Source organism: Heteronotia binoei, chromosome 3 (assembly GCF_032191835.1).
Source record: "Heteronotia binoei isolate CCM8104 ecotype False Entrance Well chromosome 3, APGP_CSIRO_Hbin_v1, whole genome shotgun sequence".
NCBI classification, from domain to species: domain Eukaryota; kingdom Metazoa; phylum Chordata; class Lepidosauria; order Squamata; family Gekkonidae; genus Heteronotia; species Heteronotia binoei.
In genome coordinates this window covers 23,303,419-23,375,322 of record NC_083225.1, presented here as the reverse complement: position 1 = coordinate 23,375,322, position 71,904 = coordinate 23,303,419, and the positions used below count along the sequence as shown (strand labels likewise).

General features: G+C 43.9%; 1 protein-coding gene across 2 annotated transcripts; it reads left to right on the top strand.

Moving 5' to 3' along the window:
* The first annotated feature begins 30,771 nt into the window (after window positions 1-30,771).
* ST3GAL5 (ST3 beta-galactoside alpha-2,3-sialyltransferase 5) lies at window positions 30,772-53,686 on the top strand. 2 transcript variants are annotated; one of them, XM_060233581.1, is made up of 6 exons: window positions 30,772-30,872; window positions 36,429-36,543; window positions 41,375-41,718; window positions 41,900-42,086; window positions 50,592-50,750; window positions 53,218-53,686. In XM_060233581.1, exons 1-6 carry the CDS (start codon window positions 30,835-30,837, stop codon window positions 53,479-53,481), a joined length of 1,107 nt encoding a protein of 368 aa, XP_060089564.1. In that variant the 5' UTR covers window positions 30,772-30,834; the 3' UTR covers window positions 53,482-53,686. The 2 variants fall into 2 exon arrangements, with proteins under 2 accessions (XP_060089564.1, XP_060089565.1); XM_060233582.1 differs by lacking the exon at window positions 50,592-50,750 and having other exon boundaries at window positions 30,780-30,872.
* Window positions 53,687-71,904: the final 18,218 nt, after the last annotated feature.

Below are 71,904 nucleotides of genomic sequence, written 5' to 3'. Positions count from 1 at the left end.
CATCCTCCCAGGTCCAAGCAGATGGAAGGGCCTGAGAAGCTGCTCTGTCTTGGAGGGAGGCCATGTTGCCTTTTTCATCCTCCCAGGTCCAAGCAGATGGAAGGGCCTGCGAAACTGCTCTGTCTTGGAGGGAGGCCGTGTTGCCTTTTTCATCCTCCCAGGTCCAAGCAGATGGAAGGGCCTGAGAAGCTGCTCTGTCTTGGAGGGAGGCCGTGTTGCCTTTTTCATCCTCCCAGGTCCAAGCAGATGGAAGGGCCTGAGAAGCTGCTCTGTCTTGGAGGGAAGACACACATTTGACACCCCTGTAAATGTGCCCAGGAGACCCTCTAGCCAGCTCCTAGTTTCCTGCGAGGAGACCAGTTCAGGAACTTACTATCAGGACACTTTTAAGCTGATATCAAGGGGGAGGCAAAGCTCCTCCACCTTCCCCCCAGGTTGCTGCCACCAGACTAGTATTTTAGCAGGGCCCAATCCACCACCGCCCCCCCCCCCCGTTTCCCCTGAAGGATCAACAATGTCCAGATAACCAAAGAGATGCTTATGGTCTTCAAACCTTCTTCTGAGTAGGGCCAAAAAGCACCGGTCCCTTTGCAAGCCACTGTCACCAAAAAAATGTTAAACAACAATGTATTCTGACCGTACAGGTCCTCTCCTAACACCATGTAATAAAATAACAAAACACTTTAAAAACTGTCTATATACCTTGACCCTCAGGCCAATTGTGGAGAGCTAAAAGGTTCTGAGTTCCACAGGCGCTCCCTTCTGGGACGGTCCGGCCAAACCCACCAGGCTTCTAAAAAGACTCTTACTGACCCTCTGGCCACCCCAGCTCCTAACCTCAGCAAGCAGCCAGAAGACTGAGACGAGGAGGAGAACCCTCCTTTTACTAGCCCACCAGCCTCTAAGTGGCAATCAAGGCCTGATGCAGCTGGGGGCTCCACCCTGGGGCTTGCAACAGAAGGTGAAAGATCCTGCAGAACTTGGTGACGGAAACCTTCACCCTGGCAAGACACCCTCCCCCCTAAATGGAAACTGAGGGGTGCTAATCCCAAATTTCATTACTTCGCTCAAAAGGGATAACGCCCTCCAACACCACCCACATGTGTACCTTTAATAACGTTAAAGACATGCATAACAAGGCAAGACTCCTTGGAGCCCCATCCCAGAGCCTCTCCCCACTACCTCAGCACTGCCCCGTCCACCTCGCCTGGCTACTCCTACTGGCCAGAGAGCCAAAGTGGGGAGGCCTGCCTCAGCGAATGAAATGAGGAGGGCGATTTCCACCCTCCTGTGAAATCACAGAACAGAAAGACTGGCAGGGCGGCTTACAAAACCGAAGGACTCTCTGGAAAGCTTTAGCGACCTCCCGGATGCCACCATTCCACTCACAGCTACTGAAGATGCGGTGGGATCCTCCAAGCAAGAGCAAAGAAGTCTGGCTTTTTTGGAGCAGGGGCGCAGCTGCGGCTGGCTTCATCTCCGAGAGTGCGGCCTAATATGCAAGTGGTTCCTGCTGGGATTCGTCTACCCCAAAAGCCCAGGTGGCAACTCTTGCCACAGGTGTGATGAAGGTAATGGTGGGGTCGCACGAGACCAGGATTGGGGAAACCTGCGTTCCAACCTGAGCTCAAGCGTGAAACCCACAGGCCAGTATTGAAACCGAGTTTCCCGCCGGCCCCTGAGCTGCGCCCGAAGCGCGCGGGCCACGAGGCCCCAGCAGGAGGAGGAGGCGAAGCGCCAAGCCCTCCCCAACAGCAAGGGGTGGCGCTTGCTTGGCCATCTCGCTGCCTCCGCTGCGCACCCAGCAGCTCCCGGCCGGGGCCACCGAGGCCCTTCTGCCCAAGGAGGCTTCTGGGCGCCTCACATCCGCGCTGCCCTCCACCGGCCGCCAGCTGGCGAGGAAGACGCCGCAGCAGGAGCAGCCGGGAGGCAGTGGCGGGAGAGGCTGGCAGCAGGCGAGGAGGCGGCGCGTGCCTCGTCAATGCTGCTGCTGGGGCTCTCTCGTGCCCGCCCGCCGGCCTCTGTGCAGGGAGGAGGAGGTGCCTCGCCGAGCTGCAGTTTGAAGTTGCTGACCTAATGCTGGGCAGCGCGAGGCTTTTCCTGCAAAAGAAGCCCTGTGTGAAACAGTGGGGATGTCAGGGGAGTGGCCTAATACGCAAATGAGTCCCCGATGGGCTTTTCCTGCAAAAGAAGCCCTGTGTTTTAGCAACACATGGCAAAGGGGAGAGGGGATGAAAAACTTGGCCAGTAAATTTAATAAATAATAGCATCTAAATTAGGTGCTGAAAGGCAAAGCTGAGAAAAGCAGCGACATTTTTTATTAGTAATTTTAATTTGAAAAAGACTAGAGCGGTACTTTTTAGCACATGGACAAGCACACAGCTTCAGAGCCATTTCTAAGCAGTATTGGTAATTTGTTGGGTTTTAAAATTGGATTAAACATGGAACCATAAAATCCTTTTGGGGGTGATGTGGGGGATTTGCAAGGGGCATCTCATTTTTCCTTCCCCCTTGATTTCATCCTTTCTTCCCTGAAAGCCTCCATAGCCTCTCCCCTTTGTCTGCTTCCTTCTCTCCTTCCCTCTCACCAGCCAACCTACCTTTACCCCCCTCCAAATCTTTCTCCTTCCCTTCCCTGGAGAAACAATGGTCGAATTGATCGGTGTTAGCTGAACCATGCCCCATTGCAAAGTGGGGAACCAACAACGACTTGTGGGAGTACCTCCCTTTCCTCTGTATCTCCTCTTCTGTACTTCTTCCTGGCAGCCTCCTTATCCACCCCTTTCCCTGCTTTCTTCTCCTCCTCTTCTTACCCACTCATAAATCAACCTTGCATCTGCTCCCCCATCTTCAGCTGTATTTTATGTATTTTTTTCATTCATACCCCATCTTTCTCTAAAATGGGGATTCAAAGGAGCTTAGTCTCCTTTCCTCCATTTTACCTTCACAACAACCTGTGAGGTCAGTTAGACAGAAAATATGTAACTTGGCTGAGGTTACCCACTGGGCTTCCACAGAACAATGGGGATTAGAAAATGGGTCTTCTAGATCCCAGTTTGAAGCTCTAACCACTACACCATACAGGCTTCATGGGATGGCTGCTGTTGACCAGCAGGAAGCAGGCAATCTTAGGTAAGCCATGCAAACTGTGCAGTTAGCAGGTTGCTTGGTGATTTCTGCCATGCTTGACCCAAATGAGTCTTCCCTCAAAAGCCAAAACAGCCCCCAAAAGTGCCTTCCCCCTCCCTTTTACTGACAGAAACCAAGGCTTGAAGGATGGCAATATGTTTTGCCTGTCAAGGGGTACTGGAGGCATCCATTCCTTAAAGCTGCAGTCACACTGTTTTGGATGTTCTAAGAACCCCAGTGTATTTTCTTTTTTTTTAGATTTCAGATTTTTTCAGCAAAGCTGGGCTCTTCTCAGGTTTGTAGAAAGATCTGTCTTCTCTGTCCATGCCCTCAGTCCCTGTTTTTAAGTATCCACACGAGACCACATGGAGAAACAGATATACTGATTGCCTCATGTGTGCTGCAAAAGAGAACCCAACATTTCCCAAATCGGATGGGTACCCTTCCCCTCTAGAGTTGTGTGTATGTATATGTGCAAGGATCCACTTTGACCACAATCCGTGCGGCCCTTCCCTTCCTCATGGCTGCTTTCAAAGACCAAAGAGCACATCTGGAGTTCCCATCATAAAACACCATCATCATGTTTCCTTTGATCCTTATCAAAGTCCAAGTCCAGAGCCATTTCATTGTCTTTTGAAACTAACAATCCCACTGTCCCTGCTCAAAAACCAGGCCTCTCTTGCTGTCCATTCATTCATCCCTCCCTCACATAGTGACCTTACCTGCTCAGCACCCTCTTCAGGTGGGGGTGGTTAATAAGCACCCCCATCCTGGTGTCATTCAGCAGAGGATCTCCAATTTTTATTTTTTGGGTCTGTGTCACCACTTCCTTGGTAAAGGCATGCAGGGTGTCCCGTTGTACGAACATGGAGAGCCGGTTTGGTGTAGTGGTTAAGTGTGCGGACTCTTATCTGGGAGAACCGGGTTTGATTCCCCACTCCTCCACTTGCACCTGCTGAAATGGCCTTGGGTCAGCCATAGCTCTGGCAGAGGTTGTCCTTGAAAGGGCAGCTGCTGTGAGAGCCCTCTCCAGACCCACCCACCTCACAGGGTGTCTGTTGTGGGGAGGAAGGTAAAGGAGATTGTGAGCCGCTCTGAGACTCTAAGGAGTGGAGGGTGGGATATAAATCCAATATCATCATCATCATCACCCGTGTTCCATTGGAGGAAACCTGAAGCACAGATGACAATCTAAGAGCAAGCCCACCAGCTGCACCTCCTCACCAGCTCTGGAAGCACCAACATGACCCACCCCTCCCTCACTGGGTCACTGCTCTTGGCCTTCCCGTTTATCCTCTGAGCACAAGGAACAATACTTAAGGTGTTTTGTGAATTACCAGCAATCCAACTGGGTGGAACTCCTGACGTTCACAGAATACGAATACAACAACAGTGTGCATAGCTTCACAAAAACCTCTCCATTCTTGGTAGTGAATGGGTATGAAGGAAAACCATTCCCACTATTACTGGGTGGAGCGACACCAGAGGTGCCTTCCTCATTTGAACAATGGTGGGGAAAACTAGGAAAATGTTTGGAAGGTTATAGAAGAAAACCTGGAATTGGCCAAAGAAACATATAAAAGACACTATGATAAGAGCCATACTCCGGTTTGGGATTTTAAAGTGGGAGAGACAGTCTTTGTGTCTACCAAGAACTTACCTTTACCAAACCTTCTAAAAAATTGGCATACAAATTCCTAGGACCTTTTCGTATTAAAAGAGTGATCAATAAGGTGATAGTGGAACTTGAATTACCCAAAATGTTTAGCAAAATAAACCCTGTCTTTCATTGCAGTCTACGACGAGATCCTGGAGCTACGTCTTGGCACCCTCGACCTCAAGCTCCACAACCTATCCTGATTGGGGGTCAGAGTCACCATGAAGTTAAAAAAATATTAGATGCTAAGTTAAAACGAGGGGTTTTATATTTTTTGATCCGATGGAAGCATTTCTCACCAGCCCACAACGAGTGGATCGAAAGCTCGCATGTCAGAGCCAAGGACTTAATTAAAAAGTTTTACAATGCACACCCTTCGAAACCCAGGAGAAGATCTTAAGGGGGGGGGCAGAATGTCAAGCATGCTATTTCTGAGTGCTGGTTTATCAATGCCTTCTTCTCTCTGCTTCTCATTTCCCCCCCCCCTCCTTCTCTCCCTTCTCCCCTGTGGGAGCATAATAAATCCCACTGCTTACAGGATGTTTAGTGCAACCTTGTATTAACAATGTAAAGTGCCTCTCCACAGATTCACACAGCCATGTCTTATCAGCTAGCAGAGAATGTGTGAGAAATGGAGATGTGAGCATTCCTTAGTCATAAAAGAGATACTAGCTAGTAGCTTTTTCACCTTTGAATCAAGTCACATCCATATGTTATTCTTTTGAAGTTATCTGTAACCCTGCCTTTTGAAGTAGTCTATAAAATACTATTCAATACTGTGTTAACCATTACTTCCAAGGAACCCATCCTTGGAGCAAGTCATGGAGTTTTAATAAAGCAAGTCTTTGATTAAAACAAAAGCTTGACAGTGAGAGCACGAGAGAGAAAGCTACAGCAAGAGAGAAATCAGGAGATATAAAGTGACACCAAAAGAGAGAGCTGGAGAGAGAAAGTGATAGCAAGTGGGACAACACAAGAGAGAAAGTGACAGGAAGAGAGAGCATGAGAGAGAAAGTGACAGTGAGTGAGAGAGCACAAGAGAGAAAGTGATAGCAAGTGAGGGAGCATGACAGAGAAAATGAGAGCAAGAGAGAGCAGGAGATAGAAAGTGACACCAAAAGAGAGAGCAGAAGAGAGAAAGTGACAGGAAGAGAGAGAGCATGAGGGAGAAAGTGACAGCAAGTGAGAGAGCATGAGAGAGAAAAAGTGACAGCAAGTGAGAGAGCATGACAGAGAAAGTGACAGAGAGAAAGTGACAGCAAGAGAGAGCATGACAGAGAAAGTGACAGCAAGTGAGAGAGCACAAAGGAGAAAGTGACAGGAAGAGAGAGCACGAGAGAGAAAGTGACAGCAAGTGAGGGAGCATGAGAAAGTGACAGCAAATGAGAGAGCATGAGAAAGTGACAGCAAGTAAGGGAGCATGACAGAGAAAATGAGAGCAAGAAAGAGCAGGCAATGGAAAGTGACACCAAAAGAGAGAGCACGAGAGAGAAAGTGACAGGAAGAGAGAGAGCACGAGAGAGAAAGTGACAGCAAATGAGAGAGCATGAGAGAGAAAGTGACAGCAAGAAAGAGCATGAGAGAGAAAGTGACAGCAAGTGAGAGAGCACGAGAGAGAAAGTGACAGCAAGAGAGCATGAAAGAGAAAGTGACAGCAAATGAGAGAGCACAAGAAAGTGACAGCAAGTAAGGGAGCATGACAGAGAAAATGAGAGCAAGAGAGAGAAGGAGATAGAAAGTGACACCAAAAGAGAGCTGGGGAGAGAAAGTGACAGGAAGAGAGCGAGCATGAGAGAGAAAGTGAAAGCAAGTGAGAGAGATGAGAAAGAAAGTGATAAGAGATCAGGAGAGAGTGACAGCAAGAGAAAGAGTAGGAGAGAGACAGTGACAGCAAGTATGAGAGCACGAGAGAGAAAGTGACAGCAACTGAGAGAGCATGAGAGAGAAAGTGGCAGCAAGAGAGAGCACGAGATAAACGGAGGGGTGGATATTAATGCAAAGGTGTAACTGCTAATGTTTATTTGTTTAAAAGGTGGAATAATAGTGATTGTGATGCTATGTGATTGTGATGTTACCTGATATCGATATTTGGATGGGTATATATCTGTATGTGTATGACTTTGTAGTGCTTCCCTTTTTTCTTGAATAGTTTAATCTTTAGTTTTTATATATGTTAAAGAAATTATACTGTGGATTTAGATTCCTATAAATTTAAGTTTTGCAGGCTTCCTGTTAAAAATAGCAGTAACTTGCTAATTTCTTGCTGTGTTTTCTTGCCCCTTTTTAAAATTTTACTTGACATCATGACCTTAACAGTCACATCTTGGAACTGTAGGGGAATCTGGCAGGAGGCGAGGAGGGAGTAAATTTTTTATCATTGCTCACGATTACAAACAGATATAGTTGTACTGCAGGAGACAAACAAGAGGACTCCCCGTGAGCAAAGTCGTGCACAGAGGGCACGGAGTGACGTCCCTCAACGTAGTCTTTGATGTTAGACCAAGGAGTGGGAGGTATTGGGGTTTTATTTAAACAAGAGAGAAACCAATTTATTAAGGTAATTAAAACGGTGGACACTATGCCAGGTCATCTTTTTGTATTGGATTTTAATTTGGTAAATTTTCAGGATAAACTCCAGGGGAAATATAGGCTGATATCCTTGTACGCCCCTGTCGATGTGGGACGACGGAAAGGGGTATGGCAAGTTTTGAGGGTTCAGGTGTTCAGTTTTGAGGGTTCAGGACTAACAGACACTTATTAATAGTGGGGGATTTTAACATAAAATCAGAAATAGAAGATAGGCATCCCTTCAATTTTTGCTCTCAGAAGGGTTATAAACTTCTTACAGTAAAGGAGGGCTCTTTAAAGAAGCTCCTGAAGGAGCAATTAAACCTCAAAGACGTTGGTTTGTCTACAATAACCAAATTGGATTTTCTCCCAGTTCATCATCGGGGGGGTTTTCAGATCCAAATATAGTTCCTTCTCTGGGAGTAAAATGACTTATTACCACCCGAGGGTGGTGAGTAGGATAGATAGGATGTGGAGTCACCCCTCTTTACTTCCATCTGCAGTGAAATTAATTTTCAACATCTGGTCTGATCATATGGTCATGGTGACTTCCTCCTGTGTCACCCCATGTAAGGTACACCCGATCCCTCGGTGGCATATTCAAGATAGAGATCTTCAGAACTTTCTGTTGGAAAGGGAAGTGTCCCAGGTGGTGGATTATTTTCTTATGTTAAAACGTGTGGAAGATGTAGTTTTCTGGTGGGAAAAATTGAAACAAGCTATTAAAGAAGTGTGTATTCGAGCCAAAAAGGTGAATTCTTCCATTGAGCTACGAGAATATCACCGTGCCATTCAAGGCATTTTAGCTTCACAGTGGAAAAGGACAAGGGTGTCGAAATTGACATGAATCGTTTGGACAGGTGTTAACAGATGGTTCAGAATTATCAGATGACTCTTAGGAACCAAAGGAGGTTGAGGACCTTTGCTACATCATTGGGGACAGTGCTTCTCCATGGTGAATGGCAGAAAGACAGAATGACAAACACGTCTCAGCGGCTTTTAGCTTTGAGAGTGACTGAAGATCAAGAACCGGTTACAGTGATCCAGGAAGCAATAAAGCTCATCTCTACGTACTATGGCTCTTTCTAGCAACAATAGGATGATTGATTACAGATTCGGACTTATAATATTCCCCCCCATCAGAGGAGTCAGAAATGGAGGTCCCCCCCCGGGTGGGGGGGGGGGACCCGAAAAAAGATTTTCAATTTTCCTCCATAGAACAGCTTGTGAAAAATCATCTGCAGAGATAGCGTTTAGTGATGGATCTTTGAACGAGGACTCCGAAGGCCTTGTGGAAAGATTTACATGTGTCAAAGGTGTGCTTTTATGATTTTTACTCACAATTGAAGCAATCAGTCCAGTTTGGGGGTATTCTGATTCCGTCACAATCATGGTCAAATCTGCTATAGATGCTCCCCCTCTGACAGGCAAATGTTCAGTCAGTTCAGTCACTGTCCCATCTGGAGCAGTCATTCTTTTCTGGCTGAGTCTCTAAGGCTTTGGTGGAAATTTTCCTTGGTAGGGGATGCCTTGCGAACAAGCCATCTGTTGTGGAAAAACAATTTCTGGCTCTAACACTGGCTGTTATGTTCCCTGTTGTGCTGTAGGAAAAGAAGGAGAGGTGCCTGGGAGTACACTGATCTTCTGCATGTTATACACCAGAGGAGACTCCACACCCCTTGAGCATAGTTCGCCCCCCTCCCCCTTATCTCCCTTTCCCTTATCTCATCTGACTTGTCAGAATCAACTTTGGAACTCCCCTCTGATTCGTCGTGAGAGTGCACATCCGAACCAGGAATAGATTCTATCCCAGATATATCCCCACTGCTCTCCCCAATGGAATATTCCTCTCTGCCCTTCCTTTGTTCCCTCTCCCCCTCCTCCAGCTCTAAGAAAAGCCGCCTCTCAGCATGAGAACGAGCGCTCTGTTCCTCACTGGTTTGCGAGAGACTTTGGCGAGCAGAGTCCCTCTGACGACCAAGTTGGGCTCCTTGTGCCTCAGGCACCACCGTAGTCTGCTGGATGTAGGCACAGACTGTCACCGGCACAGTTGGCTGGATGGCAGGCGATGCTGCAGGTGTCAAACGATGACGTTTCTTCCCTTTTGCGGTCATGGCTGTCTCTCTGGCCAGAGAGTCGGCTTCGGATTTAATCTGTTGGATTCTAACCTTAAGGACACGGATAGCCTGGCTACACCAAGCTGCCCATTCCGTTTGTGTGAGCTCAGTCCCTTTGTCAGTAGGATAGTCATAAAGTCCAGAAAACTCATTCTTCGGCCTGCTGTCTGCATAACCAAGGATTTCTTTTAACAAGGCCAAAAGACCATGTTCCGATAGCCACAATGGATAGATCTCTCTGTTGAAATGCAGCCTCGACACCCAACGACCAGCCTGTCCACTATATTGACGGACAGAGATCTGGCGTAGACTGCTTTGTTGATGGATCGAGAATAACGATGCAGCTTACCGGTAAAGAAGTCCATAAGTACCGCTTTGTATTTATCTAACATGTCAAGTGTAGCATCATTACTTCTTTTGTCTACGGCAATTGTTGGAACCCTTGGCAAGCCCACATGAAATAAAAGGAAACCCCAGAATTTAGCTAAGTCCAGTTTTTAAAAGTCTTCCGATATAAGAAGGTCAAAACCTTCAGCCATAGGAGCGTGTTTTGATTTGTCCCAGAGTTCTAACAAATGAGCTTCTCTTGCACCTTGAGCAAATTTTGGTATTCCCTGTGAGTCCCCCAAAAGGTGACCCAGACAAAGAGGGAGAAAACGTATGACTCACAGTGTCCTGTTGATGTCGTCTGTGGTCTCTTGTCTTGAACAACCTCTGCCAAAAAGGGACTGGAACTCCTCTTGGGATAAGGTCTGGAAGGGTTGAAGATCAGCATCATCTGCTTGCTGCTGACTGGAACCTTGGGTGGAGAGGGAGACTCTTGTGGGTGTGCCTCCTTCCTCTTCTTTTTGGCAGGTTGGTCCTCCGGAGAGGATCCTATCTCGATGATGTCAAATCCAGTTTATGCCTTAGATGAACCCTGTTGTCCACAGGAGACATCGACAGAAAGATTTGGCCCTAGTGAGGGGCCCTGAGGAGGTTGAGCTGAAGCCATTCCGGATGGAGTAGTCATCGAGCACATAGCGGTATCAGCCTCCAGAACCTTTGTTGAATCTGCACTTCTGCTACGGGGTCTCCCCTTTGTTGAGGGGTCTAAAGGGCCCACCAGTACCTCCTGTCCCTTTCCCTCTGCTTGCAACTGGTGTAATTTGCTGATGTAGGCATTGACTGGACGTTCCTCTTTCTGATAGATCTTTAGAATGCCCCTCCGCTTTGCCAATTTAGGGAATTTTATGGGGTCATTACAACCCATTATCTTAACAAAGACCTTAACTAAGCCCTTAGGAAGTGGATGAGCGGCACCACACTTATGCCACAGCCAAATGCCACAGGAGTTAGGATTGGGCTGCCCGTTTAAGAAGGAAATCAATATTAAAAGAGAGCAAAAGCTAAAGATGTTAGAACTTCAGAGGAAGTTACAAAAAAAAATATGAAAGGTAAATTCAGGAACGGTTGAATAATATGAAAAATGAACTGCAGGAATTGGACCTCACCTCTGTGTAGAAAAGAGATTTATTAGTGTTGAATTTCTTATATTCTAGAACTCTGAAAGGAAAGTATTTCAAATAATCACCATTTTAAACAGGATCCTTTTCAAAGACTGTGCCAAAAGGTAATCAGGATTCCAGTTCTCTGAGAAAAGTATTATTTTTCAGTCTTATACATGACCGCACTAGACAGGTGGCCAGTGAACATAAGAACATAAAAGAAGCCATATTGGATCAGGCTAATGGCCCATCCAGTCCAACACTCTAGGTCACACAGTGGCCAAAAAACCCCAGTTGCCATCAGGAGGTTCATCGGTGGGGCCGGGACACTAGAAGCCCTCCCACTGTGCCCCCACCCCCCAGCACCAAGAATACAGAGCATCACTGCCCCAGACAGAGATTTCTGGCTACACTGTGGCTCATAGCCACTGATGGACCTCTGCTCCATATGTTTATCCAATCCCCTCTTGAAGCTGGCTATGCTTGCAGCCACCACCACTTCCTGCAGCAGTGTAGTAGTAGTAGTAGTAAAATTTATTGCATACAGCCATTGGCCATTACAATTACAGCAACTTACAAGTTAAAAACAGTCAAGGACTCTAAACATTCAAATTTAGATTATTCACAATCTTAGCTACATACAGCGTCCCTGTGATTCTATTATCAAGCTCTAATGGCCCAGTTAACAACATCATTTTACCTGGGTACTGCCTTTGCCCTGATTTTGCTAGCAGCCAAAGCAAAAAGTGCAACCTTATAAGAGACCATAGAGTCAGTATCTGACAACAGAAGTATTAGCTTATACATATCAGAAGCCATATACAATTGATCTGTTATTTCAGTCAGAAACTTGTGTCTAGGTTCTGAATACAGTGGGCAAACCATAACATAATGGAAGAGGTCCTCCAGAGAAGTTTTGCATATACAAATATGCTGCCCCTGAGATGTTTTAGTGTATCGCCCCAGGAGATATTCTGTTGGCATGGTCTGAAACTGTAGAGCTGAAAATGCTGATCTAACTTTGCACACAGTAATATTTGCCAGATATGTAAATCTTAGGTGGTCCTTCTTTATATTTTTATACCAAGGGGCAGAACTTGTCTGAACAATTAGCGAATAATCTGTTACAGCACCCCCATTAAGCACCCATTGACGCAAATCATCATTATTTCCTGAAGCTCACAGTAGATCGTCTGGAATTGTATAGCGAGAAATGTAGTTAACAAAATCAGAGCGGATTTTATCCTTATTTAATACTAAGTAGCTAAGTTTGCCAAGTGATTCCATTTGTACCAACTGATATTTCTTCCAAGATTTTAATACAGTTAAATGTATGTGTGTCCTGATTGATGGAAGGCTTTCCGCCCTTAATAGGGCAGATGGCACTCCTTTTGGAAGTGCCAAAATACGCCTTAAAAAGAAGTTTTGTGTTACCTCCAGACTAGATAGTGTTTGTCCTTTCCACTCCCAAAGTTCAGCACCATATAATATATGCGAAATCACTTTGCTAACAAACAGTTTGAGGGCCGGATCTGTAAGAAAACCTGCTTTGTTGTAGTAAACGCTCATAATAACTCCAATGCGTTTGTATGAAGCTTTTAAGGAGGCTAAGTGAGCATTCTAGCTTAGGATTTCACTGAATATTAAGCCTAGGTATGGCTTGTACACTCCAAGAATACCTTTTGGGCTTTTTCTGAAATACCACTACTTTAGTTTTGGTGTAGTTAATGACAACTTTTTCTTTAGAGCAATAATCTCCCAGATTATCCAAGAGTTTCTTCAATCCATTCCTGGTTAATGAAACTAGGACCATGTCATCTGCAGATAATGATGGATATTTTTTTGATGGCCTATTGCTGGCGAGACAAATTCAGGGCCAATTAGTCTCTCCACTATAGTTTAAGTTTATTTCAATTTATATCCCGCCCTTCCCACCGAAGTGGCTCAGGGCGGCTCACAACATATAAAATCTAACATAGAATTTTAAATTTAAAATACATCAATTACGATAGTTAAAACAGTAAAATAATAAAACATTTATATATAAGTAGAAGAGTACAGGAGCTAATACACAGCCCTGTTTAACACCTTTACATGCTGGTATTTCTCTAGTCATTGATCCTGTGGGACCCACTCTGATCTTAGCATGTATTTATATATAAGTAGAATAAGTATAAGTATAACATTTATATATAAGTAGAAGAGTATAGGAGCTAATACACAGCCCTGTTTAACACCTTTACATGCTGGTATTTCTCTAGTCATTGATCCTGTGGGACCCACTCTGATCTTAGCATGTGTGTCTGTATGCAGCTCACGAATAAGGAGCAGCAATCTCTTGCCAATATTTTAATTTCTTCAGCTTATCCCAGAGTCGGTTCCTGTCTTTGGAATCAAAAGCAGTGGCCATGACAACAAACACCATATATAGGGCTTCAGTTGGACCTTTTATGACTGAATAAACTGATAAAGGGTGGGCAGTGATCCATTGTCCCTTGGCCTTTTCTAAATCCAGCTTGTTCGAGACAAATGATGTTATTTTCTATGATTCAATCCTCTAACCTTTGCAGAAGAAATTTCTCATATAATCTGGCAGCTATATCAAGACTTATAGGGTGGAAATTTTTTGGATTTGTTTTGGTCCCCTTTTTATGTATGGGGACAACTCTACTTGTTTTCCATCCTTCTGATATTAAACGTGTAGTGATTATTTGATTAAATAGTTAATATTGGAATCCACCACTTCACGTTGGAGTTGATAAGGCTCTTTATCTTGTTGGTCTCATTTATTTACTTATTAATTTAAGTTCTTGTATTGTGAGAAAGGGAGAAAAGTAGTTTTCTCTACCTTCTCTATCCCATGTAAACCTCTATCTTGTAAACCTCTATCATGTCACCCCTCATTTGACGTTTCTCCAAGCTAAAGAGCCCCAAGCATTTTAACCTTTCTTCATAGGGAGTGTTCCAACCCTTCAATCATTCTAGTTGCCCTTTTCCCAATGCTATATCTTTTTTGAGGTGCGGTGACCAGAACTGCACACAGTACTCCAAATGAGACCGCACCATCGATTTATACAGGGGCATTATGATACTGGCTGATTTGTTTTCAATTCCCTTCCTAATAATTCCCAGCATGGCATTGGCCTTTTTTATTGCAATCGCACACTGCCTTGACATTTTCAGTGAGTTATCTACCACGACCCCAAGATCTCTCTCTTGGTCAGTCTCTGCCAGTTCACACCCCATCAACTTGTATTTATAGCTAGGATTTTTGGCCCCAATGTGCATTACTTTGCACTTGGCCAAGTTGACACCCACTCACCCTTTCAGATAACATTACTCCTACTTGAATCATACACCCAAATGATAGACCCTACTTGAGGGCACAGAGTTCCCTGTCTGAGCTGTTTATGCCAGGGGTGTCAAACATGCAGTTCGGGGGCCAAATGAGGCCCCCAGAGAGCTCCTATCAGGCCCCTGAGCAACTAGCTGTCATCTACTTCCTTCTCCCTATATCTTGCTACCTTCTACATAACAGCCTGCTTTGCAAGGCTTGCTCAATTGCACAGGAGCTACAGAGCAAAGTATCTATTTTCTCCACTGTCCGTGGCTCCTCCCTTGGGGAGGAATAGCTTGCTTTGCCAGGCTCTTTCAATTGCACAGCAGCTACTGAGCTAAACCTCTCTTCTGTCTATTGGCTGAGGCTCCCCCCCCCCCCCCCGTCCTTCTGGGGAAGGAAGGAAAGCTTCCTTTGCCCAGTTCCCTGGATCCTATGGGAAATAAAGAAAGCACCTTTAAGACCAATGAGTGCTAACGTTTCAAGCACGTTTTAATGTGTGTGTTTTTAATTTTTTGTCTGTGTTCTTTACAAAAATGTATATCTCTGCTACCTAATCTTCAATAGGTGCACACATGGCCAGGCCTGAGGTGGCTTGGCCCAGCAAGGTCTCTTTCGTGTCAGATCTGGCCCTCACAATAAATCAGTTTGACACCCCTGGCCTATGCGGTCTCCTGTGGTTAGGGTTGCCAATCCCCAGGTGGGGGCAGGGGATCCCCCGGTTTGGAGGCCCTCCCTCTGCTTCAGGGACGTCAGAAAGCGGGGGGAGGGGAGGGAAATGTCTGCTGGGAACTCTGTTATTCCCAAGGGAGATTTATTCCTATAGAAAATCATGGAGAATTGATCCGCGGGTATCTGGGGGGGGGCTGTTTTTTGAGGTAGAGGCACCAAATTTTCAGTATAGCATCTAGTGACTCTCCCCAAAATACCCCCACGTTTCAAAAAGATTGGACCAGGGGGCCCAATTCTATGAGCCCCAAAAGAAGGTGCCCCATCCTTCATTATTTCCTATGGAAGGAAGGCATTGAAAAGGCGTGCAGTCCCTTTAAACGTGATGGCCAGAACTCCCTTTGGCGTTCAATTATGCTTGTCACAGCCTTGATCTTGGCTCCACCCCCAATGTCTCCCGGCTCCACCCCCAAAGTCCCCAGATATTTCTTGAATTGGACTTGGCAACCCTACCTGTGGTGTGGGCAATACATGATCGCCAAAAGGAAACGGACGCTTTCCCTTTGGGCCTACTGGCGCTGACTGCCCCTGGGGCTCCTGCAGAGCGGCCTTGCCCACAGGAGGGGCTGAGGAAGGGGCCGCTCGCTTGGCCCAGGATGGGACAGGGGGCGGGGTGTTGCGCTGCCCTAGGCCTCAAGGCCCCGCCCCCTGCCCCGCCCCTCTGGAGGGGAGGAGGTCGCACGTGTCGTGGGCCCCAAGGGGCGGGATCTAGCCCATCGACCCCCGGGCAGCCAATGGCCTTTTCTTCGGCCCGGCCGTCTGGAGCGCCGCCTTCCTCCTCCTCCTCTTGGCTCCTCCCTCCCTCTGCCCACGTGACAGGCGCCCTCCCCTTCAGGCCCCCTCTGCCACCATTGGCTGGCCGGCTCCACGTGGTCCTCAGGGCTGCGGCTGGACTGCAGTCGGGGGGGGGGTCGTCTTGGGCGGGAGGCGGCGGCGGCAGGTAGGCACGGCGGGGGAGGGTCCCGTCCCGTGGGGGGTGGCTCCGGGGAGGGGAGGGGGCTGCAGCAGCAGAGCTCTCCCCCCACCCCCCCAAGTCACGGGGGGGGTAGACAAAACTGCCCCCCCGGAAAAAAACTGCATTTATTTATTGATGTATTTTAGGTCTTCGCATCTCCCGGGCGGGAGGAGAAGAAAACAGGCCTCGGAGCAGGTGGGCCGCCGGTCCGACAAGAGCTTTGCAGGTAACCGCCTTCCTGTGCAGGGCCCCCAAGGCGCTTCCTCCTCTTCTTCTTGGGGGGGGGATGACCCCCAGAGGACAGCAAAGGGAGCCCCCGCTGCCACCCCGCATTGGAAGCAGCTCAAGTTTCCAAGCTGCTTTGCAGGCAGCCCCGGGCAGCAGAGCGCCTCAGAAGAATCACTGAGGGGAGGCGAAAAGGTTCCAGAACAAGGAACAAGCTGCTCACCTAATAGGAGCTTTACAAAGGAGAATGGAGGGGGGGGGGGAGTGATTGACAGGCCTCCCTAAGTGGAAAATGCAAAGTACAAGTTAGATGGAAAGTGTAATTGTTGAAGTACAAAAGCAAAATGCGTTCTGTCTTCCAAGAGTATATGCAACATTGGCAGTAAACTCAATTGATGCGGTGTTATTCTGGAGAAAATGGTTTTACCTGTGGACACTCGAAAATACATTTTCTCGCTAAAAAAAGCACCCTGTAGGACCACACTCACTGAGGTTTGAGGTCCCATGTTGCATTTTTATATGGAATGTGCCTCAAACTAACCCATTCATATATTGGGAATGCAAAATAGAAAGGCTCATCCAACGAGCAAGTTGTCAAAATTATCAAACTTGGAGAAACATAGATTAGGAAAGTGTCTGACTTAATACTGTTGCAACGCCTGGAAAAAGTACTGAGGCACTGAACAACCAGCTATTTGTCTGTGATTGTTCTCTTGGACAGCAGACCTTGGTTCTTGATCTGCTATTTGGACTAGCAGGGGGATCAGCCCCGGGAGCACTACCCTCTCAATGATTTTTCGCAAAAATTCGAGACCGAAGGTATTTCCTTCTCACACTCCAGACCTCCACGTTGTTCCGGAAGTTCTGCTGACCCATGGAACCAATTTTCTGGGGGTAAGTGGACTGAAATGGGAGGGAGGAAGCAGTGAAATTTTCCATCCCCTCTTAAGAAAACTTAAGTTGCCTTTGAGCTTTCTTAACCACTCCATTACCTCTCTTCTCCCCATACACTGATTTAAGGATTTCTGGGGATGCTCTAGTTCTTTCTCCCATCTTCTTATAGGTTAGAGATTCAGTAATTCTAAAATTCTGTTGCATTATGAACTAGTATCGGGAATAAAATGGCCAGCATTGTAATGCCCCTGTATAGATCTATGATGCAGCATCATTTGGAATAGTGAGCACAGGTTAGTCCATATCTCAAAAAGAATATTGCCAAATTGGGAAAAGTACAGAGGAGGAGGGCAGCCAAGATGATGGGGTTGGAGCACCTTCCCTAGGAGGAAAGGCTGCAGAATCTGGGACTTTTCAGTTCAGGAAAGAGGCAATTAAAGGGGGCATTATAGAGGTTTATTATAGAATCATGCAAGGAGGGGAGGGAGTTGACAAAGAACTTTTTCCCCTCTCCCAAAATGCCAGAACTCAAGGGCACCCAATGAAGCTGATGAGCAGTAGGTTCAGGACAGGCAAAAGGAAATACTGCTTTGCACAGAATGACTAAGATATGGGATTTGCTGCCAGAGGATGTAGTGATGGCCACAACATTTAAAAGGGAATTAGATGGATTCATTGGGAATAAATGGGGAATAAATGAAACTAAGTCCTTAGGGCCAGATGAACGTTATCCAAGGGTACTAAAAGAACTTGTGGATGTAATTTCTGAGCCTCTGGCAATTATTTTTGAGAACTCTTGGAGAACGGGAGAGGTGCCAAAAGGCAGGCAAATGTTGCCCCATCTTCGAGAAGGGGGGAAAGGATCCGGGTAACTACTGACCCGTCAGCTTGACGTCTTTACCTGGAAAAGTTTTAGAACAAATCACTCAGTTCTGGAACTTTTAGAATGGATAGTTGTGGTTACTAAGAGCTAGCATGGATTTCTCAAGAACAGGTCATATCAGATTAACCATATCTCTTTTTTGGAAAAAGCGACCACCTTGCTGGATCAGGGAAATGCAGTTGAAATTGTTTATCTTGATTTCAGAAAGGCTTTTGATAAGGCTCCACGTACTTATCCTTGTCGACAAGTTGGTAAAATGTGGTTTGGGTCCTGTTACTGTTAGGTGGATCTGTAACTGGCTGACAGATCGCACCCAAAGAGTGCTTGTGAATGGTTCCTCATCCTCTTGGAGAGGAGTGACAAGTGGAGTGCCTCAAGGATCTGTCCTGGGACCTGTTTTGTTCAACATCTTTATCAATGATTTGGATGAAGGAATAGAGGGAATGCTTATTAAATTTGCAGATGGTACTAAATTGGGAGGGGTTGCAAATACAGTAGAAGACAGAAACAGGATACAGGATGACCTTGACAGACTGGAAAACTGGGCTAAAACCAGTAAAATGAATTTTAACAGGGATAAATGTAAAGTTCTGAATTTAGATAGGAAAAATCCAGTGTATCACTATAGAATGGGGGGATACTTGTTTTGGCAGTAGTCTGTGTGAAAAGGATCTAGGGGTCTTAGTGGACCATATGCTGAACAGTGTGATGCAGTGGCTAAAAAGGCAAATGTGATCTTGAGCTGTATTAACAGAAGTATGGTATTGAATTGATGGTATCGCTTTGCTCTGCTCTGCTCTGGTAAGACCTGACCTGGAGTCTTGTGTTCAGTTTTGGGCACCACATTTTAAGAAGGATATAGACAAGCTGGAATGGGTCCAGAGGAGGGTGACCAAGATGGTGAGGGGTCTCCTTCCTTGGAGGTTTTTAAGCAGGCTAGATGGCCATCTGACAGCAAAAGGGACCCTATGAACTTAGGGGGAAGTACTTGTGAATTTCCTGCATTCTGTAGGGGGTTCGACTAGATGACCCTGAAGGTCCCTTCCAACTTTATGATTCTATGACTGACTGAGGGGAACCTCTATATTCAGATGCACTAATCCAGATCCTTCCCCTCTGCGCCATGTTGTTGTCATGGCCGGTGTGTGGGAGTAGGACAAGTAGGTGGCTCTCTCCCCACGTGCGCAGTGTGTGTGCTCCTTGGAGCCTGCCTTCCTCCAATGGAAAGCAGGCTCCACGGAACGCAGACACTGCTCAGCCCGGTTTCGCAGGCATCTCCTGCTCAGTGCTCTCCTCGGAGCCTGGCAAGACGGCACTGTGCGGGCGCCACCAGCCGGGGTCCGCTGAGCACCTCAGCACCAAGCGTGCTCTGAGCCCAGCTCTAAGCATGCCCTCTGCCAAGCCGACCTTGCCCAAGTGTCCTGAGATTCAGGAAGCCTGGGTGAGCTCAGGGGAGAGGTGTGGCAGTGGGAGCGCTCGGAGCCAAGTTCCGATGAGCCCACCTCTGTGCCTCCCCCCAGTGAGGGGTGGGGCTCTGTCTGGGGCGTCAGAACCCCCTGTGCCGGGCCTGGTTGTTGGCAGCCCAGAGGAACTGGTTAGGCACTGTGTGAGACAGGATGCTGGACTAGATGAACTATGGGTTTGATCTATCAGGGCTTTACTTGTTCTTGTTCTTATGTTCTTTACTTGTTCTTATGAGGTTTACAAGATAATGCATGGGATGGAGAAAGTAGAGAAAGAAGTACTTTTCTCCCTTTCTCACAATATGAGAACTCGTGGGCATTCGATGAAATTGCTGAGCAGCCGGGTTAGAACGGATAAAAGGAAGTACTTCTTCACCCAAAGGGTGATTAACATGTGGAATTCACTGCCACAGGAGGTGGTGGCGGCCACAAGCATGGCCACCTTCAAGAGGGGTTTGGATAAAGATATGGAGCAGAGGTCCATCAGTGGCTATTAGCCACAGTGTGTGTATATATAAAAATTTTTGCCACTGTGTGCCACAGAGTGTTGGACTGGATGGGCCATTGGCCTGATCCAACATGGCTTCTCTTATGTTCTTACTCACTTTCTTAGTATTTTAATTTAAAGACATAACTGGCTATATATAGTACGCAATATTTTTAAGGCATAGTGTAAGACTCCCTCCTCAGCATATATGCGTGTCATTCAGCCCCTGAACTTCTGAAGGGTATAATATGCAGCTCGAAAGTTTGTCGGTAATTTCTCCCACGTGTGGAATGTAGGTCGTTTCTCTAATTGATGGCTATAATATAAAAATTAAATATTGTATGATGCCCAGAGGAAATCGCTTTTACATTAGCATGGTCCTAGTTTGTAAGACTATCAAGTGGTTGGATCCAGGTTGGCAGATCCGTGTTGGTCTGAAGCAAGAGAACAAAGTAGGAGTCCAGGAACACTTTTAAGACCAACCAAGTTTTATTCAGAATGTAGGCTTTCATATGCATGCATACTTTGTCAGACAAAGGCATGGTGTATAGTGAGCAGAGTTACGTACAGCTGGTGGGCAGTGGTTAAGCATGCAAAATGGTACAGAGTTATAATCCAATAGCAAAACAGTGAAATTAGCAAACTGAAAAGACATTTGGTCTGGATAGCATCTGCATGTCAGAATTGAAGAAGGTGTTACAGGGCAATAAAAGCCGTCTGTTAATTGCTCTCCGGTTTCTTAACATCTGGGTTAAACTGAGAACTATTTTCTCAGATGTGTTCTTGTTACCTCATTCGCTTTTTAACATGTAGCATGCATTATAAACATCATTTCAGTTTGCCAGTACAAAAAAATACACTAGAATATAGTGGGAGATAGGTCCAGTGCAGGCAATGAGACAACCAGCATCTCTGTCTTTACTTCGTCAATATAATAACCCAACATTATTCTGATAAACTATTCTTAAAGAGAAATGCACGGAAATACTGTGGGTATATAGCTATAATTGGTGGAAATGCGTCCAAATGTCTTTTCAATTTGTTAGTTTCAGTTTGACCAAATGTCTTTTCAATTTGTTAATTTCACTGTTTTGCTATTGGATTATTACTCTGTACCAAGAGTGTGCAAGAGAGAGGAAGAATCCTCCAGCAGGCATATTTCAGGTTCTCTCCCCCTCCCCACACTTGTTTCCTCTAGTGAGGCAGGAGGGAGGTGCAGAACAACCTGGTAAAAGGAGAGAGTTCTTTCTCCTTCCCCCCTCCCGTTTTCTCCTTTGCTGAGTAGCCAAGAGCGTTTGCAAATCCACTATGTTGATGTTTTGAAAGTTGTGCCATCCTTGCTCTGGTGTGGCACCTGGCAAGGATGTGACATCACTTTGGTGGCAGGTGGTGGCAGCGTGCCCTAGTGGTGGGAAGAGAATAAGCTCCCTGCAGGAGTTGGCAACTCAAAGGGGAGGTGACAGGACCGGGTCTGAAGGCAGAATCGGTCCGGTTCTGTCACATTTGGTGGCAGTGGTGGGATTGGACAGACAGAGGGGACAGAAGACCAAGCCAAGGGTCTGAACAGGCATTTTAAGCTGGTGTACCCACCAGGCAGTGACAGAAGTGTTATTTTATTTTCTTGGGTCGACTGGAGTTTAGTTAGGATGGAGCGTATCAAGATGCGGGACATCCTGAATATGATGAAGCTGCAGCTCCAGGAAGAGTGCGCAAAGCGTAAGCTGGAGTGTGAAGATATGACTATGCTAGATATGCAAGTCCTCTTTATTTACTATAACCAGCATGCAGAGGCTCCTGTAGAAGTGCAACCAGACTCATTCGTAGAGAGCCTCCAGCAGCAACTGGAACGAAGGTGTCTCCAGACTGATAGAGAGCAATGGAAGCATGAGCTTGAGGTGCGGCGTCTGAAAGCAGCTCAACACAAGAAAAGCAAAGTCACCCAAGAGGGGGAGAATCAGCCCATCTCAAGCCCTGGAGGAAGGTGTTCCCAAGAGGAAGAGGGATGTAGCTTTCCCCAAGTGCAGCAAGAGGCTGTGGATGTTCCTTGCTAAGAAGGGAACCTGTCTAGCGTAAAGGATGTGCATGCAGAAGAGACAGAGGTGGAGAGTGGGGATTTCACAGGAGGTCCTGAGAGCAGCAAGGCTAATGTGGGCTCAGAGGAGCACATAGCTGAAAGCTTGGGGGAATGGGAGTGGTTCCAGGAGGAGGTCCGGAGTGACCCTAGGTTGGAACCAGTTCACCAGGTAGCTGTGGATCAGGAAGTGGGATCTTCAGAGACTCTCTCAGAGCAGGTTGTCTGGGAGCAGGGCAGACAGGAGTCCGGGGAAGCTGTGAAACCTTCCAAGCAGGAAGGGGGTCAGTTGGGTAGTGCATAAAAACCAACTGGGAGACTGAGAACCCAAACCAAACCTTGACTGAGTGTCCTGGAAACAGTGGGACTAGGGGTGGCTTGGAGGAACAGATGGCAGAAAGTCTGGGGGAGCCAGAAACGTTCCTGTCAGAGGTTCAAAGTGACCCTAGTCTAGAACTGCTGTGTAAGGTGGCAAGGGACCAGGAAGTGGAGTTCTTAGAAGCTGAGATGGGGAAAGGGTGATGGTTTGCCTGCCACTTCATACCGGTGAACTGAAAGCTGAATGGGAGGGACCCCATGTGACTGTGGATAATCTGGTCAATGCTACTTATGTGGTGGCTGTGGAGAGGGCTGGAAAGACACCTGAAATGGTGCACGTGAACATACCACAGCCATTCTCTGTGAGGGCCATAGTGCTGCATAAGTAGTAGTAAGGAAGGAGACAATGAGAAGCTGAACAAATGCCAGTTTGGAGCACCAGAGGTGGTTTTCTGGGAGGACAGAGTGGACAGAGGGAACATTCCACCAATGAGGGATAAAGAAGCAACTGTGTGGGACCTGGGCAGTTTCCAACCTCATATGTGGGGCCAGGAATTCCCTCCTGTGACAGACCACTCATCCCAACAACGCTGCATCCAAGGAAGAGCACCAAGCTCCAGAAGTGGTCCTGGAAAATCCAGGAATTCCAGAGGAAGAGCAAGCTTGTTGCTGAATGCACAGTGTGATTGCAGACTATCTGTCAGGGAAGGACGTGGACAACTAGGGTGTCGGACTTTGTAATACGCTGGGGAAATTCCTAATCCTGGTATATGTTCTATTTTGGTTAATGGGTTTCTCCCTGGTTATTTTGGATTCTGCTACGGGGTCACCTCTGTAGGAGGAAACCCCTCCGGCTCAGAATCTAAGGAGGGGGAGGTGTGGAGAAACATCATTTTAGGCCTGTGCTTGTCTGGGAGTTGGCGAGAGGAGTCTTAAACTCTAGGCAAGGCTTTGGCCTAGTCTGTTCCTCCTTCCCCCTCCCCTCCTGAGGAGGCCTCCTAGAGTGACAGGAAGTCTGTCAGGCTGGTCTCCCAGAATGCGGCAGGCAGGTAAACCAGTTCCTGGGCAGGAACAGGGTTTTATAGTAGAGGCTTTTGGAGGGAAACGGGCAGTTAAAAGTTGTCAGGGGAAGCTGACGGTCGAGAGTTTGAGTCTTGGAGGCTGGTGAGTGGGTTCTGGATGGTCTGATCAGGAGGGCCAGTGGTATAGTAGGGAAAGAAGGAGCGTTTTTCCCTAGTTTGATTTAGTTCTTCTGTTCACAATTTTGTAATGCCTGTATAAAGTTATAAATTTTAAATAAATGTTTTGCCTGTTTAAAAAGGTAGTCTCTCTGTACCTCCAAGGTTCCCCAACCGCCTTAGACCACACTACTGTTAGAGGGGAGTCCAGGAAAGGCATGCAGTTGGCAAGGATGCCAATCCTCCAGGGGTCTCCCAAAGAAGGACTGTGGTCTCTGTGTTAACCAGGTGCTGGGTGGGCAGAGGACCTTGAGGCCACAGAACTGGCAAGAAGGGGGATTGGGAGTCCTGTTCCTCTCAGTCAGGAACCCCTAAATTGAGCAGGTGGTGGCAGTGTGCCCTCGTGGTGGGAAGAAGATAAGCTCCCTGCAGGAGTTGGCAACTCAAAAGGGAGTTGACAGGACCGGGTCTGAAGGCAGAATTGGGCCGGTTCCGTCACAGCCTCCCTTTTCTCTATGGTTATCTGTATGGCTGGGAAAAAACTGCTTGGAGTTCATCTGCAAAGAAACACTTAGTGACTATGTGGGGATTAAGCACATAATAATTCAAATGCTTACCACTAATTTTGCTTGCGTTAAGTTGCTGATGTCATTAACTGTCATATGTAGAGTATAAATTTCTGGTCCTCCCTTATGAGGTTAGTTCTAGCAAGAACATCTTGCTGTGAACATGTATCTTTTTCAATAAAGTACTTATTGGATTTAAATCAAAGAGGCTAAGTTGATGACAGCTACCCAGAACCTGACATTCAGATACAATGAAATGGAAATTGTTAGGTCATACATATAGGTAAAGGGTGAGCAGTAAATTAGATTACAGCATAACAAAGATGGTTAACAGATTCAAGGATGAAACAGGAATAACAAGCTTAGTTAATATGGTTACCATTTGTTTAGTTTTAATTCTGGGGGGAAACCTGGTGAAGAAAATAAAATTGGAGATTGATGGGCAAATGTATCCTTAATTGTGGAATGGAATTATAGCTGGAATTCTGCCAAGGTAATGATACAAAGGGATCAAGGAGCAATATTGTTACAAATCACTTTGGATCCACTCCCAACAGGAGTTTTGAGCATACAGAAAAATAGCAAAGGATGAGAGCACCTCTTTCATGGTAGCCAGTACTATCTTAGGTTTCCTATTGTTCCATATAAAACTAGACACATATTTTTGCCAACTCTGTATTGTAGGGAATTGATGAGGATAATAACATGATTCCTCATAAGAAAGAGCCTAGAGATGTTCATCATAATGGCTCCCATGCTCCCACATGAAAACTTGTTAAGATCCAATCTTTTAAGGTCTCTTTAGATGCCTCCTGTAGGGGGGAATATAGTGTGAGGTTTTGCCAAGTAGCACTCAGATAGACTTCTACTATGAAAGCATAGGTGAAGCTTTATTGATATGTTCCAAGTTTAGACCTTTCCCTTATGGAGGCCTTGCTAGAGGTGAAAGTACAAATTCACAGTGGAGAGCCAGTTTGGTGTAGTGGTTAAGTGTGCGGACTCTTATCTGGGAGAACCTGGTTTGATTCCCCACTCCTCCACTTGCACCTGCTAGCATGGCCTTGGGTCAGCCGTAGCTCTGGCAGCTGCTGTGAGAGCCCTCTCCTGCCCCACCCACCTCACAGGGTGTCTGTTGTGGGGGAGGAAGGTAAAGGAGATTGTGAGCCGCTCTGAGACTCTTTGGAGTGGAGGGCGGGATATAAATCCAATATCTTCTTCTATTAAGTAATTCAGAAAAGCATGGGCTTTCTTCACCCCACCCCCAAGCCTTCTACCACCTCATGAAACAGTTCAAAGGGAACACATCACCTGATCTCCTGAGAAGCAAGGACCATTCCCAGTCTACTTCCCCAATGGCGGAAAGGGAAGGGGGTGGCTCTGCGTTCCCCAGCTGCCAGCATCATCTCCACTGTGGGAAGCGAGATAACCTCTCACAGCAAAGCAAGACAGTGACAATTGCGTGTAAAACCAAGCATGAATAAAGAAATGGCAGGAGGCATCACATGGCATAGATCCTGACACATAGTTAGCAGTTGTGTGTATTTTCTGTCAGGAAAAAATAAATCCTAGATGCTCTATTGATCTCATTGCCGACACTCACTGAAATGGGGAACTAATTTTTATCCTAGATCAGAATATTTACTACTTGGTGTAGTTCAAATACAGATTGGTCACTGGACGACAGTGACATAATCCACATAAAACAGTGTTTTCAAATTACCTGTACCCAGTGACTCTTTTTATGCAGGTACTAAATGTTGTAGCAGTTGGCGGAGGTTCAGTAAAGATAGAAAATATAAGGATAAAGAAATCATCCCTACCTCATTCCTTCCTGCAGAATCCGTGGTTTTGTTAAAACATTCCAGGGGGTAGCTGAGTAAATCATAGAATCATAGAGTTGGAAGGGACCTCTAGGGTCATCTAGTCCAACCCCCTGCACAATGCAGGAAACTCACAAACACCTCCCCCTAGATTCACAGGATCTTCATTGCTGTCAGATGGCCATCTAGCCTCTGTTTAAAAACCTCCAAGGAAGGAAGAGCCCACCACCTCCCAAGGAGGAAGCCTGTTCCACTGAGGAACCGCTCTAACGGTCAGGAAGTTCTTCCTAATGTTGAGCTGGAAACTCTTTTGATTTAATTTAAACTCATTGGTTCTGGTCCTACCTTCCAGGGCCACAGAAAACAATTCCACACCCTCCTCTATATGACAGCCCTTCAAGTACTTGAAGATGGTGATCATATCACCTCTCAGCCGCCTCCTCTCCAGGCTAAACATCCCCAGCTCCTTCAACCTTTCCTCATAGGACTTGGTCTCCAGACCCCTCACCATCTTCGTCGCCCTCCTCTGGACCCGTTCCAGCTTGTCTATATCCTTCTTAAAATGTGGTGCCCAAAACTGAACACAATACTCCAGGTGGGGTCTTACCAGAGCAGAGTAAAGCGATACCATCACTTCACGTGATCTGGACACTATGCTTCTGTTGATACAGCCCAAAATTGCATTTGCTTTTTTAGCCACCGCATCACACTGTTGACTCATGTTCAGCGTATGATCCACTAAGACCCCTAAATCCTTTTCATACATACTACTGCTAAGACAAGTCTCCACATCCTATAACCATGCATTGGATTTTTCCTACCTAAATGCAGAACTTTACATTTATCCCTGTTAAAATTCATTTTATTGGTTTTAACTCAGTTTTCTAGCCTGTCAAGGTCATCCTGTATCCTGTTTCTGTCTTCTTCTTTTTGCAACCCTTCCCAATTCAGTATCATCTGCAAATTTAATAAGCATTCCCTCTATTCCTTCATCCATATCATTGATAAAGATGTTGAACAAAACAGGTCCCAGGACAGATCCTTGAGGCACTCCACTTGTCACTCCTCTCCAAGAGGATGAGAAACCATTCACAAGCACTCTTTGGGTGCGATCTGTCAGCCAGTTACAGATCCACCTAACGGTAACAGGATCCAAACCACATTTTACCAACTTGTCAACAAGGATAGTATGTGGGACCCTATCAAAAGCCTTACTGAAATCAAGATAAACTATCTGTCCTAGCAAAATTAGAAGGGACCTCGGTAACACCTTAAAAACTATATTCCTGCGTGTGTGTGTGTGTGTGTATATATATATATTATGTAACTGATTTTACTGTTGTACATCGCCCTGAGCCTGGCGCTGGCCAGGATAGGGCGATTCATCATATTTAATAAATAATAATTAATAATAATAAGTCCAGTTGACTTCTTCAAATGTATGTAGTGTCCATCTAAAATATCCAAATTTAAACTAGGAGTTCAAACAGAAAAGGAATGGGAGATGGGGAGAAGTATATAATGTTGGACTAGAACTCATAACAGTAATTAGCAGTCTCTAAATTACTAACTGTATAATACTGTTCATTATGAGAACTCAAGGATCTGCCCCTGCTTGCTCCCCTCACAGCACTGTATTGGTTCAGAGGGTAAAAGAACATAAGAGAAGCCCTGTTGGATCAGGGCAATGCCCCATCCAGTCCAACACTGCGTCACACAGTGGCCAAAAAAAAAAACAAGGTACCATCAGGAGGTCCATCAGTGAGGCCAAGACACTAGAAGCCATCTCACTGTTGCTCCCCTGCCAGCACCAAAAATACAGAGCATCACTGCTCCAGACTGAGTTCTATCAATACACTGTGCCTAATAGCCACTGATGGACCTCTGCTCCATATTTTTATCCAATCCCCTCTTGCAGCTGGCTATGCTTGTAGCCGCCGCCACCTCCTGCAGCAGTGAACCACATGTTAATCACCCTTTTGGTGAAGAAATACTTCCTTTTATCCGTTCTGACCTGACTGCTCAGCAATTTCATTGAGTATCTACAAGTTCTTGTATTGTGAGAAAAGTACTTCTTTCTCTACCTTCTCCAACCCATGCATAATCTTGTAAACCTCTATCATGTCACCCCTCAGTCAATGCTTCTTCAAGCTAAAGAGCCCCAGGCATTTTAACCCCTCTTCCTGCTGTTTGCACTCTCCTTTTGCAAAGCCAAGCCATTTGGGAAAGCTGAACCTCCCCTTCCGTTTCTGCCTCCTTACCCCTTTTGAATCAGGCCATGATGTGCTCATATGCACGTGATGATCACCCGTGGTGTGCTCGCTCACTCAATGAGGTTTCAGTTCCTCCAGGATGCGGGACTTAATGGCTGTTCTCCTTCTTGCTTTCCTGCTCTAGAAATTTCTTCCTGAAGTCTTTCTAGTCTTTGACCATCCCATTGTCTAGACCTATTTTTTTTTGTAAAATAACAGCAACAAATTGTAATTTTTATCACTGTTGTAAGCTCTGAGCCCTGTTTTCAAGGGAGAGCAGCCTAAAAGTTGAATTTAGCTTTTATCTGGCAGAATTCAAGGGACTCCCTATTTGAGTAGGTACTGTCCATGTAAGATGGATTGTGTCGAAACTGTCGCCCAAGTTCTTCTCCAGTGCCCTCACAGTTTGGGATCTTTTGTATCCCATATTGGCCCAAGTTTTAGAGACTCCAGATGATTTTAAGGTTCTCTCCCTGCTTGATAATTCTGATCCTGAAATAGCTGAAAATAGTAGCAAAGTTTCTTTATAGAGCTATGGTTACTAGTCAGTTTGGTGTAGTGGTTAAGTATGCGGACTCTTATCTGGGAGAACCGGGTTTGATTCCCCACTCCTCCACTTGCACCTGCTGGAATGGCCTCGGGTCAGCCATAGCTCTGGCAGAGGTTGTCCTTGAAAGGGCAGCTGCTGTGAGAACCCTCTCCAGCCCCACCCACCTCACAGGGTGTCTGTTGTGGGGGAGGAAGGGAAAGGAGATTGTGAGCCGCTCTGAGACTCCTCGGAGTGGCGGGCGGGATATAAATCCAATATCTTCATCTACCTCACAGGGTGTCTGTTGTGGGGGAGGAAGGTAAAGGAGATTGTGAGCTGCTTTGAGACTCTTTGGAGTGGAGGGCGGGATATAAATCCAATATCTTCATCTACCTCACAGGGTGTCTGTTGTGGGGGAGGAAGGGAAAAGGGATTGTGAGCCGCTCTGAGACTCTTCGGAGTGGAGGGCGGGATATAAATCCAATATCTTCTTCTTCTTCTTCTTCTTCTTCTTCTTCTTCTTCTTCTTCTAGTCCTGATAAGTAGCACTGTGTATCAGGTTTTATTATGATGCTACCTTGTTTATACTTTGTAAGCCTAATTTTATTCTGTATGCACTCTGTATTGTCCTAATCTGTAACCTGCCCAACTCTCTATTTTATATTTTTATATATGCCGATAAAGGCTTGTGTGTGTGAATAATAAAACATTAGCAATTATGTGAAGGTGGGCTGAGGCACGTCTGGAAAGCCATCGAACTGACTTCCCCTCTTCCTGCCTGTCCTCTGCGCAGCAAGGAAAAAAAAACTTTCAAAACTCAGTGAAGGTTTTGCTCATTTCAAAACCTCCAAAGGAAAAAAATGCATTTATTCCTGATGTCAGTAAATCAAAAGTATGTTCTCAGATTACAGATACAGACCTAAACATCATACTCAAGATTGGTTTAGCGCAGATGTCGACTCCAGATTTTGATGCAATAATTCAGAGCAAGAGGCCTCAGTTATCAAAGACAAGACTGTCAGAGTGAGAGAGGAGAGCCCTCCAGGTGTCGGGATGACTTTGGAGGGCAGGGTGGGATGGCCTCTGGAGCTCAGAGCGGGCTTGTTCTGCCACAGGCTATATTACTACATGGCGCTGAAATGGCTTCCTTCCATCACCTGCTCTTGAGCATCCTACATACAAAGCATATCAAATCAGACAGAAACATATGTCCCTTATTGTAGATTAACTTCACATGTACCTCGCCTTTGTCCCTGATGGGTACCCAAAGCCGCTTACAGCAGTCTTTCCTGCTTCCTTTTGCTCTCCTCCTTTTTCTTTTCAGAGCAGCCCTCTGAGGTAGGTTAGACCGACTGGTCCAGGATCACCCAGCAGCCTTCCCTGGCAAGGGGTGGGATCCCAGTCTGGGCCTTGCAGTTGCTACTTCAGACACTCTGACCACGACCCGCAACAGCTGTGAGATGTCCGGGTAATTGCTCAGCCACTTTTGTCTTCGAAGAACAAGATGCTCTCCTCCCTCTCTGGGCTGCCTCCGTCTTCCTTCAGTTGCAGATAGTAGAGGCTGGGCTTTTCTTGAGCAGGAATGCCATTCCGGCTGGCTTGGTGTTGGGGGTGTGGCCTGATATGCAAACGAGTTCCTGCTGGGCTTTTCTTGTAGAAGTAGAGGAGCGTTCTGTGGATAACGTGGACCAGGATGTCCCAGTTCCTCTCACTTTTGGCACTGCTGTCTGAGAGCTGGTGCCGCCAGCTGTTATGCCCCTAGCTTTATTTGCTGAGAGGTTACGTCTGCCGTAGAAAGGCAGGTCGTCCCTCTTAAAATAATTAGGTGGAGGAGGAGCATTCCTAGTTTTCAGTTCTTTAGCTAACTTGCTAGAAATTGTTCTTTCAGGCCAGTTATTTATTATTTATTTATTTAACATTTATGTTAAATAAATAATAGTTAAATAAATAAATAAATAACCTGGTTGGGTTTTGCTGGAATGTTGACTGTTGGACAGTTTCTTGTGCATGAGTTCTTCTAGAGTTTTTTCATCTTGGTCTGTTTTATGACTGAGGGCGGAGTTGGTCTTAAGCGAAAAAGCATCTTTTGTAAAGAGCTTGTTTTTCTTTGCAGCAGTGCTGAGTGAGAATGACTGAATATTTGTGTTCTGCACGACGCCCTACGTGAAGATGAAAAGGAGAAGTGGGTTTTTAAAAGGTATTTTGAAGTAAGTGTCTTTACCAAATATGTCAAGTTGTGTTTATGCAAAACCAAGTAAAAACCACAGTTTGAAATCAATAGTAAACAGTAGAAAACTGTGTAGCACAATAACAATTATGACCATTTCTATATCCAACCTCTAGTGCAGTGTTTCCCATTTGCAGGGTCGTGACCCGATACCGGGCCACGGAAGCCTCACTACCGGGTCACAAGAAAAGCCAAAGCTAGCCCCACCCCCAGCAAAGCTAGCCCTGCCCCCAGCAAAGCATGACCTCTGCTCTGCTTCCTTCCTGCCCCCGTCTCTATTGTGCAGAGAAAAGCTAGCCTTGAAGACTGACACAAGCTGCAAAGCCTGCACTCCATTTGGCTTCCTTCCTTCCCCCGTCTTTCTGTTGTGCAGAAAAAAGCTAGCCTTGGAGACTGACACAGGCTGCAAAGCTTGAGCTCTGTTTGGCTTCCTTCCCCCGTCTCTGTGTTGTGCAGAAAGGAGCTGGGCTGCCTCTCCCCCGCTCCCAGTGTTTAAAAGAAAAGCTGGAGTCCACTGGCACTTTAGACCCATGAAATGTTCTTCAAGGTATGAGCATTCATGTGCTTTGCAGTATGTTCTTTTGGGGAGATTTCCTCGGGAGGCCTGAGTGGCAAAGAAGGGTGTGTGTGTTTTTTACAGCCGGGAGGGGTGGGGAGTGGGCATTCCAGTAGCTATTTTTTTTACCAAATGACCCCTGGGCAGAATTGTTGCTGGCTGGGATCATCTGATGGTGGGAAAGGCTTCTTTCTTTCTTTCTTTCTTTCTTTCTTTCTTTCTTTCTTTCTTTCTTTCTTTCTTTCTTTCTTTCTTTCTTTCTTTCTTTCTTTCTTTCTTTCTTTCTTTCTTTCTTTCTTTCTTTCTTTCCCTGCAAGTGATGCTCTGTCTGTATTCTTGGTTCTGGGAGGGGGGGAAGCAACAGTGGGAGGGCTTCTAGTGCCCTGGCCCCACTGGTGGACATTCTGGTGCTTTTTGGGCATTGTATGAGAGAATTTTGGACTGGATAGTCCACTGGCCTGATCCAACATAGCTCCTCTTATGTTTTTTCTTTCCATGTCTTCTTTTCCTCTCCTTCCATTTTATTCTTCTTTTTACTTTTTACTTTCCTTTTATTCTTTCCTTTTACTGAATGAAACTTTTCTGTTCATCATACTGTTGTTGCAGACATAGGAGCTCTGCCAATGAAAAGTTGGCACCCCCAGTTGTAGCCAGGTGGCCTTTCTATGAGATTTCTGTGTGAGTGAGTGAGAGTGAGAGGTGTCGGGCAGAAAGAGATTATTGGAGATTACTGTAGTATATCTCAACAGCACTGGAAGTGATGGCACTGTGAACTTGGCACCATTTTACTGGTCCTGCTTTTAACAGCTATCTGACACCAAAATTAAACTCCTCCTGTAGATGTTAAAAAGGATGAAAGAAGTTCACTGGCTAAATATCTGCAAAACAAGTTGCTTTTAAAGGCATGGGAAACACAGCCAGTAAAAAGCTGAAAGTCCCTCTCAAATATCCTTTTTGGAATAACTATAGAAAAGCTTGTATGAACTTCGTATAACTGGAAATTAATTCATTAATTGCAGTACAATTCTCTGATACCTTTCACAGCAATTTCCCAGTGTTTCAGCCAAAGAAAAGTATGAAAAATAGCTGTCAAAAGATTTTCTTGAAACCAAGCAAGCTTGTTGTTTATAGCTTAAGGCACAGTTCCAGTAGTAGCAGCTGAAGGAAGGGCCTACTAAATGTTTCAGCATATTTTGAGGTAGAACAGCTGTCAGGGCCCAGTGTGGGTGATAAACAGTTCTGGCATTCCTGATGGCAATGGGAACAGCACTCCCAACTGCATACATTGGCCAGTGCTGTTGTGGAAGGGGTGTGTAGGTGGTGCAGGCAATTGAACATGGGCATTAGGAGTGCTTGCAAGCTGGAGAAGAACACACAAACAGATAGGTGCATGCAGGTGTGGAAGTGGAAAAAGAAAACCGCCCACTTTCCACCCCCATTTTGGCTCAGCATGTGTTTCAGAGAGATTTTTCTGAAAATGAAGTTACTTCAGAAGAAGAGGCAGGTTTGGGGGAGTGCCCTGGAAGTGACATCACATGAAAAGGTGGAGTTTTGGTTCAGTGTGTCCGGGACATCGCTTGGCCCTTGATACCACAAGAAATGGTATAATTCCTGTCTTCTGGCTCCACCCCCAAAGTCTCTTGGCTCCACCCCCAAATTTTAAGTGTGCCACGAAGGAGAAGTGTAAAAATAACTGGGCCACAGGAAAGAAAAGTTTGGGAAACCCTGCTCTAGTGTATTATAATAAAGCAAAAAAAATGAAGCTGATAAATAGGCACTGTCCCTAACAAATGTCTATAAACAATATCAGTGCACAGTCCAAGTATTATTCTAAAAGTGTCCTGAGGTGGATCATTGAAGAATAACAAAGGAATGGATGCTGCAGTCAAGTCAAGAAGCTCAGGACCAGTTTCGGTAGACACCTTCAACTTTTAGGCTTCACCTGCAGCCATAAATATCTGTTGGCTATGGAAGCTCCAGTCTGTATTCATTCAAGTAGACATAGTGGAAATACTTTGTAACTGGAATTGGAGAAGCAAGTAGACCTCTTCTCCAGAGGCCAGGACTACCAATATAGTTGAAAGGGGCAGATTGACCTGTTCTCCAAAGGCAAGGCCTACCAATATAGTGGAAAAGGGTGGGCAAACTTGTTCTCTGGAGGACGGGTCTACCAATATAGTGGAAAGGGGCGGGTAGATCTGTTTTCTGGAGGACAAGTTCACCAATATAGTGGAAAGAGGTTGGTTAGATTTGACTTGATTCTCTCTTATAATGTTTGAATTCTTAAAATATAGTTTAAATATAATTTAAAAGAATTTATCCTGAGATTTTTACACAGTTATGGAAGTAATCTAAAATAATTTATGCAGTAGTCTAATTTAGACTTACAACTTTTTAAGGCTACTAGTTCTCTGCTCGCAAGGTAGCATTTCTGTTCACTGTACTTCGCGGCCAAGATTGCGTCTGCAAATTCGCGCCCGGCACAATTGTTTAAAATAATTGGACATTTAACTACACTGCCCCAGGGCGGACCAAACGTCAAAGAATTAGAAATAGGCTGTGAGGCTTTTGCGAAATTTTTTGCAGACAAAATCACGTCGCTCCGCCAGGACCTGCCCATCACCTTAGATACAGCACATGAGCCCGAGGCCCCTTGCCTGTCTTCTGATTTAATTCTGGATCATTTCGACCCGCTCAGCCTGGAGGAAGTTGACGGAATTCTCTCCTCTGCGCGCCCTACAACTTGTGATTTGGACCCATGCCCCTCCTGGCTAATTAAATCCTGCCTGAGGGAGCTTGAATGTCCTCTACGGGACATCATAAATAGATCCCTCTCGGAGGGGCGCTTCCCATCATCCCTGAAAGAGGCTTTGGTCCGACCCCTCTTGAAAAAAAAGTACAGCAGACCCGGCCGAATTGGCAAACTACCGACCGGTCTCCAATTTACCGTTTTTAGGTAAAATGATAGAGAGGGCAGTGGCGTCGCAGTTGCAGAGTTTTCTGGATGACGCTTCCATCCTAGACCCTTGCCAGTCCGGCTTTCGCCCGGGTCATGGGACGGAGACAGTACTGGTCGCCCTGGTAGATGATCTCCAACGGCATCTGGATCGGGGCGGTGCGGCGGTGCTGATGCTGTTAGATCTGTCGGCCGCGTTCGACACGGTCGACCATCGGCTACTGACCCACCGCCTCGCCGATATAGGGGTGAGGGGGTCTGCCCTACAATGGCTCTCCTCCTTCCTCGAGAATCGGGGACAAAGGGTGGCAATTGGTGGTGAGCGGTCCCGGAGGCACACACTGGATTGTGGAGTGCCTCAAGGGGCAGTTCTCTCACCAATATTATTCAATATCTATATGCGCCCTCTTGCCCAGATTGCCAGGAGATATGGACTTGGGTGCCACCAATATGCAGATGACACCCAACTCTATCTGCTGATGGACGGCCGGCCTGGCTGCGTCCCTGAAAATTTAGACCGGGCCTTGCAGGACATGGCAATGTGGTTGAGGGGGAGCGGGCTGAAATTGAATCCAGCGAAGACAGAAGTCCTTTGTCTGGGTCGGGGCGCCCGGGAAGGGGAAATACCTCTCCCGGTCTTCGACGGGGCGCCACTGAAAGCGGCGCACCGGGTCAGGAGTCTGGGAGTTTTACTGGAGCCTTCTTTATCAATGGAGGCCCAGATTGCAGCCACTTCCAAGTCAGCCTTTTTTCACCTGAGGCGGGCAAGGCAGTTGGCTCCCTTCCTAGAGCGCCAAGACCTGGCAACGGTACTTCACGCAACGGTCACCTCGAGACTGGATTACTGTAATGCCCTCTACATGGGGCTGCCTCTGTACCGAACCCGGAAGCTGCAGCTGGTGCAGAACGCAGCGGCCAGACTGTTGTTGGGGCTCCCTAAATGGGAGCACATACAGCCTGGGCTGCGCGAGCTGCACTGGCTGCCAGTTACATACCGGGTTCGTTACAAAGTGCTGGTCATTACCTTTAAAGCCCTATATGGTCGAGGACCTGTCTACCTTAGGGACCGTCTCTCCCCATACGAACCCCAGAGAGCACTGAGGTCAGCTGGAAAAAACTTGTTGACCACCCCCGGACCGAAAGAGGTGAAGCTGCAATGTACCCGTAACCGGGCCTTCTCCTCTGCAGCCCCGAACCTATGGAACCAACTTCCAGAGGAAATGCGGGCCCTGCGGGACCTTGAACAATTCCGCAGGGCCTGTAAGACCTTCCTCTTCCGACTGGCTTTCGCTGACGAAGAAAGAAATTGCTAATGATTACCGCCATTATAAAAGCACAACTAGCATTAGCACTTTTATCAACTTAATTAAGTGATTTTAAACTTATCAGAATTTTTAATGTTTAATGTTAATGTAACCTTGTCTTTTGTATAAGGGAAACTGAATGATGTTGTTAGCTGCCCTGAGCCTGCTCCGGCGGGGAGGGCGGGATATAAATAAAATTACCTACCTACCTACCTACCTACAACACCGTGGAACGTAGAGGGAACAGTGCTCCAGATATGAGTGGAATCACTAGAGAGCAGCATGCCTCTCCCCACTGCCAATCCAGATAAAAGAACATTGAAAGCTGCTGAAAGATCCAGAAGAATCCCTCCTTTCACGTTGATCAGATAAGCTGTTTCATTGCCAAATCCAGTACTAATCTAGATAATCAGCCTTAGCTAGAACTGCCTGAAATTATAACCATCTGTTCAAGCATCATTGTGATCATTTGGCAGCTAGAAAAAGTCCTAGGGCCTCTAGAGTGGTTCTTGAGGACGGGAGAATTGCAGTTGGAGAAATAGCTAAAGAAATTCTAGTATTTCTTAGTCTGGCATAATTAGGCAGATTAGTTAGCAGAGATAAGACATCAAAAATGAGCTAAATACATATTACTTGTTGAATCATGAATTTTACTGATTTTTTTAGACATTGTTTTGTTTTGTAAACATTCTTTCTGTAGAGTTTGCTTTCTAATTTTAGGTATGGGACAATAGTTGCAGTTGGCATTTTCATCTTTTATGTGGTGAAATCAAGCTTTGGTTCTGAAGAATGTGATTTGACGAAAATCCAGTATATGAGCTCTGAGCATGCAAAGGTTGGTAATGTACACAGTTTTGGCAAATTTTGCTATTCCATAACAGTCAGATGTATGTTCACCTCTTTCACATTCATTTATGAATTGTCACTCATTCTGGATTCTTGTGTAATTGTGGAAGGTATACTGGTGAGCAAGTCTGTGAATGAATTGAGAAATGAAATACAACCACAGTAAACCTATGAAAACAAGGTTTGTTTACAAAGCCTGCCGTTGCACCATTATCTGAAAAAGATAGTTGTATTTGCTCCCACTGCTCTTCTTATACTTGTGGATCAGGTTGCTGGACTCCTTATTCTGGAAGACCAGTGTGTCTTTGTACACATAGATTGGGATTCTGTAATGTCACAGTGATGAATTCACTGACTGGCCTGAATTTTCAGGAGGGACGGTGGCTCAGTGGTAGAGCATCTGCTTGGTAAGCAGAAGGTCCCAGGTTTAATCCCCAGCATCTCCAACTAAAAAGAGTCCGGGCAAATAGGTGTGAAAAACCTCAGCTTAAGACCCTGGAGAGCCGCTGCCAGTCTGAGTAGACAATACTGACTTTGATGGACCAAAGGTCTGATTCAGTATAAGGCAGCTTCATATGTCCATATGAACAGTATTGGATTTATCTGTTATCCTTTCTGGGTTCCCTTGGGACATAAAACGGTTGTTGAAAAGCAAATTCCAAAAATTGTGTAGGTTGATCAAACAATAAATGTTTCATCAATCAAAAATATGTTAATGAGAAAGAGGAATTGAACCATAAAACAAAAGATATAATAGAAACTTTCCAAAACTAGTATAAAAATCAATACCATTCTAAGGAACCTTTCTTAGATAAGATATTGCGGTTTTTAAAAACCCACCCCTGCTTAAACAACTCTCCCCACAACACAGGACACTCATGGAAGAGCAATCACAGTTTAGGAGGTTCACGAAACTATTAAGTCTTTAAAATCGAATAAGTCCCCAGAAAAAGATGGCTTTATAGCTAGATTTTATAAACAATTTAAGTACCTGCTTTCTGAACCTTGAGTCAAAACCTGTAATCATATACTTTCAACAAGATAGATCCAGGTGGGAAGCAACAGTAGCACCTTTAAGACCAACAAAGTTTTATTCAGAATGCAATGTATACGAGAGCTGACATTCTGAATAGAACTTTGTCGGTCTTAAAGGTGCTGCTGGACTCCTGCTTTGTTCTACAATCTCAACAAGCCATATTCTCCCTTCTTGAGCTCAGGCAAAAATTATAGTGCTACTTAAATGACAGAGACTCGATGAATCCCAGTTCCTTTCAACTGATTTCCATGTTGAATCAGGATTACAAAATTTTTACAGCTACTTCAGTCTCCAGACTTAATTTTTTAATAGGGCATTATTATCTCCACCAAGATCTGGCAGGGTTCGGATCATGACAACACCCACCCAGCTTTCAGTGTTCTCCAGTACTGCAGACAGTTGTCTATTTATAGAATGTTTTTATTGTATTTTATTGTTTTATCCTATGTTGTACTCCGCCCTGAGCCCTACAGGGAATGGGCGGAAGAGAAATATACTAAAATAAATAAATAAACTTCCTTTTTTTGATAGGTAGAGAAAAAGCCTTCAGATACAGTAGAGGTACCTTATTTAATTTTATTATTAGAGAATTTGATATCAAAGATTTCAGGTTTCCATGGCTGGCATCATCATTAGGGTTTGTAGAATCTTTTGGGCTCAAGTGCCGTGTTCTACTGGAGAAAGTTTTTCTTCCAGACGTTTCGTTCTCCGCAGCTGAAAATGAAACGTCTGGAAGAAACTTTCTGCAGTAGAACTTTCTCCAGTAGAACACGGCACTTGAGCCCGAAAGATTCTACAAACCCTAAAGAGAATTTGATGTTTAGAAACAGTTCTTTAAGAGTAAGTCATTCTTTATATGATTCACCCAAGGCTGCAGTGCATATAAATGAATTGGACTCTGAGGAATTTATTTTACAGCAAGGCACCAGATAGGAATGCTGACTTTCTCCTTTGTTATTCGCACTAGCGATAGAACCCCCTCGCAGACTATTGGGGCAGATCCCCATAAACTAGCCATATCGATAAAAGACCAACAAATTAAGCTTAGCCTTTTTTGCTGATTATATGACAATATTTTGTACAAACCCTGAAAATTCCTTACCAGCAATTGATGCGCTATTAAGAATTTTAAATATAGTTTTGGGGTTGCAAAGCAATTCATTAAAATCAATTATATACCCTATCCAATTATCCCAAATAAATCAGGAATACGTTCAGACAGAATATAATTTCAAATAGGTTGATACCTTTTGGTTGTACCGAGGCTTGAAAATTCCTATTAACATTCAAGAAATCTACACTGTATGGTTCTATAACAGAGGTCCTGAAAAGTGTAAGACCTCAAATTTGTCTTCTTGAAGAAGAAAATCATTTTAAAAAACCTTTTTATTTCCAGAATTTCTTTTTTTGTTCAGGGCCCTCCCTATAATGATCCCTGAGAGTCTTTTTAAAATTTGGCAAAATTTGCTCTCTAATTATATTTGGAACAAAAAGCAGCCTGCGGCAAGTTATACCACATTGGGATGGCCCCATGATTGTGGTGGGCTGGCTCTCCCAGATCTTAAAAGCTATTTTGAGGCATCCACTCTTCTTGGTGCTCTTAAATAGCATGACCCAGCTTTTCATACTGCTTGGGAAATGATTTGAGAATCAATATTTAGATAGTAGATCCTATCAAGAACTTATTTGGGCAACACCTAAAAATAGGCCAATCAATAGCATAAAAACTCTATGCCTAGCAAATACTTTTAGAATTTGGGATGAATTGTCACTTTATAGCACCCAAGATATCACCTTTCATAGAATCATAGAGTTGAAAGGGACTTCCAGGGTCATCTAGTCCAACCCCCTGCACAATGCAGGAAATTCACGGATACCTCCCCCTAAATTCACAGGATCTTCATTGTTGTCAGATGACCATCTAGCCTCTGTTTCAAAACCTCCAAGGAAGGAGAGCCCACCACCTCCCAAGGAAGCCTGTTCCACTGAGGAATCGCTCTGTCAGGAAGTTCTTCCTAATGTTGAGCCGGAAATTATTTTGATTTAATTTCAACCCATTGGTTCTGCGTTGAAATGAAATAAAAGCTCAAACTTAATCTGATTTGTAGATATTATGGCTGAAAACCACTTGGCTGAAAAACAAAAATTAGAAGACAGAATTTAAATAAACCCTTAAACTGGTTTGGATTTTTACAAGTTAAGCACCTTAGAGACTTGATATCCCAAAACTATGACCATCTTCTTTACCACCCACTCATGGAATAGGGCGCCTGAGCCAACCCCAATCGGGACATTCCAAGTCTAGGGATTTTTGTGCCCAAGCCACAGTGGGCATGCCCAGAATGCTCGCCGGGATAGGCACAGACATCCCACCAGTTCTCTTTGGACTGCTGCACTGATCAGTCAGTCTCCTCAGCTTCAGTTGGTACAGTTCCAGATTTTCTTATTTCCTCATTGTTTCTTCATTATCGGATTCTCCATCCCTGCTTCTCTGCTTATTCTTACTTCAAAAAAAGAAAAGGAAAAGAGGAGGACTTTCTTTCTAGACTTTTACCACCCTTCAGGGTGCTCCCTCCCCACTGCCTTATCTACCATTAACTGCCTATGGGAAAGCATTGGGGTTGCTTCAAACACTGCAGTTGCTGTGGAATTCAGATTCCTTTTCCCAGTGGCCACTCTCTGTGCCTGTAGTGCCTTGGAGAAGCGCACCAAGTCCATTCATGCACACACACTGCCAGTTTCTCCAGACAAGGAAGATCTAAGTGGCTTGTTTATCTGCAGTGGCACTCGGATTAGCGCTTTTACCAGCCAAAATGGTGGCTTTCACCAATCTTCTCTACATTGACAGCAGTACCCTTGGGTGATCCTGGCTCACTTAGCCTATCCCAGGGGTGTTGAACTCATTTGTTATGAGGGCCAGGTCTGACATACATGAGACCTTGCTGGGCTATGTGTGTACCTACTTAAGATTAGCTAGCAGAGATATAAACTTTCTAGAACTTGTGGCTGCGGAATATGCACTTCAGACTTCGAACCTCTGGTGTCTGCAAGGACAGTTTCCATCTTCACAGACAGTACCTCAGTTATATCAACTGTCACATTTAAATACTTGGCAGTTAACTCTGTTCACCATATTTTCAAATTTGAATAATCAAATTTAGTTCTGTTGTATACCATTGCTTGTTTTGATGATTGTTACATCCTGATTGAGCTTAAGACCTTTGGTCATAGAAGCTAATAAATGGAATGGAATGGAAATATGCAGTTTCTGTCTGAAGTAGTAACTTTTGGTTTACTGTGAATTTTTTTTGCAGTCTGTGTTATATTAATGATATGAAAACCAATCAAAAACATGGTTGCTTGGAAATAAGACCAGTTAAAATCTGAGGTATTTATTTTTAAGTAGAATTGCGGTGCTTAATTAATTTTGCCTGATTAGTTTGACCAACTGAAAGGTGCCTGTGATTAATTTGGAAACAGATTTTTTAAAATTTAAGAGTACTTAAAGAAAAAAGCTGGTGGTCAGCACTGTTGTAGATGAGATGTATTCCTTCTCAAGACAGTGCCATCTCTGAAACGTACATGAAACTTGCAAAATTATGAAAAGCTTAGGTTTTGTGGCAGCAGTATTTAGAAAATGTCATCATTAAAATACAGAGCTCTGAAGGATGAAAAATTACTCTCTCTCTTAATTTTTCGGGCAAGCTCCTACAAGTTGTCAAAGCCCTAATTCCACTACTGGTACCTGCTAGTGAGTGTGATTTTTTGTGCTTCGAACTTTCAGAGCGCGCAAAAGTACGCTGAGCAAGTTTTGCAAGCTGAGTGTCGTCCATCTTTTGTGAAGAAACAGATGAGCAGGTTATTTGCAGAGAAATACAGTAAAGAGACATCTCCATTTCTAAGGAAAGATATAAATGCACAAATGGATGCCTTCAAATACGAGCCACCTTTTGGATTTCACAAGTTGTCAGAAAAACTTCAAGATGTGTTGGATCTCCTACCTGAACATGATTTACCGGAGAGCTTCCAGTTGAAACACTGCAAGCGTTGTGTTGTTGTGGGGAATGGAGGAGTCCTTCATGGATTGGAATTGGGCTATGCACTGAATCAGTTTGATGTTGTTATAAGGTATCCTATGCTTTTCAGTCTAAGGTTATTTATTAAGTATACCGTTCATTCGGTGAAGAGTCTCAGATTTTTGATCCATGGTTGAATGTGTCAGTTCTAATTGGGGGATATCAAGTGAGAAACATGGGAGTATTAAAATGTTTGGGATATGTATTGATTCCTATTTTTGTTCACCTTTTAGATTAAATAATGCCCCTGTTCAAGGATATACAGACCATGTTGGTAATAAAACTACCATAAGAATGACCTACCCAGAAGGTGCCCCCCTCTCTGAACAGGAGTACTATCCAAATGGCTTGTTTGTCGTGGTTTTATTTAAAAGTGTTGATTTGAGTTGGATTCAAGCAATGGTGAAAAATGAGTCACTGGTAAGTAATGACAGTAGCCATATATTTATCAGATTTTTGGTTTTATGTATAAACAGTAGACTCAGAGTTTACAAATGGTTTATATTTCTTCCAGGCAGCTTCCGTTTTGATCTCAAGTAAGAACATAAGAGAAGCCATTTTGGATCAGGCCAATGGCCCATCCAGTTCAACACTCTGTGTCACGCAGTGGCTAAAAAACCCAGGTGCCATCAGGAGGTCCATCAATAGGACCAGGATACTAGAAGCCCTCCCACTGTCCCCGCCCAAGCACCAAGAATACAGAGCATCACTGACCCAGACATAAGAACAAGAGAAGCCATGTTGGATCAGGCCAATGGCCCATCCAGTCCAACACTCTGTGTCACACAGTGGCCAAAAAGCCCAGGTGCCATCTGTGGGGCCAGGACACTAGAAGTCCTCACACTGTTGTCCCTCCCAAGCACCAAGAATACAGAGCATCACTGCCCCAGACAGAGAGTTCCATCAATATACTGTGGCTAATAACCACTGATGAACCTCTACTCCATATCTTTATCCAGTCCCCTCTTGAAGCTGTCTATGCCTGTAGCCGCTACTACCTCCTGTGGCAGTGAATTCCATGTGTTAATCATCCTTTGGGTGAAGAAGGACTTCCTTTTATCAGTTCTAACCTAACTGCTCAGCAATTTCATTGAACGCCCACAAGTTCTTGTATTGTGAGAAAGGGAGAAAAGTAATTCTTTCTCTGCCTTATCCATCCCATGCATAATCTTGTAAACCTCTCTCATGTCACCCCTCAGTCGACGTTTCTCCAAGCTAAAGAGCCCCAAGCGTTTTAACCTTTCTTCATAGGGAAAGTGTTCCAACCCCTTAATCATTACAGTTGCCCTTTTCTGTACTTTTTCCAATCCTATAAAAGTAGCCTTTTAAAAAAGTATTATCAGTGTTATCAACATAGCCAGCATGTATACTGTTCACAGTTCTTGGGTCTTTACATATTAAATCTCAGAAACAGAACAAAGTTGGAGTCCAGTCAGGCACCTTTAATACCAAGAAAAGTTTTATTCAAGGTCTGAGCTTTTATGTCCATGCACGCTTTCTCAGATACAATGAAATGGAAGTTAACAGTTCATATATAGAGACAGATGCAAACTTCCATTTTAGTGTATCAGTGTGTGTCTTAAAGGCACCATCAGTCTCTTAACTTTGTTATATTGCTTTAGACCGAAATTGCTGTCCACCTGGATAAATCTCAGAAAGCTCAGTTAAGATTCATGTACAAAGCTAGAGTTGACTTGGGCATTCTGGAAGAAAAGTTGTGTTGGTCTATCTGAAGGAGACAGAAAGCGAATGTGATGAGTCCCTGATTCAGTTAATGATCTCTGTGTTGCATCAGTCCCATGCATAATCTTGTCAACCTCTGTCATGTCGCTCTTCAGTTGGCATTTCTGCAAGCTAAAGAGCCCCAAGCATTTTAAATTTTCTTCATAGGGAAAGTGTCCCAACCCTTTAATCATTCTAGTTGCATTGAGATGGGTAGCTTTGCTAGTCTGTAGTGGTAGAAAAGAGCAAGAGCCCAGGGTTAGTCTGTCTGTAGCAGCAGAAAAGAGTATGAATCCAGTAGCACCTTAAAGACTAACAAAACTTGTGGTGGGATATGAGCATTCACGCATCACTGGTGACGCCTTCGGATACAACTAGAATGTGAATCCATCTGTCCTGTATATCGGAAAGCGGAGTGATTTCAGATGCCAAACAACATTAACAGGCAAAGGTCAATAGCAGGTGTGATTGTTTCAATTTTCTCTATTGGGTCATTTAATATCTTTTTCATATGTTCCGTCAAAGGTGCCACCTGAATGTTTCGTAGATACTCTTCCACTTTTTCTTTACTTACATTCACACCCTTGAATAAATTTGCATAGTATTTAAAGAATTCTCTTTTAATTCCTTCTTGATCCACTACTGTTTTCCCATTTGCCATGATTTTATTTATAGTCTTATTTTCTTTCCTTTTTTTTAATTGCCAGGCCAGGTATTTACCAGGTTTGTTTGCACTTTCAAACGATTTCTGTTTCAAATTTTTTAAATTCCATTCTAATTCTTTATTCAGCAAATGTTTAACTTGGGATTGTAATATCGTAATTTCTTTTATTAATTTTTTCTTCCCTGGTCTTTTTTTTAAGTCCTTTTCTTTTTTATCTATTTCATTTTGCAGTGCTGACAGCCTTTCTTCTCTTGCTCTTTTGTCTTTATTATTCAATGTAATTAATATACCCCTCATTACTGCTTTATAAGTGTCCCATACTGTTGGATATTCCATATCATCCGTTTCATTTATTTGGAAGAATGCTGCAGTCTCCTTTTCTAAGAATGATACAGTGTCTTTATTTTGTAGTAAATCCTCATTAATTCTCCATCTTCTTGATTTTCTTTGCAATTTTGTTGACCAGCATATTGGATTAGGTGTGATAGGCAGGCATGGAGAAATCAGCATTGGTAATGAGAAAGGAAACCTAAATCTCAGTTCAGTCCAGGTGGATGCGTTGTCTGGAGTTTCGTTATCAGTTGCAATTCAGCAGTCTCTCTGTCAGCTCTGGGACTATCCTCACTTAAAGTAGGCCTTCAGGATGACGTGAAGGTAGCTTTATTGATAGATGGAAACAATAGCAGTACACAATGTCGGAACTGGCTCACGTGAGAGGTGTCCAGTGCTTTCTATCCTCCCCAGGACCATTACGTAGCCCGCCAAACGTTGCAGTGTAAAAAGTCCTCGCAAAGCAATACAGATCGGTTCACACCATCCTTTCGCCCCTCCTAGACAATAAGCAGTTTGAGCTGGCTCTGGGATGAGATGAGGCGGCCTTGGGACGGCAGCTCCAGTCTTCTCTCCCAGGCAGAAACGAATACTTGTGCTTGTTACGCAGGCAGAGCTCAGCCTCCCTCAGATTCCCAAAACAAAAGAGCAAGTCAGGACCGAGAGACATCAAAACGGCAAGGCCCCGCGACACTCTCCCCCTGATCCCCCTTTGAAATGCCTTTGCAAAATAACTGCGACTCTCAGGTCAGCAGCCAAATGTCCTGAAAGATTACAATGTCCCCCCCACACACACACACACTGGGTTTTGAATGTTGTGGCTTCTTTCTTCTGCTCACGGACTAATTGTTAATTTGCAGTGCTGAAGAAAAATAATTTTAAAATCTGAGGGGAAATAACAAGGCAGATTGCTAAACTGCACCTCTGTTTTGGCCTTTGTTAATTCTTATATCCTTTTGTTTGGGTTTTGGAATCCACATTTTTTCAAAAGGCCTTTCAAAAGAGTTCTCCTTTCTCATCGCCAATGCATCTTCCTTTCACCTGACACATTTCAGTGGATTACAAATATATTGGCCTCAAATACTGTGTGAAACTATGTGAAATTGGTTTACAGTAATATTGTCCACAAATATTATTCGAAATAGGATTACTAACCTATTTTTGCAGATCAAAAGTAAAAATAATGCACAAGACTGAACTGTGTGCATTATTCTGTGAAGAACCCAAAACTGACTAAAACACTTGGCTAAGATTTGAAGTTCTCTTTGCAGTTATTTTTCTTGTGTTACCATAGTGACTAAGTAAGAATAAATTTGGCACAGAAGATTTGTTTGCACTGCACACTGTCAGATTTGCAAGGAAGCCAAGGGAAATGGGAAGCCAATGATTGGCAAAAGTAATCCTTTGCTGCCATCTACTGCTTTTTCTAGGTTAATACACTCTGCTCTTTCTGGTTAATACGCTCTGCAAACCTTTTTATATACCATTTATAATTTTTTTTACAAGTAGATTTATTTTGGGGACTATGTTATAGCATTTATAGTAAATATTAATATTCAATAATTTGAAGTGATTGCTTATACAAAATTGAGTCTAAGGCAGTTTAAGCAGATCACCAATTTATATAGTTATATGATTAATGTGTTTAAGAGTATATGGTCTTTATTATGTGGATACGTGGAAAGGCAGTATAGAGTTTTTAAATGCAGAAAAAAGTTGGCTGAACTAAAGAAGATGGCAGCCAGAATGAGATCAATCAAGAAGAATATTAAGTCAGAGGAGGACTTTGATATAATTACTGAGAAGGTAGAGAACTCCCTTTCTCGACAAATCAAAACTCAGTTGCAACAAAACATCAAAGACATATAAAAGATAAGGACTGAGATCTCATCTGGATTGCAAGAAATAAGCCAAAAAATTAAAAAAAATTAAGACAAGGCAAAAAGAATTTGAAGGCAAACAAGACAAAATTGAAGCATTACAACACCAAGAAAATTCCTTGAAAGTAGCAAATCCAAGAATTGAAGTTTTAGAAACAAAACTTAGAAGAAACAATCTGTGATTTTGCAGTATCCCAGAATCCCTCTGCATCCAGGACTTAGAAAATATATTCTAAAAACTAATACAAAACTATTTGAAGGTACAAGATGGTTTCTGGGAAATTGAACAAATATTTAGAATTAATTGAAGACATGCAAGACAAAATAAGCTACCAAAAGATATATTGGTCTGTTGGACCCACAAAAATTACAAAAGTACAGTCCTATTATGGCATAGGAAAGAACCATTTAAAATTGAGGGACAAGAAATACAAATATTTCAAGGCCTTCCACTGGACACAAGGAAAGGAAAGAATTTTGAAATCTGAAACAAATGCTTCAACTGAAAAACATAAGATATTCCTTAAAAAATTCCCATTGTTTAAATATTCCTGACAAAAGGGCAAAAAAAATAACAATGGTGGAATAAGCAGAAGAACTCCTGCAAGAATTTACAATGTGTGACAGTGATCAAAGTTCAAGACTAGAAGATGCTGGTCATCTGAAGAAGAGATAAAGAAAAAAAGGCAAGAAAAGAAGAATAGAGGGAAAATAAATGAGTTCAAAGTAATCTCTGTGAATCTGAATGGACTAAATTCACGCTCTAAATGATCAAAAAATTTCAAATCGAAGAAATTTAAAGGAGACATTATGTATAGACATTACCAAGATTGGGTAATGTCTATATTACCTCTGCTCAAACTAAGAAACTGAGCGTAGCGATATATATTAACAACTAAAACTTGGAAGTCTTTGAAAAATTAAAGGACCAGAATGGAAAATAACCAACAATACCAATGAAATCACAGTATCAACAATAAGGGAGGCTAGTAAGGTCTACATTAGGGAACTCCTATTGACTATAGCTGCAAGAACAAAAAAGAGAAAAACAAAGATTCTTTAAAGAAAACCGTAAGATAAACCTGTTGGAACAAGAGCATAAAACCACTGGTAACAAGATTAAGCTGTGAAGGAAACGAAACAAAGAACCAACGGGATCTATTAGAAGTAGAAGAAATGCAGAAAATATTCAGATATTTAAAACAGACATTCTGGATTTGCAAACAAACCATGAAGATATGTAGCACATTATTTAAGGAAAAAAAGGGGAGGAGGAGAAGGATATCATTAGGAATTGAAATTGAATATTCTATTCAGAACAAGAAATGTTGGAACAAATAAAAACTCCCCCCCCCCAAAAAAAACCCTCTTTACAAAGAAGAACCCGTAGATGAGGAGGAAATGGGAGAATACGTACTTGAGATACCAGTTAAAAGATTTATGTCCAAGCCCAGAAAAATATTAAATCAAGTGATAAATAACAGTACAAGAAATCAATCGTGCTATATTGATGGCTTGGCAGCAAATATTACAAATGCTTTGAAAACATTAATACTTCTCCAAAAAACAGGAGAGAAAGCAAATACCACCAACCTGTTGAGAAGCAAATATAACTCTAATACACAGTGAAGGGAATGGTCTACTACTTCCACAATCTTACCAATCTCATTACTAAACAGGTTTTAAGATTTTCGTAACAATAATGACTGAAAGACTAAGAAAATGCATTCCAGAATTAATTCATGAAGATCAAATGAGATTTATTCCAAAACGATGCATGAAGGACAACATCAGATATCTGCTGGGTGCAGTTCTAAGAGAAAAGGAGGAGAAACAATATTCTTGATGATGTGTCTATTTTTGGTACTTCCCTGGTTCCCTGGTTCTTATGATGCAGAACTTCCAACTGTGGCATGAGGACATTGTGAGTTCTAACCTATTCCCCATCCATTCATGAAGGTTAGAGTTGCTGATGGATCCCATACCAGCGATTGACTCTGAGTCCTCATGTTGCACAGTGCTATCCTTATGCTCATTTCTGATGCCAAGCATCTGTGCACTCCTTACATTGCTTGATTGTGACTTTTCTTGGGTTTTGGTCTGCTGGGGACCCAACGCTACTTTGTATTGGTCTCTCAGGCTCCAAAAAGGACTGGTCAGCATCCTCACACAACCTGACCTTGTGAATTGGTAGAGATTATCACACTCTGTCTTGAGTGCATGGTTGTTCAATGCCACTTCACATGTCAAGGCTCTCTCCAACAGAGTGCTGCTTTGCTTTGCCACACTCCTGCTTGTATTTCAGTTGGGCTTCCTGTATAAAATAGTTCTGAGTGGATGTCAGTGTGGGAAACTAAACATCTCTTGTGAAGGCTATTTCCATGGTCTCTTCCCTTGAGAGCTTCATACCCATCTTCACTCAGTGAGTTTGCTAATCTACCAGTGTGGGGCTTCACAGAAGCCACAGTGATGAAAACTGTGTTGCACTTACCTGTGACTGTTGTTCAGTGAGTGGTCTTCTATGCAGGCACACGTCCCTCCCTCCTGCTCCTCTCTGGAATCTTAGTTTCTTGGGGTCTCTGGCAGCAACATGGAGAAAAAGGAGGGAATCCCTACTCCTGATCATATGATTGTTTTGGCAGAAAAGTGCCAGAGGAGGGAAGGGCTCTCCTAGTCTGCTAAAAAGCTTCAGAAATCTTTTCCACAGCTGGCCATGGTCCCAACGTGCCTGCAATGAAGACTGTACAATGAACAACAGTTACAAGTAAGTGCAGCCCTGTTTTCATGAAAGCCAGGAAAGTAGCCTTGGACTTCTGTTTTTAGAGTTACATTGTTATGATGCATACTGGCTGAGTTATGTTTGTAGCAAAAAGTCAAGTGCACTTATCTATTTCAGGTTCAGTTTGACATGGTATGTGATGAATAGATTGGGGTGGCTCACCACCACCCCACGCAAGGTTTTTTCCTCCTGTCACAGTTTCAGTTTCCTATTTGCCCCACTGCACCAGAGTCCCTAGCATGTGTCAGACCCCAGAGTCAAGGAGCACACAGTTGATAATTCCAGACGTTTATTCCAAGCATCTTAAGGCAATACAAGAATTTGCTGAAACTGGGGTGCCAGCCCGGAGGCATCACCTATATACCCTCGGTGAGCCGTTATCATTTCAAGCAAAGCGCGGCAAAAACCAGCGGGCACATTTGACAGGCAATCTACGTCCCCCTTCCCCCCCCTTCTACTACAGTCCAGGTGCAAGCTATTAATTCCCTTACTCTCCTCCAGCCCGACCTTGGTTACCATGCTAACAAGCAGCAAAGATAATGGGTAGGGATGCGCTGTCTAGCAAAAGCAAAAATAGCCTAAAGCAAAGCAGCAGCTACGTATTACAGATTAGGACACAGGCTGACCCATTCAACAGTTACGAATGCTCAGGGTCATCCTCCAGACAATAATAGTTTGTTATGTGACAAGAGGATACTGGTTGAGGTAGACTCTTGACAGCATGGAGATAGGATCGGTACCCACATGTAACTCACTCAGGCGTGGAACACTGAGGTCAAACTGACAGGGCCAAGATGGTTTCTTTTAAAAAGTGACCTGGAATTTAGTTTATTTAGAAATTTAACGCTTTTGTTAAAAGTAACCTTTAAAACCTAACCAGCCTTAGAACCCTCTGCATCTAACTCTGGCTGTCACCTTCAAACTCCCCCGGTACGCCTTCTATTGGTGGCTCCTTGGTATCGGGGGCAACATTCCTAGCTTTACCTGTCACAGGTTATTTACAAATTCCAGCAGAGAACTGCAAACCACATGAGCTAGTTTTTGCCTTAGTGGCATTAAACCCGCTAATGTGCAAGTCCACCCCCACACAGTCTTCTTTTGTGGACTTCAGGTACTACTGAGCTGGTGCTGGAATGCTGTGGTTGTTTCCCTGGGCTTGTTTGTTCTCTTGAATGCACTTATTTATTCCCTTTGTTTTAAAGACCGGCATGAGATAGTTCCATGTTTCAATATTCATTTCCAGTATAGTCAGCTGTCCCAATGTCCGTGGCAACAATTGTTGGCTTGTTGTCCCTTTTGCTATTTTATTAAATGATGAATTGTGAGTAATCAAGCCAAGAAGGTCCATAACTGAAATCATAAACAAGCATCCATAGCAAACAGACAGAAATTTGTTGTTTCTTCTTCCCTATTTTTAATTCTTAGTGGTCAGTCACTTGAAGAATCAAAACAACATAACGTGTTATACAGTGACAATCCTAGGTGTGACTTCTTTTATTTCTCAAAATGTAATCAGTGTCATATTTTGGAATACTTCTTTCTCTGTTTAGCCACTCTGGATCCGATTGTTCTTTTGGAAGCAGGTAGCTGAGAAAATCCCTGTGTTGCCTAAACAGTTCCGCATCTTGAACCCCATAATCATTAAAGAGACAGCTTTGGATATTCTGCAGTATCCTGAACCTCAACCAAAGTTCTGGGGATGGAATAAGGTATGTATTCATCCCTAGCAATAAATGATGCTGTTGTCTTCTGGCTTCTGTGGAGCCACTATAAAACATTGTTTTTTCAGTTATTCTGAGGCTTCTTTATAAAATGGCATGTTGCTGAAAGTAAAGCTAATTCAGGGATTTTTACATTGGGGGTATATGTTATGATCAGGAATGGGTAGAAACCACATTTTTGTTCATATGAACTGGGAGGTTGGTGAGCCGAACCAGTTTGTATGGGTTCATGACCCCTGCTTTCTGCTCCCCATGGCTTTTAGCAGGGAGTAGAAAGCAGTTTAAATAGCTGGGAGCCATTTAAATAACTGCTTTCTGCTCCCCATGAAATGGCTCCCAGTCATTTAAACCAAACAGCTGAGCTTTTGTGAGGAGCAGAAAGCAGGATATCGGAGCCAATAAACTCCTTTCTGCTCTTCACAAACCGCCATGAACTGCCATCAAGATTTGTGAAAGTTGGGTTCTTCGGTTCATTAACATAGCTTTGCAAACCATGAACTGCCCAAAATTCATGGAGAACTTTAGTTCGTGAGCCAGTTCATGCCCATCCCTATATAATTAATTATAATAATAGAGGCATGTGTCCGCCTCATGATTCTGAAAACTTAAAGAAAGGGCTACCATTTCCCATCAAATCTCCTCCCGTTTCAGAACAACACTTTGCCTTCAGCGTTGTTTCTGAAGTTTGCTGATTCTGAGGAACAAAATTTCAGGTTGTTCAATAGACTGTTACAACAAGGGAAAGCAGGAAATTTCTGTTCTGCATGGTTATTAAATGGTATTTTCTGACAGGAAAAGGCTGTGCATTTCCTGGAGTTCAGAAGGGTCTTGTCCTGTTGTTAACTTAGGAAAGCCAAGAACTGTAAGCAGGAAGGGTCATTTCTGCATTGTTGGTGGCTGTGCCCGGAAATCAATAAATTTTGGGGGGAAATTAAACCCATAGTAGACAACATCATAGAGGGAGACATTCCCTTTACACCAGAATCCTTTCTTTTAAATTACTGGCCTAATATAAAACTTTCTCAGTTGAAGAAAGAATTAGCAACTCTTTTGTTGATGGCAGCAAAGCTCTTGATTGCCCAATATTGGAAACGAGATGTGTCCCCTAACAAACAGCAATGGTTGACCAAAGTGTGGGAAGTAGCAGCTCTAGATAAATTAGCTATACAAATAAGAGTATTAGACATACAACAGAAGAACAATAACTTTATTGAGAAATGGTTTCCTTTCTTTAACTATATAAATTTAGAAGAAGATTTTGAAAAATATATTCCAAAAAAGTATATTAATTTTTCATATTATTGAAGATTCTTTTATATTACAAATTATAAGTTATTTATTGAATGATAATGTACTATAAACATGGGTGAAATGTGTAACAGTGGAAAACAATCAAAGGGTTTAGAGGCGCTCTACTTAACATGAATGATATTTATGCCATGACTATAATGTACGTATATCATTGTAAGTATTTGTTGTTGAGTGTGTATTTGATTGTTGGTTTTGGTTGAAAAATTAATAAAAAATTTAAAGTATTTAAAAAAAAAAAAGGAAAGCCAACAACCTGTTTGTAGGATTGGGGGACCACAAGAAGGGTTGTAACATTTCTGCTCAAACAGTCTCCTGCTGGATCATCCTACAAATTCATCAATGTTATAAAGAATGTGTAGAGTGTCCACTGTAGACCACACTGCATCCCACCAGGGCCCAAGCCTCATCTTCCACCATGAGCAACAAAATCCCTCCTCAGGACATCTGCAGAGCAGCAGCGTCTGATCTGTCTTCATTCCCTCTTTCATTGTCTCGTACACCACTGACATGGATTCCCAGACCACCTCCTCCAGACAGACATGGATTCCCAGACAGTCCTCCAGACAGCCTCTTCCGATAAGAGCTTTATGCCCACTTCTTCAGATAACTTGGCTCACTATTGTCCCATGTGGGACTGCACAGAAAATGTGGCTGCATTGATCTGTAACTGATGCTCATTGAGTTTCCTTCTGTGCAGGCGCACATTCTTCCCTCTATCTGCTCTGTGGGCTCCTCTGGAACCCCCAGTAGGGCCACTTCTCCAGTGGCAGCCTCACTAAACTGAAGGAGGAAGCGGAAGGCGAGGAATGCCTGGTGCTGTCTGAAGCTTCTAGAATGTCTGTGGCAGAAACATGGCATGGTTCCCATATGGGCCTGCGCAGGAGAACACTCTATGAACAGCAGTTACAGATAAGTGCCACCATGTTTTCTCTTCCCATCCACCCCTCTTTATAGTGATCTGGTTGGGCATTGTCTCCCTTGTTTTGGATGTCTGTTGGTAAGATGCCAGCTCAGGTGCGCCTTGAACTTTAAAAAATTTGAGCCCAGTGTTTTTTGCCAGCAGCGACTAAGCATATGACACCATCTCTATGATCATGAAACTAAAGCTGTGCTAATTAGAGTTTCTTCTTTGCTCCTCTTTTAGAATGTACCTACAATTGGTGTCACTGCTGTTGTTCTGGCTACACATTTATGTGATGAAGTGAGTTTAGCTGGCTTTGGATATGATCTCAGCCAACCCAACACACAGTTGCATTATTATGATAATCTTTGCATGGCTGCAATGAATGGACAAACGATGCACAATGTGACCACTGAAACAAAATTCCTTCAGAAGCTGATAAAAGAGGGAGTCGTGAAAGACCTCAGTGGAGGCATATACTGTGACTTCTGCCCCAAAACAAGCTGATGATTGAAGCGGATCCCACTGGTGTGTATTTTTGTAGGCACCTCTTCTCTAGAGAGACCCTGTCAGTATTTCCATCGTGCAAATGCTTCCGTTTTTAATGTCATAGCTGATTTTTTTTTTTTTTTGTATTTCATTTTCCATAAGAAATTTGGGTAATTAAGCTTCCCATATATGTATTTATATCTATTAAATGGTTTAAGCGTGAGACAATGTCTGGGACATTTTTAAATTTTGGTATAAGTTACTAGCGTAGTGAAACACTTAGACAAGTAGTGCTGTGTTCTAAAATATAAATAAAAAATCCAGTGTTCTAGACACAACAAGAAAAAACTTAGTAATAGCCAGTCATTTGTTTACAAATATACAATGTACAAATCCCAAATATATGGTAAGTATGGACTATGGTGGGTCGATCCAGTATACTGTTTCAGATCTTCTTTGGGTCCAAGGATGATTTCACAGAAGCCAGACTGATGGGGATCTAGGATGGAAGCATCCTCCAGAAAGCTCTGCAACTGTAGCGCTACTGCCCTCTCAATGATCTTTCCCAAAAAAGAGTAAGTTTGGCACCATTCAGTAGTTTGCCACTAGGTCCAGTGCTGGTTTTTTTCAAGAGACGGCAGACCTTAAAGAGGCAGTGGGAAAAGCCCTTCAGAGAGTGATCTATTTATGATATTCCATAAATATTTATATTGGGATTTATACCCCGCCCTTCGCACCGAAGTGTCTCAGGGCGGCTGTCATAACTCCATCCGGCATAACTCCATAAAGGCTGTCATAACTCCATCCGGCAAGCTTTAATCAGCCAGGATGGGCAAGAGTCCATATCACACGTTGTTGAGTGTACAGTGGAGAGGATTCTGTCAACTTCCTCTAGGCTGAGTGTTGTAAAACGATCCAAAACTGAACTGGAAGATAGGCACAGAGTCTCGAGTTCACATACTCTTTCAAATGTGTCAGGGAGGTTGTGACGGAGCAACGAGAGCCAGTTTAGTGTAGTGGTTAAGTGCGCGGACTCTTATCTGGGAGAACCGTGTTTGATTGCCCACTCCTCCACTTGCACCTGCTGGAATGGCCTTGGGTCAGCCATAGCTCTGGCAGGAGTTGTCCTCGAAAGGGCATCTGCTGTGAGAGTTCTCTCAGCCACACCCACCTCACAGGGTGTCTGTTGTTGGGGAGGAAGGTAAAGGAGGTTGTAAGCTGCTCTGAGTCTCTGATTCAGAGAGAAGGGCGAGGTATAAATCTGTAATTCTTCTTCTTCTTCTCCGCGAAGAAAGTTGCAAAAGCTTCACAGCCAATGTCCAGTTCCCTAACATTTGGTCTGCCTTGTGGCAGGGTTGAAAGAGACCAAATCAAACTAAACAATTGTGCCAGGCGCGAATTTGCAGACGCAATCTTAGCTGCAAAGTCAGTTTTCTTTGCAGCTTTGATTGCCGTCTCATAGGATTTCATAAATTCTCTATGGGATGTCCTAGTCTCTTTGTCCCAAGTACGCTGCTGCTGCTGCCTCTCTAGCCGTCTGAGCCTTCTTTTCATCAGCCGCAATTCCGGGTTATACCATGGTGCCAGCTTAGAACGAGGGCACAGACGATGCCGGGGGGTTATCTTCTCAATGGCCATAGAGAGCCGGTCATGCCAGAACTCCACTAAATCATCTAGTGAGTCGCCAGGAGGCCAGGGATCCTGTAGAGCCATCTGGAACCACACTGGGTCCATTTGACGCTGCAGGCAAGCTAAAATATGCTCACCGCCTAAACAGGTTTGAGATGGAACATCCATACGGGCCTTCAAGACATAGTGGTCCAATCATGGCACTGCTTCCACAGTGATCCAGTCCACTAAAACTCTCACTGCAAAGATCAGATCTAGCATGTGCCCAGCCTGATGAGTGGGAGTTGTTACATGTTTGGAGACTCTCAGTGTCACCATGGATGACACTAGATCCGCCACCTGAATGGAGCTTGTGTTATTGGGATGGACACTGAAATCACAGGATCAAAAGCCTTGGGTGTTCCAATGCTCAGCCTGTTACAGCTTCCATCAGGAACGATAAGGCGCTGGCTGGTGCGTTAGGCGGACGGTACACCAGCCAGATAGCCAAACCTTTCCCAACACCCCACGCCAGACCAGCACGTTCAGTGCCGTCAATCTCTGGAGATGGGAGGGCCCGGAAGGAGTAAGCCTCCTGTATGAATAGGGCCACCCCTCCCTCCCACCCGCTAGTCCATGAGTGGTGAAAGACTGAGTACTCTGGGGGACCTTCTTGGGAGAGAGCTACTGTCTTCCTGTCTCGCACCCAAGTCTCAGTATGCAGGCCAGGTCCATGTCCTGCTCAAGCAGGAAGTCCCGAAGGTGAGTAATTCAACCTGGCCCCACTACCTGCTGCCGTTGGGATGGGATACAGGCTGGAAGGAGACTGAACTTCTTCATGTCTCAGCCGCCTTCCCCTAAATCTATGCCTGTTCTCACCGTCATACCTTCCCCTCCCCCGGACTACTGGGATCCTCTGGTCGGTCGTCCCCTATTGGCAGTCTCCACAACAGCTTCAGACCGATTTGTACAATGTACAGCTTACAGCCCTCTATTGCTCTGTAGTGCTTCGCTGTCTATTATTGCCAAACTGGATAGTTGCCCTCCCAAGTCTAAACCTACAAGTAACCCAAATTGATCCCACTACCAAACTAATCTATCCTAACAGTTAATTAATTCTAAAAGTCCCACCCCTCCCTTAGATTATACTACCCAATTAATTAGCCAAAACCAAAATAGCCATTTAATTCCAAAAATCCCATCCCTCCCCTAGTTAATACAACCCGATTAATTAGCCAATAATGCAACCACTTAAACCAAATAGCCGATTAATTTTTAAAAATCAATCAATTTACACCCATTTTTTTACCCAATTAATTAACTACCAATATAAATAATAATTAATTTAGCAGCCGAATGGTCTCAATTCCAATACAATTCTACTTAGACATAAATTTAAATTCTTACAAGGTTTGCAATGAAAGACAGTCTGATGGCGAATATTGACTAAAGTGCAGTCATAGTGCAGAAGCCATCTCTCTGGTTGTGTTGGTCTTTTGGGGCAATTCCCTACTTATACAAATGGTGAAATCAACTGTCGCAGAATTTTAGGTTGGGTCTCTTATGAAATGGGCACCAAGTTTCTCAAACATCTACTAACACCTTAAGTTTCCATATTTCTTTTTGATTTGGCCATTATAATTATTGTAGATGCAGTTATAGCATTTGGCCACCGGAGGTCTCAGTCTTTCCGAACCATAGCACTACCCTCTCTAAAGGCTTACAAGTAGGTTATTAGGTATTAGGTCAACTACTATGACAAGAAACGAGATGAAGGGGGAAGCCATTGGCATAAACCCAGCAACTAGGAGTTGGGAAATGGTTGCCTGAGGCGTTCACAGCCATTATTGTTTATCGTTTATTTGGCTGCAAAATTATTTACTGCTGAATGACACAAGTAGCTGTGTGTATGAGGTCATAAAAGCCTCCTTAAGCTGTGGATTTTTTGGCTCACGCTGCTGATCTGGACCAGAGTGTAGCTAGACTGCCTCTGTGTGAGATTATGCCACACTAATTGGGACTTAGAATCTTGGACTGCTCTGCAGAGACAGTTTCTTCTGCTGAACAGCCTAAGAGAGGGAACAGCCTTCGCTGATTTAAAACATCTTCTGTTTGGGGCCTCAAACAATAGCTTACTACTCGACTTTAGATTCCGGGGTATGAAATAAGTCTCTCTTTAACAGGTATTAGATCATAAGGAGGGTATGCGTAGCTGTGGGAGTGTGTGTAAATTATTACTATGCATAATTCAACTGCTGATGACTTACGTTATGCCTTCTGAATGTCTTTACGTCTTCTGTCTGTCTGGAGTCAAGTGAAATAAAGTTTATCTGCATTGTTTGTCTGTGACTGTTTGGGTTATTGGGTACCGGGGAAACTATAATTCCTGTATCATCAACAACATTATGGTCACTGCTCCCAAGCTGTGTAATCACTTTTACATCTCCCACCAGGCCTTGGGCATTATTTAGGACAAAGTCCAGGATCTCCTCTCCCCTTGTAGATTCTGTGACCATCTGCTCCATAGCACAGTCAGTGTCTAGAAACTCAATCTCTTTCTCCTGACCTGAACACATATTGACCTAATCAATGTGTGGGTAGTTAAAATCACCTATTATGACACAGTTTTTACATATTGCTAGTATCGTTCTTTCATCATTTTATAATCATCCTTTATCTTTTGACCAGGTGGGCAATAACAAACTCCCAGAGTTAAGCTTCCTTTTGAGCTCACTATTTCAATCCAAAGCATTTCTAGAAGCGAATCTAATTCTCTTGCCTTCTTAATCTTACTGGTCTGCATATCCTTTTTGACATACAGAGCAACCCCACCTCCAACCCTTCCTTCCCTATCCTTCTAATAAAATATATATTCAGGAATCACCGTGTCCCACTGATTCTCCTCAGTCTACCAAGTTTCTGAAATACCTGCAATTTCTATATTTTCCCGCAACGCTAAGTATTCCAACTCCTCGATTTTACCTTAGACACTTCTAGCATTTGCATATAAACTTCTATAATTTTCCAGACACGTTAGGCCAACCTTCCTCCTGCTACCTCGAGACTTCGCCAGGCAGTCCATACTGTTTGTCACTATCTCAGTGGACAACTCTGATCCATTACCCGGTAGAAAAGTAACAGCTAACCCTTCATCTCTTTGAGATGAGTCCTCCCGAACCAGAGGCTCCTGTCAGCTTTTCCCCAAAATTGAGTTTAAAAACTGCCCTGCCACCTTTTTGATTTTAAGCGCCAGCAGCCTGCTTCCTTCTGGGGACAAGTGGAGACTGTCTCTTTCGTACAGTTCTCGCTTGTTCCAAAAAGCATCCCAGTACCTAGCAAACTTGAACCCTTCCTCCCCGCACCATTGTTTCACCCATGCATTGAGACTCCTAATTTGTGCCTGTGTCTCTGGCCCAGCACGTGGAACAGGTAGCACTTCTGAGAAGGCTACCTTGGAGGTCCTGGCCTTGGGTCTCCTGCCTAGCAGCCTAAATGTTTCCTCCAGGATCTCACCACTGCATTTCCCCACATTGTTGGTGCCAACATGCACCTTGACCACTAACTCCTCCCCAGCACTGTCTATCAGCCTATCTAGAATATGCATAATGTCTGCTACCTTCGGACCAGGCAGGCAAGGCACCATACAGTCAGTACGCAGGTTTGCCACCCACCTGTCTACTTCCTTAAGGATCAAATCACCAACTACTATGAGCCCCCCTCCCTCCCTGTACAGGGATGATTCCTTGGTGCGAAACTGAAGAAGAGGTCCCTTTTGAGGGCACATTCCCCTTATCCTCAGCACGGTGCCCTGTTGCCTCTCAACCCTTGTGCTCCCTGGCAGTAACCGGGAGGGAGGGAAGGGCACCTCTGGAACCCCTGGGCCCTCATCACCACAGGAGATCGCCTGGCAAAACTGACCTGGAGAAAAATTGCTGCCTGACCCCAAAGTGGGGAGCATTTCCCTGAGCATGTAAGAAGGGGCCATGAGAACTAAGCACTGATGCAACCCTTCCTGCCCTCCTCCTCTTGATCTGCCTAAGTTCACAGGATCAGCATTGCTGTCAGATGGCCACCTAGTCTCTCTTAGAAACCTCCAAGGAAGGAGAGCCCACCATCTCCCAAGGAGGAAGCCTGTTCCATTAAGAAACCACTCTAACAGTCATGAAGTTCTCATGGCCCCTTCTTACATGCTCAGGGAAATGTCCCCCAGTTTGGTGTGAGAGCCAGTTTGGTGTAGTGGTTAATTGTGTGAACTCTTACCTGGGAGAACCAGGTTTGATTCCCCACTCCTCCACTTGCACCTGCTGGAATGGCCTTGGATTAGCCATAGCTCTGGCAGAGGTTGTCCTTGAAAGGGCAGCTGCTGTGAGAGCCCTCTCAGCCCTTCCCACCTCACAGGGTGTCTGTTGTGGAGGGAGAAGACTTAGGAGATTGTGAGCTGCTCTGAGTCATAGAATCATAGAGTTGGAAGGGACCTCCAGGGTCATCTAGTCCAACCCCCTGCACAATGCAGGAAACTCACAAATACCTCTCCCTAAATTCACAGGATCTTCATTGCTGTCAGATGGACATCTTGCCTCTGTTTAAAAACCTCCAAGGAAGGAGAACCCACCACCTCTCGAGGAAGCCTGTTCCACTGAGGAACCACTCCAGCGATCAGGAAGTTCCTGATGTTGAGACAGAAATTCTTTTGATTTAATTTCAACCCATTAGTTCTGGTCCTACCTTCTGGGGCCACAGAAAATAATTCCACACCCTCCTCTATATGACAGCCCTTCAAGTACTTGAAGATGGTGATCCTATCACCTCTCAGCCGCCTCCTCTCCAGGCTAAACATCCCTAGCTCCTTCAATCTTTCCTCATAGGACTTGGTCTTCAGACCCCTCACCATCTTCGTTGCCCTCCTCTGGACCCCTTCCAGCTTGTCTATATCCTTCTTAAAATGTGGTGCCCAGAACTGAACACAAGACTCCAGGGGAGGTCTTACCACAGCAGAGTAAAGCGATACCATCACTTCACGTGATCTGGACACTAGACTTCTGTTGATACAGCCCAAAATTGCATTTGCCTTTTTAGCCAGCTGTTGTCTCATGAGAGAAAAGCAGGGTATAAATCTGTTGACTCATGAGAGAAAAGCAGGGTATAAATCTGCAATTCTTCATCTGCAATTCTTCTAACGTTGAGCCGGAAACTCTTGATTTAATTTCAACCCGCTGATTCTGGTTCACCCTTTTGGTCAGCAGAAAACAACTCCACACCAACCTCTATGGCAGCCCTTCAAGTCCTTGAAGGTGGTGATCCTATCCCCTCTCAGCCGCCTCCTCTCCAGGCTAAACATCCCCAGCTCCTTCAACCTTTCCTCTCCAGAGCTCCCACCATCTGAAAGATCAGCCGCAAAAGAAGCATATGGTGAGGCCAAATCTGGGCGATTGAAAATCTCCATCACAAAATGTGACTGCCCAACCGCACCAACCTTCCAGTCCACCCCCATCGTTCTTCTCACGAGGTTTTTTTTAAACCTTAAAGAGCACCCACTGGGGGGGGGGAGGGGGCATCATCAGTTCAGACAAAGACTGAGCAGAGACACGGAGCTCTTCCACTCCCCCCTCCAACCAGTGTGTTTTTCCCAATTGAAATTAGCCCTCCAGGGCTGTGTTTTCCCCTGGGAAGTCTCAGTGCAAAGCAGTTGGGCCCACTGGCAACAGCTGCAGAAGCAGCAGACAAGAGTTGGATGAGTCTCTTTCATCTGTGCTGCAGAAGCCGAATTCAGTGGCAGAAATACAGAAAGGGAAAGCAAGGCGAGCGGGAACAGGAGGCCGCAACATGTTTTCTTCAGCCTCCGTTTTCCTAGAGTGTGGTTGTATCAATGCAGGGCAATATTAATATGTGAAGAGACCCTAAAAAATTCAGGATTGCCCACAAATGCCTCAGGCACCTCATATTGTCCATCGACAGATACACTGAAGCCTTTTCCTGTCCCAAAGAGTCTCTCTTGCGCTAGTAAAGAGCTTTAGTAATATTTGCAGATTCCACCAGATGGTGCTGTAATACACTTTCTTAATACCTCATCGATTCTCTTATTCAAACCTAGAAGTTTTGATTGTTTTATTTTAAATGCTTTTTGTAACCATTCATAAAGATTCTGCAGTCCATAACAATTGAAAAGTATGAAATTAATTGCGGTATAACTTTTGAGGAACTAGATCCATCATTTGTCAGACCCATTGACTGCTGCTCTAAATATGCAGGTCTCTGGGGGCAGGAAAAGGTTGTGGGGCAGGGACCCAAAGGCCACGAACTGCCCAGCAGGGTGAGGCTCCAGGAACAGCTCCGTATTCCAAGGATGCCCCATTTACTTTCTGAAACAAACAATTAGAGTAGTTTCAGTTGCTTATCTCCCTTTGTTTGAAGCTCTCCTTGTTCATACACGCATGCTTGTGGGGAAAGGGCGTCCCGCTAGTTCACATTGTTGTTCATTTAGCTTTATTCCATGCAAACCAGCTGTCTCAAGGTACGACTATCCTCAAATACGTAGAACACAAGTGGTTTTCACAGAACACCTGCTTTAACAAGGGATGTTGTTAAATGGTTTTCAAAAAGTGGGAAGTTCTGAAAAACTTTTATAAAAAAAAAATGACAGTAGCATGTGCTATCAGCGGGGTCAGCATGGGACTGTAGGTATCGGAAGAATTGCCGGATGGAAGAACTGGTACAAGACTTAACGTCTGCTTGGTTACAGCAGTGCTGAGTCTGTGAATTTAGGCAGATCATGAGATGATTTGGTTACAGTAAAAACTATTTGCTTACTGAAGTGGTGTTGAAATATTTGGATGGTACAGCTGAACATTCGTCTCTGTTTGCTCAAGGGGAACAGCCACTCTGTGAAGCCCAGAACCCACTCAATTGTCTCTCTTTCTTCCTAAAGGCTTCCACACGAGCAAAACCCTTATATGCATGTCACACCAGCCTGTAAAGCAAAATACCTTTAGGTGGGTTGTTGTCACATCCCTATCAGCCATCCTCAGCTTCCCAAGCTTGAAATTGTTTCTGTAGAAGTTGATCCTACAAAGCCAATTCTGTGCCCAGCATTTCCCCATGACTGTTATAGAATCATAGAGCTGGAAAGAACCTCCAGGGTCATCTAGTCCAACCCCCTGCACAAATTCACAAAGCACTCCCCGCTGCCCTCCTTGTCATGATCTGCCTAACTTCACAGACAGAATCAGCATTGCTATCAGATGGCCATCTAAGCTCTGCTTAAAAACCTCCAAAGGAGGAGAGCCCACCACCTCCCGAGGAAGCCTGTTCCACTGAGGAACTGCTCTGTCATGAAGGTCTTCCTAAGCTTTAGCCAAAAACTCTTTTGATTTAATTTCAACCCATTGGTTCTGATCCAACCTTCTGGGGCCACAGAAAACAATTCTGCACCATCCTCTACATGACAGCCCTTCAGGTACTTGAAGGTGGTGATCCTATCACCTGTCAGCCGCCTCCTCTCCAGGCAAAACATACCCAGCTCCCTCAACTTTTCCTCATAGGATGTGGTCTTCAGACCCCTCACCATCTTTGTTGAGGGCAACGAAGGGTCGTTGAGGGTCCTCTAGACCCGTACCAGCCTATCTATATCCTTCTTAAATTGTGGAGCCCAAAACTGAACACAATACTCCAGGTGAGGTCTAACCAGAGCAGAGCAGAGCAAAGTCAAACTATCACTTTCACGTGATCTGGACACTATACTTCTGTTGATACAGCCTAAAATAGCATTGGCCTTTTTAGCCAGCACATCACACTGCTGACTCATGTTCAGTGTATGGTCCACTAAGACCCCTAGATCCTTTTCGCACATACTACTGCGAAGGCAAGTCTCCCCGATTATGCATTGGATTTTTCCTACCTAAAAGCAGAACTTTACATTTGTTCCCTCTAAGATGAGTTAGCGTGAGCTCACAATTTTTTAGTCTCCAGCTCACACTTTTATCTTAACTCAGGAAGGATTGCCTCAGAGCAAACCAATTTATGCAGTAACTCACAAAGTAGAATTTTGCTCACAAGACTCCAGAGCTTAGAGGGAGCCTCATAAAAATTCACTTTGTTTGCTTTAGCCCAGTTTTTCAGTCTCTCAGGATCATCCCGTATCCTGTCTCTGTCTTCTACTGCATTTACTACCACTCCCAATTTAGTATCATCTGCAAATTTAATAAACATTCCCTCTGTTCCTTCATCCAAATCATTTATAAATAAATTGAACAAAACAGGTCCCAGGACAGATCCTTGAGGCACTCCACTTGTCACTCCTCTCCAAGAGGATGAGGAACCATTCACAAGCACTCTTTGGGTGCGATCTGTCAACCAGTTAATAGTTCCACCTAACAGTAACAGGATCCATTTTACCAACTTGTCAACAAGGATAGTATGTGGAACCTTATCAAAAGCCTTACTGAAATAAAAATAAACTATGTTCACAGCATTCCCCTGATCCAGCAAGGTAGTAACTCTTGAAAATAGAGATAAGGTCAGTCTGACATTACTTGTTCTTGAGAAACCCATGCTGGCTCTTAGTAATCACAGGCATCCTTTCTGAATTTGACTGTTTTATTGTTTTAATACTGTTTACTATTATTGTCTCTGTTTATTTTTATGTTGTTAGCTGCCCTGAGTCTTTTGTAGAATGAGCGGGATATAAATCTAACATCATACATACATACATACATACATGCTCAAGGACAGACTCTTTGACAATTTGTTCTAAAACTTTTCCATGTATAGATGTCAAGCCGACAGTTCAGTACATAAGAACATAAGAGAAGCCAATGGCCCATCCAGTCCAACACTCTGTGATACACAGTGGCCAAAAAAAACCCCCAAGTGCCATCAGAAGATTCACAAGTGGGTCTAGAAGCCCTTCCACTTTGCACCCCCCCCCCCCCCAAGCACCAAGAATACAGAGCATCACTGCCCCAGACAGTTCCAATCATATACTGTGGCTAATAGCCACTTATGGATCTCTGCTCCATATTTTTATCCAATCCCCTCTTGAAGCTGGCTATGCTTGTACCGCCACCACCTCCTGTGGCAGTGAATTCCACATGTTAATCACCCTTTGGGTGAAGAAGTACTTCCTTTTATCCGTTCTAACCCGACTGCTCAGCAATTTCATAGAATGCCCACGAGTTCTTGTATTGTGAGAAAGGGAGAAAAGTACTTCTTTCTCTACTTTCTCCATCCCATGCATAATCTTGTAAACCTCTATCATGTCACCCCGCAGTCGACGTCTCTCCAAGCTAAAGAGCCCCAAGCGAGAGACAGAGAGGCAGGCAGGCAGGCAGATAGGCAGAGAGAGAGAGGCTTTCTCTCAAGATTTAGTTTAAAAACTGCTCTGCCACCTTTTTGATTTTAAGCGCCAGCAGCCTGGTTCCATCTGGGGACAAGTGGAGACCGTCTCTTTTGTACAGCTCCCGCTCATTCCAGAAACCATCCCAGTGCCTAACAAACTTAAACCCTTCCTCCCTACACCATTGTCTCATCCACACAGTGAAACTTCTAATTTCTGTCTGTCTCTCCAGCCCTGCACGTGGAACAGGTAGCACTTCTGAGAAAGCTACCTTGGAGGTCCTGGCCTTAAGTCTCCTCCCTAGCAGCCTAAATTTTTCCTCCAGGACCTCGCGACTGCATTTCCCCACATCGTTGGTGCCAACATGCACCACGACCACTGGATCCTCCCCAGCACTGTCTATCAGCCTATCTACAACACGCGTAATGTCCGCTACCTTTGCACCAGGCAGGCAAGTCACCATACGGTCAGTATGCGGTTTTGCCACCCTTGCCTAAGGATCAAATCACCAACTACCAAGACCCCCCCACCTCTCCCTGCCCAAGGATCGTTCCTTGGCGCAAAAGGATACCCGCTCACCAACTGAAGAAGAGGTCCCTTCTGAGGGCGCATTCCCCTTATCCTCAGCCCAGTGCCCTGTTCCCTCTTGACCCTCATGCTCCCTGGCAGCAACGGGGCTGCCACGTTCAGCATGAGGCTCATCTAATACATCCCCAAGAGTCTTCCCCGAGTGCTTAACTGATTGTCTCTACTTCTCCAGGTCAGTCACCTCGGCCTCAAGGGTACGAACTTGTTCCCTGAGGACCAGGAGCTCCTTGCATCGAGCACACACCCAAGACTTCTGTCCTGTGGGCAGACAGTCATACATGTGACACTCAGTGCAAAACACTGGAAAGCCCCCACCCCCCTGCTGGCATTCTACCTTCATGGATAGCTTTTTTAAAATATACAGTCCCCTTTTAAATCCTGCTTTTTTATGCGGCTCTCCTGAAGGTTCTACTTACCTTATTGGGAACAGCAGTCACCTGAATCCTCTTTTTCCCCTTCTTGGAGATGGGGACAACATTTGCCCACCTCCAATATTCTGGCACTTCACCTGTTCTCCAAGAATTCTAAAAAATGATGGCCAGAGGCTTGGAAATTTCATCAAGTTCTTTTAGCACCCTTGGATGCAGTTCATCTGGGTCTGAGGACTTTGTTTAATTTAAATAAACAAGGTGTTCAGGTACTACCCCTATGCTGAGCCTAGGTTGAAACTCCATACCCTCCTTATATGTTCTGTTCATGCCATGTTGAGCACCGTTTCCCTCAGAAGAGAGGACTGAGGAAAAGTAAGAATTGAGCAATTCTGCCTTTTCTCCATCACTTGTTACAATTTCACTTTCCTGTCCCTACAATTGGCCTACCATGCCCTTGCTCTTTTTCTTATTTTGAACATAAGAGAAGAACCCTTTTTGTTGTTTTTAGCATCTCTTGCCCGTCGAAGCTCATACTGAGGTTTAGCCTTCCTAACTCTCTCCCTCTCTCTGCCGTTTCCTTTATTCTATACTTCATGCTCACAGGTCATAAGCAGACAAATTCAGTAATTCAAAGATACAGAATAATGCAATCCAGTAATATACAAAATAGCCATTTCAGAAACAATTATTGGGGAACACTCAACAGATCCACAGCTTGACCGCCAAAGTGGACAAGATAGAGGAAAAGGAAAAAGAGATGTCCAACAGAACTCGTGACAATGCAGCAAGCTTGGCCCAATTAGAGGAAAGGGTAATAAGGCTAGAAATGGAGAAAGCAGCTTATATATTACGCTTTCAAAATATACCAGAAGAAAAGAATGAAAATATAATGGAGAAAGTAATAGAAATGTTGTCTTCTGAAGATGTAGAATGTTTGGAGGGAGGAAGTAGAGAAATTGAATGGGCTAAGAGGGTCTCATCAAACTATACACGACAGCACAACCTGGCAAGAGAAGTTCAAGTCAAATTTGTTCATTTGACAACATGTGAGAAAATTCAAAGAAAAGCTAAAGAACAGGAATTGAAGTGGAAAGACGCTAAAATTAAGGTTTTGAAAGAAGTGCCCTGGGAAGTTCGACAACGAAGAGTGAAATATCGGAAATTGTCATCATGGTTGATCAGTCACTCGATACAATTCAGATGGTTAGTTCCAGAAGGATTACTTTTTACATATCAATCCAGAAGATATAATATAAACTCGATGGAGAAAGTAGAAGAATTCTGGGAACAACATATTGAGAGAAGCACTCGAGAGTCGGAAACGGAGGACGAACAAGAAGAAGAAGACAGTCAGAGTAACTCAGAAGAAAGAGCTCCGCAGAGGTCGCAGAGAGAAAGAATCAAGGCAAAGATTAAAACTAAAAAAACCCAGAAATTAATACCGGATAGTATAGATCGGATAAAATGAGTGCTAAGCCTGGTCTGCAAATAATATCGGTTAACGTTAATGGTTTAAATGACCCAGGAAAAAGGAGAAGAACTTTTCAGCAGCTGAGAAAGTCTTCCTCCTCAATAATCTGTTTACAGGAGACACATATTCAAGAAAAGGACATAAAATATCTGAAAAATGAAAAACTAGGGGTTCTTTACCATTCATCTGATTTAAAGAAGAAAAAGAGAGGGGTAGCTATTTATGTATCCAGATCCATTCACTCCAACTGCCTTTATACGGATAAAAAAGGAAGAGTGGTGATAATAGAGATAGAGCTTAATGGTAACAAAGTGATATTAGTCAATATTTATGCTCCTAATGAGAACTTGGAAAAATTTTACCAGGCTTTACACAGAAAATTGATAGAACTTAATCCGAAGAATTGTTGCATTATAGGTGACTACAATGCGGTTTTTGATACAGAAAAGGACAAAAAATTTGAAGAACAAAAGAAAAGAAAGCTGCGGAATACCTTGCCAAGAGCTTTTTTAAAATTAGCGGATGAACTAAACCTAATAGACGCGTGGAGAACCAAGAATCCAACAACCAACGACTACACGTTTTACTCATCTGTGCATAAGTCCTGGTCGAGGATAGATATGTGTTGGCTGTCGGCGGACTTAGTGTTACGTCTTCAACAGGCAGAAATTTTACCCAGAACCTATGCTGATCACAACCCGATCCAGATTAAACTGTTAGAAACAGCAAAAAGCTTTCGTTGGACCCTCAATTTACAGATCTTGAAAGAGAACAAATTTTTGGAAATAGCCAAGAAGGAAATTAAAGAATTCTTTCAAAATAATCTAACCAAGGACACTAGCATGGACATTATATGGGACGCCTTCAAAGCCTTTTTCCGGGGTATTGCAATAAGATATACTGCGGAAAGAAAAAAGGAGCGACTGAAATCGTATAAAGAACTGACCCTCAAATTAGGAGATCAAGAAAAACAGCAAAAGAAAAGAAACACAGAAGAGATAAGATTAAAGATTGCCGCTATTCAACATCAGATTAATTTATTATTAATGGAAGAAGTGGAAAAACAGTTGAAATGGATGAAACAAACCCACTTTGAAAACGCAAATAAAACCAGTAGATGGCTGGCATATAAATTAAAGAAGGAAAGAAATAAGAAAATCATAAAGCTACTTAGAGATGAAGAAGGAAAGGAGATAACGCAAACCGACGAGATGAAAACAATAATTCAAAATTTTTATCAAAAATTATATAAAGGTCAAAATATAGATAACCAGAGGCAAGATGATTATCTGATCAAGACTAAGATGAAACAGCTATCCAAAGAACAAAAAGAAAAATTAGAAAAACCAATTACTATGCATGAGATCGTGGAGGCGATAAACCAGCAGAAACCAAATAAAGCACCAGGTCCAGATGGACTACCAAGTGAATTCTACAAAGCGTGTGGAGAAGAACTTCTTATTTCGTACAAAAACGTAATTGAGGATATACAAAAGAATCACAGAATACCAGCATCTTGGAAGGAGGCGTTGATCTCGTTGATACATAAAGAAGATACAGATCCAGCAGAAGTGAGAAATTACAGACCTATCTCTTTGTTGAATGCCGATTATAAGATCTTTGCCAGTGTGTTGGCTAATAGACTTAAGAAGGTTATAGGAACTATTGTCCATGAAGACCAAACAGGTTTTATACCAGGTAGACAAATGAGGCAAAATCTAAGATTTTTACTAAACGCTATTGAATTTTATAAAGAACATCCAGAGAAGCAGGTAGCGTTTATCTTTGTCGACGCAGAGAAAGCCTTCGACAATGTGAACTGGAAATTTATCATGAATTCATTAAAGGCTGTGGGCTGCGGAGAAAATTTTTGCAATTTAGTGGAAACCATCTATACTAAACAAAAGGCAAGAATCAATTTCAACAACATTAAGTCGGATATGATTGAAATGGCACAAGGAACAAGACAAGGGTGCCCGTTATCGCCTCTTTTGTTTGCTTTAACTTTAGAGCCATTATTGCAAAGAATAAGAGACGAAGACAGAATAAGAGGCATAAAAATCAAGGGAGAGGAGTTGAAGATTCAAGCATTCGCAGATGATATGCTATGTGTGCTGGAAGATCCCAATACTTCTATTGCATATTTGAAAGAAACGTTTAAACAATATGGGCAAGTAGCGGGACTTAAGATTAATGCTCAGAAGACAAAATTTTTTACTAAAAATATGAATAATGAACAAATTAGCCAATTTGAAACAAAGTCGGAATTTTTACAAGGGGAAAAAGTAAGATATTTAGGAATCCAAATGACCAAAGATTTGAAAGATTTATACCGAAATAATTATGAGAAACTAGTGAAAGAGATACAGCAAGATTTATACAGATGGAAAGACTTACAAATCTCACTCCTGGGCAGGATAGCCACTATTAAAATGAATGTGCTGCCAAGAATATTATTCCTCTTTCAAATGATTCCCATTTGGCTCCCAAAGTCATTTTTTCAGCGGGTCAACAAAATAATTTTACAGTTTATTTGGCAGAACAAAAAACCTAGAATTAGACTTAAGGTACTCCAAGATAGCAAACTTAGAGGCGGACTTACTTTGCCAGAATGGAACCTCTATCATATGGCTAGTCGAATAGTCTGGTTAGTAGATTGGTTCACTTTGAAAAATAAAAGAATACTAGCATTAGAAGGGGCAGGTCTGGAGAAAGGATGGCACGGCTACCTTTGGTACCAAAGTCCCTCACAAAATAGCTCCTTCTGGAGACATGAGATCAGAAGATCCCTTTATAGAGTATGGTTAGAAATTAGAAAGTTCTATTCTTATACCCCATCATGGCTATCACCGGTAGAGGCTTCTACCCACCCGAATCTCTACACTTGGAACAATTTATGCTACCAAAATCTATTAGATGGACAAAATAACCTCAGAGCAGAAGAAATGGACAATTTGGATTGGTGGCTGAAGTGTCAAATAAAATCAAGATATCAAAAAGATAAAGAAATAGGCTTTTCTAGAAAATTAAATGACCTGGACCAAATTATTCAAACAGATCAGAAATTAATCTCTAAAATTTACGAGTGGTTGCTCAGGGAAAAAATGCAAGGAGAGGTGGTGAAAGAATCTTGGGTTAAATGGTTGAGAGACTTCGGTTACAGCATATCTTTAGAGGACTGGGAGAAAATATGGAGACGGAACATAAAATTGATCAAACCAGCTTTGTATAAAGAAAATCTTTATAAGATGATCTATCGCTGGTATTTGACGCCGGAACGACTAGCTAAAGCGTATCCCAGTTACTCTGACAAGTGTTGGAAATGTAGAAAGGCTAAAGGGTCAATTTTCCACATATGGTGGAAATGTGAACATGCCAAAAAGTATTGGTCTTTAATTAGCATTTGGACCCAGAAGATTTTGAAAATTAGACTTAGACACTCCCCAGAGCTTTATCTCTTAAATGTTTGCAGGGAAAATCTCCCACCTGAAACAACTAAGGTGTTAATGTATATTGTAACAGTTGCAAGAATATTATATGCAAAATACTGGAAGCTATCAAAAATACCTTCCAGGGAAGAATTTATTGTTCAACTTACAGAAGCTGCGGAACTTGATTTAATGACCACAAGGTTGCGTGATGGAAACATACAAAAATGTAAAGAGAGTTGGGAACCGATATATAGTTGGGTAAAAAGTAAAGGTATATTGTTGGAATAAGAGGAAAGTAAAATATTACTCTCTGGTCACTCCCGGTGTGTTTGGGAGGATGTCTGGGAGGTGGAGGGGGATTGAAAGTGTTGAGACGATTGTGAGATATATGTATGTGTATACCAATGTGTATTGTATGTCTATATGTTTTTGTCTTTATAAGGTGGATTAATTCAATAAAAATTTATACATAAAAAAAAATATACAAAATAGCCAGCAATTTATTGGCTTTCTACTCTTCAAACAGATAAGAGTTGCTGCAAACAGAACACTCAGAATCTGAGCAAGATTTAGCAACTGGACATTTCTAAAGAATATTTCCCAAGGTGGCTCCATAAACAGAAAGCTGTTTATGGAAGCACCTTGGCTTCTTAAGGCTCCTCCAATTTTTCCTCCTTAAAGGAATTGTTTGTGACTGTGCCTTCAATATCTAACTGTTAAGTATGTCCCACCTCTCCTGAACTTTCTTCTCCGCAAGTATTTCTGACCATGGAATACTACCCAGCGTAAGTTTGTCAAAATTTGCTTTACTCTCTCCCTCTCAGTAGGGAATTCCGAATTACCAGCACAATCCTTCTCCTAGATTGGAGGGCAGAAGCTTGCTTCTTCTCACCCACGGGGCCCTGAGCAACTTCCTCCAAGCTTTGTGAAGTCTGGGGGAGGATCCCTGCTCCTGTAGGTTAGTCTCCTATGCACCCCCTCCTGTGTTGTCTGCACCTCCATTCACTGAGATACTTTTTACTACTCCTCCTGTTGCCCTCTCAAGAGCACTTTATGCGTTTTATCAATTTAATCTTCACCTTTCCCTTCCTCCCCCACAACAAACATCCTGTGCGGTGGGTGGGGCCGAGAGAGCTCTCACAGCAGCTGCCCTTTCAAGGACAGAGACTCAGAGCGGTCACAATCTCCTTTTCCTTCCTCCCCCACAACAGACACCCTGTGCGGTGGGTGGGGCCGAGAGAGCTCTCACAGCAGCTGCCCTTTCAAGGACAGAGACTCAGAGCGGTCACAATCTCCTTTTCCTTCCTCCCCCACAACAGACACCCTGTGAGGTGGGTGGGGCTGAGAGGGCTCTCACAGCAGCTGCCCTTTCAAGGACTGGGTCTCAGAGCGGTCACAATCTCCTTTATCTCCTTCCCCTACAACAGACACCCTGTGAGGTGGGTGGGACTGAGAGAGTTCTTACAGCAGCTGCCTTTTCAAGGACAACTCTGTGAGAGCTATGGCTGACCCAAGGCCATTCCAACAGCTGCAAATGGAGGAGTGGGGAATCAAACCCGCTTCTCCCAGATACGAGTCCGTGCACTAAACCACTACACCAAACTGGCTCTCAGAGACAGATCAAGACGGGTAGTTGTGCTG

What these genes read in the sequence shown, in the direction of transcription:
- ST3GAL5 (XM_060233581.1), top strand. Translation starts at nt 30,835, where the DNA reads ATGAAAAGGAGAAGTGGGTTTTTAAAAGGTATTTTGAA. An exon ending in TTTTTAAAAGGTATTTTGAA is followed by an intron (nt 30,873 to 36,428) that starts GTAAGTGTCTTT and finishes TTCTAATTTTAG; the next exon opens with GTATGGGACAATAGTTGCAG. An exon ending in TGGTGAAAAATGAGTCACTG is followed by an intron (nt 42,087 to 50,591) that starts GTAAGTAATGAC and finishes TTCTCTGTTTAG; the next exon opens with CCACTCTGGATCCGATTGTT.